Source organism: Trifolium pratense, linkage group LG2 (assembly GCF_020283565.1).
Source record: "Trifolium pratense cultivar HEN17-A07 linkage group LG2, ARS_RC_1.1, whole genome shotgun sequence".
Classification (NCBI taxonomy): domain Eukaryota; kingdom Viridiplantae; phylum Streptophyta; class Magnoliopsida; order Fabales; family Fabaceae; genus Trifolium; species Trifolium pratense.
The window spans coordinates 68,441,453-68,513,541 of record NC_060060.1 but is presented as its reverse complement, the minus strand read 5'-3'; the positions used below and the strand labels follow the sequence as shown (position 1 = coordinate 68,513,541).

Below are 72,089 nucleotides of genomic sequence, written 5' to 3'. Positions count from 1 at the left end.
AACTTTACCTCATCTTCTTTGCTAATAAGACATGTTGGTACATCTTCTTCTTTAGGGATCCAGAGATAGCAGTTGTCTCTTGACCTTACTCCTTTCATTAACAGCTCTCCTTGCTCATTTGTAACTAGACATTCAGCTTTCGTGAAGTTAACTTTCATCCCTTGATCACAAAGTTGGCTTATGCTGATTAGATTTGCTTTAAGCCCTTTTACAAGCAGCACATTATCTAGCTTTGGTAAGCCATGGTTTGCAAGTTTACCAACTCCCTTGATCTCTCCTTTGGCTCCATCTCCAAAGGTCACAAAGCTGGTAGCATATGACTTCAAGTCTTCAAGATAGTGTTCAACACCTGTCATGTGTCTAGAACAGCCACTATCAAAGTACCAGGTTTCTCTTGAAGAAGCTCTCAAGGATGTATGAGCTATTAGACCTGTGATCTTCTTCTTTTCTCTCCATTCCTGTCTTGTTGTAACATTAGGAAAGACAGGGGTATAGAATTCTTGATGAACTCTCCTTGGATATCCGTGCAGCCTATAGCAGAAAGGCCTAATGTGTCCTTTCCTGCCACAATGATGACATGTCCAGTTATAGAACCTGGGCATAGAATGTCCCATCAGATGTTGCGACAATCCTCCTGACACAAACGTGCTGCTGATTGGAGTATGTATAGTAGCATTGTTGAACTTCATCTGCTGCTTTACTCTTTCATGTTCAAAACCAATGGGCTTAGGTTTCCCATAGTTTTGTCTCTGTAACATTTCCTCAAAGGCATCAGTACCTTTGGTCATCATTTTAGCCACTTTTGTGACTTGATCTAAATCAGCATTTAATTTGGTTACTTCTTCATTCTGTTCAGCAACTTTACACAGGAGGTTAGACTTCTCCATTTCCAGCTGTTGAATTTGACTACTCTGATCTTCAACCTTAGCATTGAGATTATCAATGTTTATGAGTAAGTCATTTTTCTCAGCTTGTAGTTTACCATTGATCTTCTTTTGTTTCTCTAATGCTTTGCAAACTTCTATACTTCTAGTATGAAGATCTTTATAAGTAGCAGCTAGTTCCTCATAAGTTACCTCCTCATCACATGATTCTGAGTCAGATACACAAACTCCTGTTAAAGCATTAACAAATTTGGCAGATTCTTCCTCCTCTGAATCTGTATCAGACCATGAAACCACAAGACTTTTCTTTTGCCTTTTTAGAAAGGTTGGACATTCAGGTCTGATATGTCCAAAACCTTCACATTCATGGCATTTCACTCCTCTTTCATCTTCATTTGTCTTTTTCTGAAAGCTGGACTGTTTGTTGTTGTTGAGTCGACCATTTGGCTTGTGCCTTTGATCCACTTTCTTCATCAACTTGTTGAACTGTCTCCCAAGCATAGCCATAGATTCAGCTAAGCTTTCTTCACCTTCAGATTCAATTTGTAAATCATCAGCAGCACTTTTTGAAGCAAAGGCTAGATTCTTATCTTTCTTTTCATTTCTCCTGTTTAGGCCAATTTCATAGGTCTGAAGTGATCCTATGAGTTCATCTAAATTTAGACTTGAAAGATCATGAGCCTCCTCAATAGCTGTCACCTTCATATCAAATCTTTTAGGCAAAGATCTGAGTATTTTTCCAACTAGCTCCTCATCTGAGATAGGTTTTCCAAGTGCATCAAACGAATTTGCAAAGTCAAGCACATTCATCTGAAAGTCATGAATGGTTTCTTCCTCCTTCATTCTGAGATTCTCAAAATTGGTTTTGAGCATCTGAAGTTTAGATAGCTTAACTTTTGATGTTCCTTCATGAGCTTTTCTCAGAATTTCCCAGGCATGCTTAGCAGTAATACATCTCTTAACAAGCCTGAACATGTTTGCATCCACACCATTAAAAATTGCATACAAGGCTTTGGAGTTGCCAAGTGTCAGATCATCCTCATCTTTAGTCCATTCATCATTTGGCTTCTTGACATCAGTTTTATTGCCATCTTTGTCAAGAACCATTGGTGGTTCCCATCCACGTAACACAGCCTTCCATGTCCTGCTGTCAATTGATTTTATGAAAGCCTCCATTTTAGATTTCCAATAATCATAGTTCTCAGGACCTGTCAGTAAGGGGGGTTTAGACACTGACCCTCCTTCTTTATCCATTGTACCAGAAAGTACTCTCCCTGGAGCTCACCCAAAATAACAGAACAGGGTGCCTGCTCTGATGCCAATTGAAATTCTGGTATCACTAGAATGATGTTGCTTAAGATGTCCCAACAACTACTTTGTGAATAATGTTGTTTTCTATTGTTGGCACATCTTATATAACATATAAAAACTGACAGAGAATAAATAAATGACACAAGTAATTGTTAACCCAGTTCAGCCAACTGCCTACTCTGGGGGATACCAATCCAGGAAGGAAATCCACTAATAGCTCTAGTTACTAAGACCTCCAGCAAACCCTAGGATTTACGCCTTAAACTAAGACCTCCAGCAAACCCTTGGTTTACGCCTTATAACGACACTACTCATGCAACTTCTGCCTAGGAACTCCTAGACATGAGATCCCATCTCACTTCCACTCACACAACACAACCTGTGTTGATTATACAATGTTAGGAATGATGTGGCGACAACTTGCCAAGACAACACTTCACTTTTGCTTAAAAGCTTCAAGTGAATCACACACGGTAAACTCCGTACTTCAAAGCTTAGGAGTAACCTTAAAATAATAAACTTACTTCTTAACTCGTGTTATAGAATCCACAAGCAAGAATTACAATCAAACAATAAAAGACTCAACAAAGACTCAATATGTGTAACTAATATTTTTCAATGAGATATTTAGTCTTGAGCTTGGTCTTCGTATATATAATGATTAGGCACGCTCCTCTTTCTTCACAAATGCTCAGACGCTCCTTGAGAATCATAAAGGATGATCTGATACTTTTTCAATCTTCATTAAGGATATATCAAGACTTTCCAAAAGTGTTTAAAGGACTTTATATGATAGGATAAGTCATCCAGCTATTCCATTAAGTTTGTCTTATCCTTAAAGCTCCTGATCAGATCAAATCTCCATTGAGCGTGCTCTTTAAGTGGATTTCCATAAATAGCAGATGCTCTCATAAATGCGCGAGATTTCCTTGAATAAATATGATGTTGTAACATGTTTTCCAACATCTTGTTAGTATATTTGTTTTAGCAAAATTAAGCCAATTCAAATATCCAACACATTATTTAAATAATCAAAACCAAAGACAGCTCCAGTTCTACCACTACCACTGGCATCACCAGGAGTACCAGTATTAGTACTTTCGTCTCCTCCAGACATAATGTTTTCACAAGATCTTTACTGTCTCACTGTTAAGTGAAAGTAACAGATCAGTGCTCTAGATACCAATTGAAGGTGTGAAAACACAAGAAAGGGGGGTTGAATTATGTTTTAGCCAAGTTAAAAACTTTTTCAAAGTTCTTAACTTAACTAAGTTAGCAGCGGATAAATATCACAATATAACAAGATAAGAGAGAGAGAGAAAGCACACAAGCAATTTATACTGGTTCCTCTCACAAAACGAGAGTAGTCCAGTCCCCTTGCACTTCCAAGGGATTTCAATATAATCACACAAGATTACAAATGCTCAAGCACACAAGCAAGAGACTTCACAACTATGCTCAAGCACACAAGCTTAAGACTTCTCACTTAAGCACACAAGCTTAAGACTTCTCAAAACAGAGATAATAAAGTTGTTAAAAGAATACAACTGCTCTAAGAAAACCTTAATAAACAAATACAATGAGCACAAAGTATTTGGACTAAGAGTTAAAAACACTAGTTCAGAGGCTCAGAGCTTGTATTCGCAAATATGAATTGTTCGAGCGCGTGTAATAGTAGTTGATTACTTTGCAACTTGATTCTTCTAGTATATATAGGACTGAGAAAGAGTCGTTGCAAAATATGACCATTGATGAAGATAACCTTTTGTCTTCAAGCAGCTTGTCTTGATGCAGTTTGGTTGTTTCCAAAACAGAGTAAGAGTTTCAGACACTTTGACCATGTGCAGAGAAGACTTTCCTTATTCAGCTAAGAAGTCTGATATCCCACGTTCTCAAGTGTGGACAGACAAAATGAGAGTAGCTGTTCTGATCAAGCTTGAAGGGTCCTTTTCTTCATTGATAGGAGAGTTGACCTACAAAAGAGAATCTTCACAGACTTCAAGAAGATCTTCAGAGTTTGATGAAGCTCAGACTTTAAGAAGTGCTGATGACTTTATCTTCTGATGCTTGTAACTTCTGAATATTATTATCTTCTGAGTACTTGCGAACTTCTGAAAACTTGTCTTCTGAGCTTTCTTCAGAGCTTGTCTGGAGCTAAGTTCTACACACTTAAATTAAATTTTTAGTCCTTCCAATTGTTTATTAATACTTTGTTATCATCAAAACCTTAATAGATTTAGGGGCAAACATTTTTAAATCAATTTTGTTCCAACAATGACCATGTAGCTTGGATTACTCGTGTTGAGATCTATTTCGACGTTCAACAAACTCCAGATGAGATGAGAGTGAAACTCTCGAGGTTGAGTATGGAAGGTCCTACCATCCATTGGTTTAATTTATTAATGGAAACAGAGGACCAATTATCTTGGGAGAAGTTGAAGAAATCCTTAATTGCACGTTATGGTGGTCGAAGATTAGAAAACCCTTTTGAAGAATTATCCACGCTTCGTCAAACTGGGAGCGTAGAAGAGTTTGTCGAGGCCTTTGAATTGTTGTCTTCGCAGGTAGGAAGGTTGCCGGAAGAACAATACTTAGTGTATTTCATGAGTGGGTTGAAACCATCTATTCGTCGGAGAGTGAGAACTCTGAATCCGGGAAATCGTATGCAGATGATGCGTATGGCGAAGGATGTGGAAGAGGAGTTCAGAGATGAAGATGACAAGGGAGATGGAGGTTTGGGTAAGAAACTTGTGGGTCGTAGTGAGAACTCTGGGTTTGGATCTAAGTCTCGTTGTGGATTTAACCCGGCCCAAAAGGAAATGACCCGGTCCAGCTATTCGGGTTGGAACAATTCAATTAAGAAAACGGGTTCGCAAATATCTATTTCGAACGCGAACTCAAATTCGAGCTCATCCCTTAGTTCTACAGGACGAAAAAATGACGGTGAACGTCGCGGTGGTACTTTTGACCGATGGAGAGGGGTGCGTAGTGAAGAGGTAGAAGAACGCAGAATCAAAGGTCTGTGTTTTAAATGCGGAGGTAAATGGCATCCTACACAACATAAGTGCCCAGAAAGATCTCTGTGTGTGTTGATTTTGGGAGAAGGAGAGGCGTTGAATGATGATGGTGAAATTGTAGCGTTGGAGGTAGAAGACGAAGTGGTGGAGGAAGAAACTGATGCTAAGTGTAAAATTCTGGGAGTTTTGGGAAGTATGGGAGAATACAAAACTATGAAGATTGGAGGTAGATTAGAAGGAATTGACGTGGTGGTTTTGATAGACAGTGGAGCTAGCCATAACTTTCTAACCACCAAGCTAACCTCTGCGCTTGGTTTACCTATAACATCTATGGCTGAAAGGAAAATCAAGTTCAGTGATGGTCACAAAATGGTTTCAAAGGGTGTGTGTGAAGGAGTTGCGTTGATGTTGGGTGAGATGAAGGTGGTGGTAGATGCTTTAGTGCTTGACTTGGGAGGGTTGGATGTGATTTTAGGAGTTTCTTGGTTGAGCACTTTGGGAAAGGTGATGATGGATTGAAAGGCTTTGACAATGCAGTTTTGCTATAATGGCAAACAAGTAGTGTTACAAGGAGGGGAAGAACTGTACAAGCAGTAGAGTTATCTAAATTCCTTTCTAACAGATAGACAGGGGGGTGTTAGTGATGGCTGATGGTTTAATTCTCAAATATCAGAAGCAAAGTTTCCTGAAGTCTTAGCAGAAAAAAAAAGAAACCATAGATGCAAAGTTGCAGGAAGTCTTAGCTAAATTTCCTGAAGTTTTCAATGACTCAATCAGGTTACCTCCCGTGAGGTCTCAATCTCATCAAATCAAATTACAACCTGACCATGGAGCTGTTAGTGTGAGGCCTTATAGGTACCCTCATCATCAGAAAGAAGAGATTGAAAGGCAAGTCAAAGAACTGTTGGAAGCTGTTGTTATTAGACAAAGTATGAGTGCTTTTTCAAGCCTTGTTATTTTGGTTAGGAAGAAAGACAAAAGCTGGCGCATGTGTGTGGATTATAGGGCATTGAACAAAGCTACCATTCCAGATAAGTACCCAATTCCAATTATTGATGAACTACTTGATGAATTATTTGGAGCTGCTATTTTTTCAAAAATTGATCTTAAGTCTGGATATCATCAAATAAGGGTACATGATGATGATATCCACAAAACTGCTTTTCGTACATACAATGGCCATTATGAGTTCTTAGTAATGCCATTTGGGTTGATGAATGCTCCTGCAACATTTCAATCCACTATGAATGATTTATTCAGACCTTACTTAAGAAAGTTTGTTCTTGTTTTTTTTTATGATATCTTAGTATACAGTAAGAACATGTCTGAACATTATTATCATCTTGAACAAGTACTTAAAGTTTTGGTAGATAATTGCTTTATAGCTAACCAAAAGAAGTGTAAATTTGGTTGTGAGCATGTGGATTATCTAGGCCACATTATTTCTGGAGAAGGAGTGGCTGTTGATCCAGAAAAAGTAAAATGTGTTACTGATTGGCCTATTCCAAAGAATGTTAAGGGGGTGAGAGGATTTTTAGGTCTGACTGGTTATTACAAAAAATTCATTAAGGATTATGGTAAAATAGCCAAACCCTTAACTGAATTGACTAAGAAGGATAACTTTATAGGGGGACCAGAAGCTAATGATGCTTTTGAAAAGCTTAAAAAAATCATGACTACATCACCAGTTTTAACTCTTCCCAATTTTGCAATTCCTTTTGAAGTTGAGTGTGATGCTGCAGGAAGAGGTATTGGAACTGTATTAATGCAAAAAAAACAACCAATAGCCTATTTCAGTAAAGCTTTATCCCCAAGCAACCTAGCAAAATCTGTGTATGAAAAGGAATTAATGGCTCTTGTTTTGTCTATCCAACATTGGAGACCTTATTTGTTGGGCAAATCTTTTGTGGTCTACATTGATCATAAGAGTCTGAAACATTTTCTACAACAAAAAATTTCTTCATCAGATCAACAATGCTGGTTATCCAAATTGCTAGGTTATCAATTTGAAGTGCATTACAAACCAGGACCTGAAAATAAAGCTGCTGATGCTTTATCAAGGTGACATGGTGAGTTATTTGTCATGGTGCAATCTCCTGATTGGCTGGGAGTGCAGAAGTCAATCCAGAAGAAAACACCAGATGCTGATTTGGATATGAACATCTTAATGTCATCTCCTAAATGGCTGGAGGGGCAGGAGCTATTGAAAGAGATTTCACAAGATGTTCTGATCCAAAAGATGATCTCTGACTTGACTGCTAAACCAGATTGTAGACCTGGGTTTACAGTCCAGCAGGGAAATTTATTTTATCATGGTAGGTTAGTTATTCCTGCAAACTCACCTGCCATTCCCACTCTACTTGCAGAATTTCATAGTACACCTATGGGTGGCCACTTTGGTTTCTTAAGAACATATAGAAGACTTGCTTCCAATTTATATTGGATTGGGATGCAAAAGAGAGTTAGAGATTTTGTACGAGCCTGTGACATTTGCCAAAGGCAAAAATATGCCAATACATCTCCTGGAGGGCTGCTACAACCTTTGCCCATCCCTAATGCTATATGGGAGGACTTGTCTATGGATTTGATTACAGGATTGCCAAAATCTATGGGGTATGAAGCTGTGTTGGTGGTGGTTGACAGGCTATCTAAATATAGCCATTTTATTCTACTTATACATCCTTATACAGCTAAATCAGTGGCAGAGTTGTTTGTTAAGGAAGTGGTAAGACTTCATGGTATTCCTAATTCTATTATGAGTGACAGGGACCCTTTATTCGTGAGTCATTTTTGGAGAGAGTTATTCAAACTGCAAGGAACTCAACTAAAAATGAGCTCTGCATATCATCCTGAGACTGATGGTCAATCTGAGGTAATTAATAGATGTCTGGAAGGGTACTTAAGATGTTTTGCTTCTGATCAGCCTAAATCCTGGGCTTATTGGGTACCATGGGCTGAGTATTGGTACAATACTACTTATCATATTTCTATTGGTAAGTCACCTTTTGAAGTGGTGTATGGTAGGTCTCCTCCTACTATGTTGAAATTCTTAAGCAATGAAACTAAGGTGGCTGCTATAGCTCTGGAATTGTCTGAAAGAGATGAAGCTTTAAACCAATTAAAGCTACATTTGCTTAAAGCTCAACAGCAGATTAAGGTTTTTGCAGATAAGAAGAGAAGAGATTTACAATTTTCAGTAGGTGAATGGGTTTTTCTTAAGTTGAGACCTCATAGACAACAATCAGTTGCTAAGAGAATCAACCAGAAACTGGCTGCACGTTTCTATGGCCCTTTTGAGATAGTGGACAGAATAGGAGAGGTGGCATACAAGTTGAAACTCCCTGACCATTCCAAGATACATCCAGTCTTCCATGCTTCATTGTTAAAGAAAGTTATTGGTAACTATCATGCACAAAGTGAACTTCCTAAAGAACTTGAGATTACTGCAGAAGAAGATGTATATCCAGAGAAGATTTTGGGATCTCGTGTTGTTATGCAAAATGGTGTTGCTACTCATCAAAGTCTGGTGCAATGGAAACATAAGTCATTGGATGACGTTACTTGGGAGGAAAATTCATTTTTAAAAGGGCAATTTCCAGAAGTTAGCCTTGAGGACAAGGCTGGTTTTATAGGGGAAGGTATTGATGAGGATGTGGACTTGGAGATTGGGCCTAAGCAGAAAATATGGAGAGTGTACACACGGCAACGTTGGAAGGGAAAGAAAATAGGAGTACGTGGCTAATTGAACACATTTGAAGGAAGGTAGCATGTGAAGGCACATGAGAAAAGCATGCTATTAGTAGTATATAAGAAGTCAGAGGGGAGAGGAATATTTTTTATGCTAGAATTCTGTTAAAGCAGTGGGGTCACCGATCATTGGTGATTTGGGAGAGTCTGTGCACTCTTTTGGGAATTGATAGTACAACTATCCTTCCATTATCTTTTCATTCCGTCTTTTGCAATTTCTTTGTATTCAGTACCAACAAAGTACACATTATTATTCCATTAAATATAATTTTCCATTTTCTTTCATTATACTTTCAATTGATACTCATCATGATTCGATAGAATAACTCATAAATACTATGATGTTGACACGTTTTATTTTCTAACAGATACATACATAATCAAATGATAATAATGTTGGTAAGCATGTCTTACTGGAAAGAATCGGGTCTCAATGGATCCCAAATCATGGCCCTGTCTGAGCTTGTCTTAAATTTGATTATTTCTCTCCCGACCCCCCACATTTATTTTATACCCCCCAAAAATTTCATTTTACCCCTTGCGGTTTGAAAAGTTTTTGCCAAAAAACTTCGGTTTATATTCACCGAAGCCAAATATTAGACCATTTCGGTAACTGCGAACCGAACATTAGCATTTTCGGTACACAGAAACCGAACGTCAGCTTGTTCAGTACCTGCGAACCGAAATGTCCTAGATTTCGGTACGTTGTTATCGAAAATTTCATTGGGTCACTGGAATTAGGCCATTTTCGGCAAAAGTTTACCGAAATAATTGTTCCGGTACCTGTGAACAGAAATGTCCCAGATTTCGGCAAGTGGTTACCAAAATTTATCAGCATGTCAAATTCCTTCGTTTCGTATAAACCGCAGTACCCCTAAGGGCAAAAACAGAAATTCAGGGGGTAGAAAATAAATGAGGTGAGTCGGGAGAGAAATGATCCTTAAATTTATCCAAATGTAAAGCCATGAACTATGGCTTTGGGCTTTACCTTCATTCTCAATCCTATTAACATTTTATGAAGCCACTACGAGTCTCTCCCAAAATCTCAGTAGTAGAGTTGGCGGGGCAGGAGGCAATTTGTCCGCCTAAGAATTCTTACCATTCCAAGTCAAACCAAAATCTTCCCTTGCCTGAGAATTCTGCACCTTGCTGAATATTGTCAATCAAATATAGTTAAAAGAGGTTACTGCATATATTTAGTGTACTCAATTGAAATGAATCAACTATCAAATGCATTACTACTAAAATCAATCAGCTTAATAACACTAAAAAATTATCAAATGTAGTACTATCAAGATATGTGTGATTTCAACATTGATTATTTAATTATTGAATCACAACAAATGAATCAACTAGTAACACAACAAAGATACACTAGTACTGCATCTAGAAATAAGTTATATGACTAATATAGAAAATAGAAAAACAAAACATAAGAAAAACAAAACAAAACAAATTAGTTGATCATAAACAATTAAAAACACCCAAAGGAGAAGGTTTAGAAACAACTAAAGAAGGAGAACTTAAATTAATTAAATAGGAGAACTTAAAAATAAAATTGTTGGTCAATTCTTTCTTTTTTTGTTAAAAAAATAATTTGATTTATGATTTTTTATTTAATATTAAAATGTTTATACAAAACATTTTTCTATGAGTATTTCTAGATGCAACGTAACTAATAATTGTATTTATATCAAAATGTTCTATCATATACTTTTTTCATACTCCCTCCGTTCCAAAATGTAAGTCACTTTGGGCAAATTACACAAATTAAGAAATGTAATTAATATTGTACGGAAAAAAAAAATTATTAGTTAGTTTACAAAATTGTCATTCATTAACGGTATAGAAAAAATAAATGGAAGAATTGAAAGAAGAGAGAGTAATAAATAGTTAAAGGTATAATATGAAAACTAACATTAAATGTTTCATTGATAATATAAAGTGACTTATAATTTGGTACAAATTGTTTTCTCAAAATGACTTACAATTTGGAACGGAGGGATTACATAAAATAGCTAGTCCATTCAATTTTTTTCCTTGTGGCATTGACAATCTCAAGTAATTTTTCAATAATTTTAACTTCGAAAAACTTATTTTCGCAGATGCAAAAGTCACCGACATAGTTAAAAGAATTCAATAAGAAATTATAACATTTGGATAATAATCGAGACTTTTACAAACTCAAGAATTTCAATTGCTGACATTAACACATTTGCAACACTTTAAATGCATAAAAATGTCCTCATCATTTACTTCTTTCATGACTTTATTGCTCTATAATAAAATATACCTTTAAAAATATTATTTTGGGCCCTTATTTTTTGGACCTAGGAAGGTTGCTCTCTTCACCCTGCCTAAATACGGACCTGTTAGTGAATACTCCCTCCTCCATGTCGTTTTGAGAAAAAAAATTATACTAAATTATAAGTTACGATACCAATAAAATAGTTAATTTTTTTCCTATTATATCATTAACTATTTATTATTATTACTTCTTGCAATTCTTCAATTTATTTTGTAAAGTAGCTTGACGGCTAGAAAATCTACCGTGAATAAGGGGAGTGAAGATGCAACATTTTTAATTAAGAGAAATTATTTTTTAAAAAAGAAACGATTTTTTTTTTTGTTACAAAAAGTGGTAACAAACGCATCTCAGTCATGCTCTATTTTTAACTGTTTGATTTATCCAACGAACCAGGAACAAAACACCCATTATTTTCAATTTCAACTATACTAAGTTCTGTTCACTGCCCCGCCGTTCATATAGGCAACTCCACACACACACACCCCGCCGTTCAGCGATTTCACACTAAATCGCCGCAATTATTTTCCAGCTCAATCTCATTCTACTGCTATCTTCTAAGTATTGATTGATGATGGAGCGTAAAACAGAGTCTTGTTCAAAGAAATCAAAGGGTTTGAACATTGAAGGATACCAAATTGAGGGTTTATCCATTGGAGGCCATGAAACTTGCATCATTTTTCCCACACTTAAACTTGCTTTCGATATCGGTCGCTGTCCACCTCGTGCTGTTTCTCAAGATTTTCTTTTAATCTCTCATGCTCACATGGATCACATTGTTAGTTAGTTAGTTTATTACTCTCTTTATTTTCATTGTTAATTCAATCATATGCCAGTGCATTGTTATTTTCATTAGCTTATCTTATAGCTTATCTTCGCGCTAGTGATTTAGTAGGGCTTGTTTGGATTGACTTATTTGAGTTTAACTACTAACATAATCACATGTGATATTGTTTGACAGCTTATGGAAATAACTTATGATATGTTGATAAGTTGTTTACAGCTTACTTGCATAAGCTCTCTAGGATAGCTTATGAAAGTAGCTTATAACTTATATGAGACCAATTAGACTTTATTTTGTCTTTTGTTAGAAATAGTTTGTGTATGAACACTTAAATAATTAAGTTGTTTATCCAAACAGGGGGCTAAGAATGTAATATGACTGGTGCTGGTTTGACAAAAAAAAACAAGAGAAAACAAGTACTGTTCCGCCGTAGAACTTGCCATCTCATTTTATGTTTTCCCTTTAAATTAGTATATATATGTTACATGTGGGGGTTTGTATGATGAAATGGATGAATCGCTGAATTAGTTCGTTGTTGAACTTAATGATGTATGTTAACTTTTCAACAGGGAGGATTACCAATGTATGTTGCCACACGTGGTTTATACCGTATGAAGCCCCCAACAATTATTGTACCAATTTCAGTAAAAGAGGATGTAGAGAAACTCTTTGAGATTCACAGGAAAATGGACCAATCAGAGCTTAAGCACAATCTCGTTGGCTTGGATGTAGGTAATTGTTGCTCTCAATCAAGATGGAGCCTGCAATTATTAAACATTCAAATTAATAAGTTTTTTTTCTCTTGTATAGCTGTTTCTAATTTCTGGCTTACTGCAGGAGAAGAATTTTCTCTCAGAGACGATCTTAAAGTAAAAGCTTTTCTGACTTATCATGTAATACCTAGCCAGGTAGCAAATTTTGAACAAATTGCAATTGTAATCCGCAATTGACAGCATTGGCCATTGATATTTTGTAGGCCACGTGAACTTTCGAAAAGCACCACAGGGAATGGCTTTTTTAGCTTTTACGGATGTCAAAAATATAAAGGACCTTTATTTTCTGTTGAATTCTTACATTTATCCTAAAATTGTATACCTGTATATCAATACTAAACATTTAGTTGTGGAATTTTGGATATCGAAAGCAGATTTAACATGATATTCAACAAGCACCCTTCTAATAGATAAGCAATATGCTGCACCTCTTATCGCATTTTCTCACAACAAATTTCAAATAACCTCCAATAGTATCCTTAACATGATAGATGAAGCATCTGACATAGAATCTAACTGTTCTGCATGTTTTTGGCAGGGTTATATAGTTTACTCTGTAAAAAAGAAACTTAAATCAGAGTATATTGGTCTTTCTGGAAATGAAATCAAGAATTTGAAGGCATCTGGTGTGGAGGTCAGTCTTAAGTATTGTATGTACCACTCAATGATTCACAAATTTACATCTAGGCATCTTAATTATCTTATGTATGTTTCAACCAATTTTATAACTTGTCAGTTGGTAGTTTTCCATTTATTTTGCTTCGATTTGATAACAAGAAAATAATTAACTTCCGCTGAATGTAGTGATTGTGTGATTTATGGGTGTGTATGTCTTATTTAAGAATATTTGAAGGGAGGTGAGTGAAATTTTCCCTATAATCAATTATTGTTCTGTGAAATTTGTGTGTGGTTGATGCACCATTTACATTGAATTTTGCGATAAGTTCTAATGGTCCATCTTCTATATCTTTTAGTTTGACTACAAATGCTAAACCAAGCTGGGGTTTTTGGCAGATAACAAATACTTTGACAGAACCAGAGATTGCTTTCACGGGTGACACCATGTCAGATTTTATAATTGATGAAAATAACGCTGATGTCTTGCGGGCTAAAGTTCTTGTATTGGAGGTGATCTACTTTGTCCAATATTTGTTTAGGCTATGAATTAATGATATTAAAGTCTGCATGTACATAACTCTTCCTCAAGTACAAGAAAATAACATCCTTTGAAAGTAACAAAGTACAAATTAATTTAGAATATATACTATTTTCCCCTTCCATATGGCCTTAAAATTTAAATTTCAGGCTCAAACGGAATTTTGAATTGATTTTCTTGATAGATATTCCTTATTCTCTGTAATTCATATGATGATCTCATTGTGACCTCCCATTTGACTTTCATGAAGGTCATTGTAGCCACTTTATATGATATTTGGCTTGCTTTATTTGATTTCTGCCTCTGATTATGCGTTTCCTCGGTGATTTATATTTGTAATGAAGTGGTGAATGGTAAATTTTTAACACATTTTTCGAAAGACTCTTGTTGATAGATCCATCAAGGTGTAAGTCTTCATAGTTTGTAGTACAAATATTATCTGTAACTTGGAAGAAAAAGCGTGCATGTAAGTCCACACGTTAATATGGTAAATGGGTTTGGATCTCACTCCCAAAAGTTAGCTTAAATGATAAGGGTGCCCGGACACATATACATTGCACAGCTAGGGAACCTTGGCAATGATGAGCATCTAATCCACTGTCCTCCCACCTTTGAAGTACAAACTGTTAAAGGGACCTTAAACACTTTCATAATCAAATTACAACCAAACGCCTTGTCGTATGTGTCCATGTGACTCTTTGATTTCAGATACTTAATTAGGTTTTTCTATTTACTAATTTTTTAGTTAGGCTTTATTTTGAGTCTTTTACCATTCATTTATATAGGTTCTTTTGGGAGTGCAGTTTTGAGCCCTCAATGAACCTGTCCTAATGTTTCCCCGTTTATGATTTATGTTGATGGTTGATGTTATGGCATCACAGTTTACACCAAGGCTTAATTTTCTCATTATTCATATAGTGCACCTTTCTTAACGATGCAATTACTATGGAACATGCCAAAGATTATGGACACACTCATTTGTCTGAGGTATGCTACCTTCTGTAATCAATAGCATTCAATTTCATGAAATCTCAAATGGTTTTACTTTTATCAATTTTTTCTTCTATTTATTTGTTTATTTCTTCCCTTTTTCTTCTTTCAGATAATAAGTTATGCTGATAGGTTACAGAACAAAGCAATCCTTTTGATTCACTTTTCAGCTCGTTACACCGTAGAGGTATGGCATTATGAACTGTCTGATTTCCGTCTAATGGCTCCAATATCATGACTGTAGTGACTACGTCATACTGTCACAGCAGTGAATCTGAATCCAACTTGCTTTCCATATTTCTAAAAAATAGAAAATTAATCATGTGTTGTTGCTCTTGGCTCAATATTAGTCTTCTACAGTTACGATTTTTCGTTGCTATGCTGATGCACCGTTTGTGCTTATATATTCAGGAAATTCAACAAGCTGTAAGTGCATTGCCTCCACCATTAGCCGGTCGTACTTTTGCACTTACTGAAGGTTTTTGACAAGAATTTTGAAGTTTGATTGAATACGTAATAATTGAATGGAGTTGTTTTTTCCCCCTTCATTGCCACCTGCCACTATTGTTGGCAAATGTGGGAAAAGTAGAATGAAACGATAAATCCACTGATGTACTATTCAATCACATAGTTTTTTTCCAGTATAATTTTATTCATTTCATTAAGTTTAAGGAAAAGAAAAATGCTGGTTTATTGATCTTTATTCATTGAGAAAAACTTGTACATATTGTTGGCTTGTGTTCTTGCATGCAATGCTCTTCTCCATGCAAGATCTCCAAATACGTTCTTGTTCCAAACTTTAAGTGCACCTTTCAAACGTTTCAGGATTTCCAAGCACTTGTTTATTCCAAACATCCTTAATCAGGCCTTCACAATCAGGATGCTTTGTCCAGACCTTGAAGAGACGAAACAGCATAGCATGCTGAACTTCTGTTTCACTCTGACTAATTACTAACGGATGATGATCCGAGCAATGTTTGTAAAGTGCACAACAATGTATTGATTGCCAATGGTTCAACCAAGCGTGATTGCAAATGGCCCTGTCTAAATGCAGCGCCACAAAGTTGTCACCGACACCACCATTAGACCACGTAAAGTGTACACCAACTGTGTTTAAATGAGACAAAAGATTAGCATTCATCCACTGTAAAAAATCATCACAGGAGATCTTGGGAGGCAATCTCTTCCCTTGTTTTTCATTAGCACCTAACACCGCATTAAAGTCACCTACAAACAGCCATGGTCCGACAAACATAACTTGCAGTCGCGTTAAGTCTGCCCAAAGAGTCCTACGCACCAAATATGAAGTGCTAGCACACACGGCTGCAACATAAACTTGTGTATGAGATTGTTGTATTTCCAAGGCAAAGCACTGATCCGACGCAAACACAACTTTGGTAGCATTATTTTTGCTCCACATACCCCAAATATTGGCCTTATAATCTCCTCTATCATTCACATAAAAATGATCAGCTTGCAGACACTTCCAAAACCATGAAGGTGTTTGGTTAATGGACACCATTGGTTCAGCCAGAAACCAATAATCTGGCTTATGTGTAGCACAACAATTTTTCTAGGGAATTTTGGTTTTGGGGTTGCCTAAACCCCTCACGTTCCGATAAAGGAACTTCATAAAGAAAGATTTGAAGGTGCACCACTAGACCGGGTGTTATAAGACTTCTCAACGCTTCTAGCTTTCCTGCGCAGTTTCTTCTTTTGACCCTTGGAGAGATATTGTGAATTGCTCCTGTTCTACCATATCCACCCAGGCTTGTCGAATTAAGCTAACATCTTGCTGCGCCACTAAAGGAAGGTCTAGATCTTGAGTTACTCGTTAAATGCACAAACCGGCAACTGCTACATTCATTTACCCATTGTGGCTTATTTACGTTGTCTGGTGCAGGCGGGCACAGGAATCGCGGAACTCATTGCACCTGAAACATCGAAACAGGTAGGTAGCTACTTTCAGAGTGGCGAGAGTATTGTGATGTGAGCATTATATGAATAATTTAGATTTATTGAGAAAATACCGTTTTTTATGCAGACAAATCTTCCATTGGAGGAAGTGCGCAAGAATATTTGGTTGGTGGACTCAAAGGGATTGATTGTCAGATCCCGTAAAGAATAACATTTTGGTTTCAGTTTCAATTCCAAAATGTTGCAATTTCTTTGCATTGAAGTAATTGACACCCAAACATATCTTGGAATCGACTAGATTTTGGCTAAATTCAGTTCTATGTTTGAAAGCTCACTTTGATTATATTTCTCATTGCTACGTATATAGACCTTTAGTAGCTTGATAAATATGTTTGATTTGTGTAACCCGATCTCTTTTGATGTTGTTGTGACCTAATAGTGCTGCATCTAGTGATGTTATTGCCAATGTTGCACTTTTGCCACATGAGGGTGTGAAGGTGATGTTCTCCAAAATTTGTCAAGTCTGCAAGAACCTTGTGGTATGCTTATTAACTTGTTACTTGTTAGCCCCTAAACTGTTATGGTAGAATTTAGGATGTTGATGTGATCCAAATACCTTATCCCTTAACAAGAAGAATAAATTCAATCATGAATAAAAAGAACCAATTTAATGTTAGTTCGATGGTTATTTTTGTAGGTAATGATAACTCTGTCTTGTTTTATCTATATTTGGAGTTGTAGAGGTCCGATTGAGGCGATCTTTGATTCGTTGGAAAGCATAGCAAATTTTCTACCATTCTTCTGTTGAACGCAAGAGCCAATTCGGAATATTTCATGGTGGAAAATCAGGGGGAAAATGATGAGGTGATAAAAATTATTTGGCAGCTCATGTTCAAATTCACCTTAAAATTTTCATTGGCCTTGAAAATTCATTGATTATTATTTTAGTGCCTTTTGGTTCATTGCATAAATTGATACATGAAGTGGAGAGTTAATTTTCACAAGCTGCCAGAGGACCATTTATTTACAGTACACTGGTCATTGAATCGTATTATGTTTCTCTTGATCTATGATAGGAATTAGGATGTGATCTAACTAAAATCTCTCATGATTTCATACTTACTTTCAGTGCACAGCAAACAAAGGCATATGAGACTGTTAATGTTGTTTTTGAAGTTTCAAAAGCTGTTAATATGACGCAATCTATGAAAGTTGTTCGCGAGGTAATTTTCTCCCTTATTCCTAAATATTGTAGTCTCTTTTTATGTAAGCCTCTGTAAATATTGTATTTGACTTAATTTACTATTAATGAACATTTTCTTAACACTTGATTCAGTTTTATGATATTCTATGATTGACATGACTTGGATCTATTCATTTTGATAATTTGTTACTACAATGATGTAATTAGATATTTAAGTGTTTCTTGCTTATTTCTAGATAGAAGGTGCTAGCAAGGAACATGGTAGCCTAGTATTTGGGATGCCTTTACACACTCTAAAGGTATGAAAATTGTGTCCCGGATAATAGACCCTTTCACTATCAATTTGTACAAATGATACTACTTGAATGATTGTTATGTTGTGAATTTTTGATGTCGTCTTCTAATTGTTATTTTGAAAATATTGTTGGTGATTGTGTTGAGTTGTTGGTTGTTATTAGAGTAGTTTTGGGGGAAATGAATTACTTGATATGTTTCTGTTGGTTGATGATTGCATATTTTATTCTTGAGTAGTTGAGTTGACTCTTGAGTATTCGATAGTGTGTTGGAGTAGGAGTTTGGGTTTCACTCATTTGTTTTAGTTGTCTAGGGCCATTTAAAATGTGTTGCGTTTGTTGTTCTATGTCTGTATAATAGATTGCTTGAGTTGATTTTTACAGTCTGTTCATGAGATTGGATTAATGTATTTTGAGGCCCAAACACGTTCCCTTTATGATTAAAAGAACATTTGGTTTTCCTAAATATAATATGTGTGATTGCCATTTAATCATATGGTCAACTATTTGATTTAACAATTTGTCATGTTTAAACTTTAAAATACTTGCAAAGAGTGAAAGGGATTTGAAGGAACATCGACTGAGAATCATTTGTCTAAGGTAAGCTCAAATTACCCTCTTTTGTCCATTAACTTATCAAAATTAATGTTTATAATAATGTCTTTGTTATTTTTGATGAAGTACCTTAGTAATAGGTAATTGTGTAATTTTGTGTTTTATTCCTTTTTTCATTTGTATGTTTGAACTTGAGCCAACAAATATGGGCTACTGTTTTTCCTTCAACAGAGAGAGATGCGTAATACTTGCGTGGTCTTCTTCCTCCAACAGTTATACCTCAAGAAACTCAGGTGAAGAAAATGATCCAGCACATACCTCAATATCAAGTTCCTTTGAAGAGGTACATGTCAATGATGGATCTTCAGGTGTGTTCTTGTGAACTATTATTAATTCACATGATTTTATTGGCAATTTTTAGACTTGAATTCTAATGTGTTGACTTTGATATATTGTGGATTGCAAGAAACAAAATGAACGTTTGTTTTACAAACTTCTCATTGAACACATTGAAGATTTGCTCCCAATTGTGTATACACTCCAACTGTTGGTGAGGCGTGTGCCAAAAAAACGGTGACATTTTTAGGCGACCTCTAGGGTCTTTTTATATTAGTTTGAAAGAGAAGTAAGTTTAACTGTGACCAATCTCTTATCTTCTTGGATTCTTTGTTGATGTTTATCTTCGATTGAATGTTCAATCAATTTTTTTTGTGTTGATTTTAAGGGGGAGGATTCTTGAAGTATTGAGGAATTGGCTTGAAAAGAACATTCTTGTCATAGTTGTAACTGATGGAGAACGGATCGTAGGTCTTGGGCATCTAGGTACATGACAAAGATGGATCTTCAGGTGTGTTCTTGTGAGCTATTATTAATTCACATGATTTTATTGGCAATTTTTAGACTTGAATTCTAATGTGTTGACTTTAACATGTTGTGGTTTTCAAGAAACAAAATGAACGTTTGTTTTACAAACTGCTCATTGAATAAGTGGAAGTACTGAGAAATTGGCCCGAAAAGAACATTCTTGTCATAGTTGTAACTGATGGAGAACGGATCTTAGGTCTTGGGGATTTAGGTTGTCAGGTAATTTCTATTATACCTGTTCACATTCTTAATTCATAATAGTTACATTGAATCACATTATCCGATGTTGTAATTTTCCTTTGGCAACCTATTTTGTATTCTCAGGGAATGGGAATACTGGTGGGAAAACTTTTTTTATATACGGCACTAGGAGGAGTTCGTCCTTCAACTGTAAGTATATATTTTCCATCTACATTGTAACTTGTTAACTAAAAAATAATGCATGGTGTGACATTTATTTTCTATTACATCTTATAATGTTATCTTTTAAAATTGTTACAGTACTTGCCTATTACTATTCACGTGGGGACAAACAATGAGAAGCTGCTCAATGATGAATTATATATTGGGCTAAATTAAAGACGAACTCTTGCACGATTTTATGACTGGCAGTCAAGCAAACTTACGGTGAAAAAGTCATAATTCAGGTATCAAGCAGTGTGAAGACTTTGGGTACTAATTTCCCGGCTTACCTGATGGTTGTCCGTACTAATTTCAACTTTCCTGTTTTCTGTATATGTTATGTCGCATAATTAGTTTGAAGACTTTGCGAACCACGATGCTTTTGATTTGCATGAAAAATATAGATCAACACATCTGGTTTTTAACGATGATATTCAGGTAAATAAATTCCTATCTAAATTATTGAATTCAACTATTTTGATAACTATACTCTTACTCGTATCATAACAGTCTCTGACACTGTATCCACTTTGTTCCAGGGAGCGGCGTCTGTTGTTCTTGCTGGACTAGTTGCAGCTTTGAAATGAGTTGGGGGAAAGTTAGCTGACCACAGATTCTTATTCCTCGGTGCTGGTGAGGTATGTCCGTGTAATTCTATGACAAAACCGATTAAAACTCGTTAAATGCACAAACCGGCAACTGCTACATTCATTTACCCATTGTGGCTTATTTACGTTGTCTGGTGCAGGCGGGCACAGGAATCGCGGAACTCATTGCACCTGAAACATCGAAACAGTTAGGTAGCTACTTTCAGAGTGGCGAGAGTATTGTGATGTGAGCATTATATGAATAATTTAGATTTATTGAGAAAATACCGTTTTTTATGCAGACAAATCTTCCATTGGAGGAAGTGCGCAAGAATATTTGGTTGGTGGACTCAAAGGGATTGATTGTCAGATCCTGTAAAGAATAACATTTTGGTTTCAGTTTCAATTCCAAAATGTTGCAATTTCTTTGCATTGAAGTAATTGACACCCAAACATATCTTGGAATCAACTAGATTTTGGCTAAATTCAGCTCTATGTTTGAAAGCTCACTTTGATTATATTTCTCATTGCTACGTATATAGACCTTTAGTAGCTTCATAAATATGTTTGATTTGTGTAACTCGATCTCTTTTGATGTTGTTGTGACCGAATAGTGCTGCATCTAGTGATGTTATTGCCAATGTTGCACTTTTGCCACATGAGGGTGTGAAGGTGATGTGCTCCAAAATTTGTCAAGTCTGCAAGAACCTTGTGGTATGCTTATTAACTTGTTACTTGTTAGCCTCTAAACTGTTATGGTAGAATTTAGGATGTTGATGTGATCCAAATATCTTATCCCTTAACAAGAAGAATAAATTCAATCACGAATAAAAAGAACCAATTTAATGTTAGTTCGATGGTTATTTTTGTAGGTAATGATAACTCTGTCTTGTTTTATCTATATTTGGAGTTGTAGAGGTCCGATTGAGGCGATCTTTGATTCGTTGGAAAGCATAGCAAATTTTCTACCATTCTTCTGTTGAACGCAAAAGCCAATTCGGAATATTTCATGGTGGAAAATCAGGGGGAAAATGATGAGGTGATAAAAATTATTTGGCAGCTCATGTTCAAATTCACCTTAAAATTTTCATTGGCCTTGAAAATTCATTGATTATTATTTTAGTGCCTTTTGGTTCATTGCATAAATTGATACATGAAGTGGAGAGTTAATTTTCACAAGCTGCCAGAGGACCATTTATTTACAGTACACTGGTCATTGAATCGTATTATGTTTCTCTTGATCTATGATAGGAATTAGGATGTGATCTAACTAAAATCTCTCATGATTTCATACTTACTTTCAGTGCACAGCAAACAAAAGGCATATGAGACTGTTAATGTTGTTTTTGAAGTTTCAAAAGCTGTTAATATGACGCAATCTATGAAAGTTGTTCGCGAGGTAATTTTCTCCCTTATTCCTAAATATTGTAGTCTCTTTTTATGTAAGCCTCTGTAAATATTGTATTTGACTTAATTTACTATTAATGAACATTTTCTTAACACTTGATTCAGTTTTATGATATTCTATGATTGACATGACTTGGATCTATTCATTTTGATAATTTGTTACTACAATGATATAATTAGATATTTAAGTGTTTCTTGCTTATTTCTAGATAGAAGGTGCTAGCAAGGAACATGGTAGCCTAGTATTTGGGATGCCTTTACACACTCTAAAGGTATGAAAATTGTGTCCCGGATAATAGACCCTTTCACTATCAATTTGTACAAATGATACTACTTGAATGATTGTTATGTTGTGAATTTTTGATGTCGTCTTCTAATTGTTATTTTGAAAATATTGTTGGTGATTGTGTTGAGTTGTTGGTTGTTATTAGAGTAGTTTTGGGGGAAATGAATTACTTGATATGTTTCTGTTGGTTGATGATTGCATATTTTATTCTTGAGTAGTTGAGTTGACTCTTGAGTATTCGATAGTGTGTTGGAGTAGGAGTTTGGGTTTCACTCATTTGTTTTAGTTGTCTAGGGCCATTTAAAATGTGTTGCGTTTGTTGTTCTATGTCTGTATAATAGATTGCTTGAGTTGATTTTTACGGTCTGTTCATGAGATTGGATTAATGTATTTTGAGGCCCAAACACGTTCCCTTTATGATTAAAAGAACATTTGGTTTTCCTAAATATAATATGTGTGATTGCCATTTAATCATATGGTCAACTATTTGATTTAACAATTTGTCATGTTTAAACTTTAAAATACTTGCAAAGAGTGAAAGGGATTTGTAGGAACATCGACTGAGAATCATTTGTCTAAGGTAAGCTCAAATTACCCTCTTTTGTCCATTAACTTATCAAAATTAATGTTTATAATAATGTCTTTGTTATTTTTGATGAAGTACCTTAGTAATAGGTAATTGTGTAATTTTGTGTTTTATTCCTTTTTTCATTTGTATGTTTGAACTTGAGCCAACAAATATGGGCTACTTTTTTTCCTTCAACAGAGAGAGATGCGTAATACTTGCGTGGTCTTCTTCCTCCAACAGTTATACCTCAAGAAATTCAGGTGAAGAAAATGATCCAGCACATACCTCAATATCAAGTTCCTTTGAAGAGGTACATGTCAATGATGGATCTTCAGGTGTGTTCTTGTGAACTATTATTAATTCACATGATTTTATTGGCAATTTTTAGACTTGAATTCTAATGTGTTGACTTTGATATATTGTGGATTGCAAGAAACAAAATGAACGTTTGTTTTACAAACTTCTCATTGAACACATTGAAGATTTGCTCCCAATTGTGTATACACTCCAACTGTTGGTGAGGCGTGTGCCAAAAAAACGGTGACATTTTTAGGCGACCTCTAGGGTCTTTTTATATTTAGTTTGAAAGAGAAGTAAGTTTAACTGTGACCAATCTCTTATCTTCTTGGATTCTTTGTTGATGTTTATCTTCGATTGAATGTTCAATCAATTTTTTTTGTGTTGATTTTAAGGGGGATGATTCTTGAAGTATTGAGGAATTGGCCTGAAAAGAACATTCTTGTCATAGTTGTAACTGATGGAGAACGGGTCGTAGGTCTTGGGCATCTAGGTACATGACAACGATGGATCTTCAGGTGTGTTCTTGTGAGCTATTATTAATTCACATGATTTATATTTTCAATTTTAGACTTGAATTCTAATGTGTTGACTTTAACATGTTATGGTTTGCAAGAAACAAAATGAACGTTTGTTTTACAAACTGCTCATTGAACACGTGGAAGTACTGAGAAATTGGCCCGAAAAGAACATTCTTGTCATAGTTGTAACTGATGGAGAACGGATCTTAGGTCTTGGGGATTTAGGTTGTCAGGTAATTTCTATTATACCTGTTCACATTCTTAATTCATAATAGTTACATTGAATCACATTATCCGATGTTGTAATTTTCCTTTGGCAACCTATTTTGTATTCTCAGGGAATGGGAATACTGGTGGGAAAACTTTTTTTATATACGGCACTAGGAGGAGTTCGTCCTTCAACTATAAGTATATATTTTCCATCTACATTGTAACTTGTTAACTAAAAAATAATGCATGGTGTGACCTTTATTTTCTATTACATCTTATAATGTTATCTTTTAAAATTGTTACAGTACTTGCCTATTACTATTCACGTGGGGACAAACAATGAGAAGCTGCTCAATGATGAATTATATATTGGGCTAAATTAGAGACGAACTCTTGCACGATTTTATGACTGGCAGTCAAGCAAACTTACGGTGAAAAAGTCATAATTTAGGTATCAAGCAGTGTGAAGACTTTGGGTACTAATTTCCCGGCTTACCTGATGGTTGTCCGTACTAATTTCAACTTTCCTGTTTTCTGTATCTGTTATGTCGCATAATTAGTTTGAAGACTTTGCGAACCACGATGCTTTTGATTTGCATGAAAAATATAGATCAACACATCTGGTTTTTAACGATGATATTCAGGTAAATAAATTCCTATCTAAATTATTGAATTCAACTATTTTGATAACTATACTCTTACTCGTATCATAACAGTCTCTGACACTGTATCCACTTTGTTCCAGGGAGCGGCGTCTGTTGTTCTTGCTGGACTAGTTGCAGCTTTGAAATGAGTTGGTGGAAACTTAGCTGACCACGGATTCTTATTCCTCGGTGCTGGTGAGGTATGTCCGTGTAATTCTATGACAAAACCGATTAAAACTCGTTAAATGCACAAACCGGCAACTGCTACATTCATTTACCCATTGTGGCTTATTTACGTTGTCTGGTGCAGGCGGGCACAGGAATCGCGGAACTCATTGCACCTGAAACATCGAAACAGGTAGGTAGCTACTTTCAGAGTGGCGAGAGTATTGTGATGTGAGCATTATATGAATAATTTAGATTTATTGAGAAAATACCGTTTTTTATGCAGACAAATCTTCCATTGGAGGAAGTGCGCAAGAATATTTGGTTGGTGGACTCAAAGGGATTAATTGTCAGATCCCGTAAAGAATAACATTTTGGTTTCAGTTTCAATTCCAAAATGTTGCAATTTCTTTGCATTGAAGTAACTGACACCCAAACATATCTTGGAATCAACTAGATTTTGGCTAAATTCAATTCTATGTTTGAAAGCTCACTTTGATTATATTTCTCATTGCTACGTATATAGACCTTTAGTAGCTTGATAAATATGTTTGATTTGTGTAACTCGATCTCTTTTGATGTTGTTGTGACCGAATAGTGCTGCATCTGGTGATGTTATTGCCAATGTTGCACTTTTTCCACATGAGGGTGTGAAGGTGATGTTCTCCAAAATTTGTCAAGTCTGCAAGAACCTTGTGGTATGCTTATTAACTTGTTACTTGTTTGCCTCTAAACTGTTATGGTAGAATTTAGGATGTTGATGTGATCCAAATACCTTAACCCTTAACAAGAAGAATAAATTCAATCATGAATAAAAAGAACCAATTTAATGTTAGTTCGATGGTTATTTTTGTAGGTAATGATAACTCTGTCTTGTTTTATCTATATTTGGAGTTGTAGAGGTCCGATTGAGGCGATCTTTGATTCGTTGGAAAGCATAGCAAATTTTCTACCATTCTTCTGTTGAACGCAAGAGCCAATTCGGAATATTTCATGGTGGAAAATCAGGGGGAAAATGATGAGGTGATAAAAATTATTTGGCAGCTCATGTTCAAATTCACCTTAAAATTTTCATTGGCCTTGAAAATTCATTGATTATTATTTTAGTGCCTTTTGGTTCATTGCATAAATTTATACATGAAGTGGAGAGTTAATTTTCACAAGCTGCCAGAGGACCATTTATTTACAGTACACTGGTCATTGAATCGTATTATGTTTCTCTTGATCTATGATAGGAATTAGGATGTGATCTAACTAAAATCTCACATGATTTCATACTTACTTTCAGTGCACAGCAAACAAAGGCATATGAGACTGTTAATGTTGTTTTTGAAGTTTCAAAAGCTGTTAATATGACGCAATCTATGAAAGTTGTTCGCGAGGTAATTTTCTCCCTTATTCCTAAATATTGTAGTCTCTTTTTATGTAAGCCTCTGTAAATATTGTATTTGACTTAATTTACTATTAATGAACATTTCTTAACACTTGATTCAGTTTTATGATATTCTATGATTGACATGACTTGGATCTATTCATTTTGATAATATGTTACTACAATGATATAATTAGATATTTAAATGTTTCTTGCTTATTTCTAGATAGAAGGTGCTAGCAAGGAACATGGTAGCCTAGTATTTGGGATGCCTTTACACACTCTAAAGGTATGAAAATTGTGTCCCGGATAATAGACCCTTTCACTATCAATTTGTACAAATGATACTCTTGAATGATTGTTATGTTGTGAATTTTTGATGTCGTCTTCTAATTGTTATTTTGAAAATATTGTTGGTGATTGTGTTAAGTTGTTGGTTGTTATTAGAGTAGGTTTGGGGGAAATGAATTATTTGATATGTTTCTGTTGGTTGATGATTGCATATTTTATTTTTGAGTAGTTGAGTTGACTCTTGAGTATTCGATAGTGTGTTGGAGTAGGAGTTTGGGTTTCACTCATTTGTTTTAGTTGTCTAGGGCCATTTAAAATGTGTTGCGTTTGTTGTTCTATGTCTATATAATAGATTGCTTGATTTGATTTTTACAGTCTGTTCATGAGATTGGATTAATGTATTTTGAGGCCCAAACACGTTCCCGTTATGATTAAAAGAACATTTGGTTTTCCTAAACATAATATATGTGTGATTGCCATTTAATCATATGGTCAACTATTTGATTTAACAATTTGTCATGTTTAAACTTTAAAATACTTGCAAAGAGTGAAAAGGATTTGAAGGAACATCGACTGAGAATCATTTGTCTAAGGTAAGCTCAAATTACCCTCTTTTGTCCATTAACTTATCAAAATTAATGTTTATAATAATGTCTTTGTTATTTTTGATGAAGTACCTTAGTAATAGGTAATTGTGTAATTTTGTGTTTTATTCCTTTTTTCATTTGTATGTTTGAACTTGAGCCAACAAATATGGGCTACTGTTTTTCCTTCAACAGAGAGAGATGCGTAATACTTGCGTGGTCTTCTTCCTCCAACAGTTATACCTCAAGAAACTCAGGTGAAGAAAATGATCCAGCACATACCTCAATATCAAGTTCTTTTGAAGAGGTACATGTCAATGATGGATCTTCAGGTGTGTTCTTGTGAACTATTATTAATTCACGTGATTTAATTGGCAATTTTTAGACTTGAATTCTAATGTGTTGACTTTGATATATTGTGGATTGCAAGAAATAAAATGAACGTTTGTTTTACAAACTTCTCATTGAACATATTGAAGATTTGTTCCCAATTGTGTATACACTCCAACTGTTGGTGAGGCGTGTGCCAAAAAAACGGTGACATTTTTAGGCGACCTCTAGGTTCTTTTTATATTAGTTTGAAAGAGAAGTAAGTTTAACTGTGACCAATCTCTTATCTTCTTGGATTCTTTGTTGATGTTTATCTTCGATTGAATGTTCAATCAATTTTTTTTGTGTTGATTTTAACGGGGAGGATTCTTGAAGTATTGAGGAATTGGCCTGAAAAGAACATTCTTGTCATAGTTGTAACTGATGGAGAACGGATCGTAGGTCTTGGGCATCTAGGTACATGACAACGATGGATCTTCAGGTTTGTTCTTGTGTGCTATTATTAATTCACAGATTTTATTGGCAATTTTTAGACTTGAATTCTAATGTGTTGACTTTAACATGTTGTGGTTTGCAAGAAACAAAATGAACGTTTGTTTTATGTAACACCCCGAACTAACTACCCTTAAAAACGTGATCTTAAAAACTTTTTAAAGATAAGTAGCCGGAGCGCTACGGAAAACATTTTATAAAACGATCGTGCACACGACACGAAACGTCGCAGCGGAAAACATTAGATAAAGGATTTTCAAAGCAATGAACAAAATAGTTCAAAAGATAATTCATTTACATAAAACATAAGTTAAGATGTTCGCATCGATATACGACGGAATACAAACGATCCCCGACTCGATGTTACAAACTACCAGAGCACTAATATACATCTCAACCAAACTAAACTTAACAAAACTATACAAAGGTAGCCTACACTAGCTCCTCACCAAAAGTGCTCCACACCAAAACGATCTGCAGCTAAAACTCGATCGAAACCTCGACCTGAATACCTGAACCCCCAAAGGTCCAGCACATAACAAATAGGTAGAGAGTTAGTAAACATAATCACATACATACGAATATAGAGACGCACCTATATTCAACCTATCACGTAATACTAACTCACACACATGCCTCGATAAGCAATACACCAGATAACACATACTCATAAATACACAACCAGATAGTTTCACGTCGTTTCGGACAACACAAAGAACTCACATAACACATAACACATAATTGCACATTTACTCAAATGCGACTAATGCCAAACATTCAATGTCATGCCAACCTAGACACGACTAATGCATGTGGTACCATCTTCTTTATCAAGGAACTTACCATTGATATCCTTCTTTATTGGACAAGTCCAATATCCTTCTTTATCAGACAAGTCTGATATCCCTAAATAATGCATGAATTTATGAATGTCATGCATTTACCAAACATATGATAATCACTTAGCACGAAGCTACTGCTCACTACATGGATAACATAATCCATTAAACTTCTTTATCAGACAAACTGATATTCTTCTTTATCGGGCAACCCGATATACAAACATACATATACTTCTTTGACATTTTATATAAATGCCATTACACAACACAAATATTAAACATGTATCAACAATCATGCAAGGATACCCTTAAACCATGTTACAAGTGCCTAATTGCATTTAAAACAATTATCAAAAAGTTGCTGTCACAGTGCTGTTCGCTAAGCGAATCCGTAGCGAACCCGTAGCGAACACGTAGCGAACACGTAGCGAACACGTTCGCTGTAGCGAACAGGTAGCGAACTACATCAGAGGATTACAGGTACATGGCGAACATGTAGCGAACTCGTAGCGAACTTATTCGCTAAGCGAATCCGTAGCGAATCCGTAGCGAGCTTATTCGCTAAGCGAATCCGTAGCGAATCCGTAGCGAACTACACCAGAAAATATCTGTTCTTGAGTTTCTAAGGCGGTTTAACATTGATTCCACTCAAAAATACATCTAAACATGTTATAAATGCATAACAAGTGATCAATCATGTATATACCATACATATATACATGAATCAACAATCAAAAACACCAAAACACATCACACATACAAAATCATGTCAATTTCTTGCAAAATAAGCAAAGTTGCATAAACATGCAAAACCATCATCAAACATATACATATTCCCTCCTAGATGTTCATTAAGCATACTAAGATGAAAAGACATGTTTATGATAAAGAAACTTCACCCAAAACCCCAAAGAAATTGGATGAGAGAGTTTAGGAATGGAGGCTAGACACCTCCCCTCTCTTGGATCACCCAAGCTTATGCTTAACCACTCTCACCTTAGATTGAATGATGATTCTTGCCTCTAAATCTCTTCTCCTTGCTCGTGTTCTTCTTCTTGCTCTCCTAGGGTTCTTGCTTTTGCTAACTTCTAACTTCTCATGAAAAAATGAATTGTGAACTATTCATTGGTTTGACTTGGTACTTATACTACTCTCCAATTCTCTTGGTTCAAGCCCAACTTGCCTAAGCCCACTAAGCCTCTATCACACGCCCAAGCCCACTAACACGACAAAGGTTTCGCTCACAAACTTATGTTCGCGATAAATAATTATAGGTCGCGTAAATAAATATTTACCACTAACCCAAAATATATGCAAATATATAAAATATCGATTTACTAAAAATCGGGTCGTTACAACTCTACCCCCCTTAAAAGAATTTCGCCCTCGAAATTACCTAAGAGATAAAACAGAGAACGAACCCTCAACGCGGCATCTTCGGTTTCTTGCATACCGGACTCTTGTGACCTTCCTCGCCACAATTGAAACAAAACACTTTCACCCGACAAGCATCGGCCTTGTGCCCAAACTGACCACAACTGAAACACTTGTCGCTTCTCCTCGGGCAATCATATGACATATGACCCCGCTCTCCACATTTGTAACAACTTCCACTTCCTTGCTTCTTCTTTCCACTTCCATTACCCTTGTTCTCATACGGCTTACCACGATCCAAACCTTTTCCTTTCCTATCATTCAGAGCCTTATAGTAGTTGGTCTTGGCTTTGCTATCTTCATCACAAATCCTTGCCTTGGTCATAAGGGTCGGAAAATCCCTGATTTCAGAAAATCCAATCAAAAGCTTGATATCCGGACGAAGTCCACTCTCGAACTTGACACACTTATCCTCTTCGGCTTCCACCGTGTTGTAGTGTGGACTAAACACACACAAAGCTTCAAACTTAGCCGAATACTCGGCGACTGATAAATTTCCTTGCTTGAGCTCCATGAACTCGATCACTTTCTTATTCTTCACATCAGCCGGAAAGTACTTCCTTAAAAATTCCCTTTTGAAAGTTTCCCAAACGATAGCAACACCGTCCACTCCTATCCTGAGTCTCACATTCCTCCACCAAACGATTGCCTCCTCTCTAAGGGCATAAGTTCCCAAAGTAGTCTTGTTCTCCTCAGAACAACACATTGCTTCAAAGATGATCTCCACCTCATCTAACCACTTGATAGCCCCCTCCGGGTTATAGCCTCCGGTAAACAGAGTTGGTTTATGCGACATAAACCTTTCCAATCTTTTCTCACTATCCCTTCCCGGGTCATTATCCCTTACCACCAATGTAGTCAAAGCAGTCAAAGCTTGTGCAATCTGAGCGTTGGTCCTAGCAGCAGCCATGATTCCTGAACGAATCACAACTCGACGTTAGAATGTATTAACAGTGTACCCAACACATGCTTCATACAAGAGAAAGAAAATCCTAATGGCTCACATGAACCGACCTGCTCTGATACCACTATTGTAACACCCCGAACTAACTACCCTTAAAAACGTGATCTTAAAAACTTTTTAAAGATAAGTAGCCGGAGCGCTACGGAAAACATTTTATAAAACGATCGTGCACACGACACGAAACGTCGCAGCGGAAAACATTAGATAAAGGATTTTCAAAGCAATGAACAAAATAGTTCAAAAGATAATTCATTTACATAAAACATAAGTTAAGATGTTCGCATCGATATACGACGGAATACAAACGATCCCCGACTCGATGTTACAAACTACCAGAGCACTAATATACATCTCAACCAAACTAAACTTAACAAAACTATACAAAGGTAGCCTACACTAGCTCCTCACCAAAAGTGCTCCACACCAAAACGATCTGCAGCTAAAACTCGATCGAAACCTCGACCTGAATACCTGAACCCCCAAAGGTCCAGCACATAACAAATAGGTAGAGAGTTAGTAAACATAATCACATACATACGAATATAGAGACGCACCTATATTCAACCTATCACGTAATACTAACTCACACACATGCCTCGATAAGCAATACACCAGATAACACATACTCATAAATACACAACCAGATAGTTTCACGTCGTTTCGGACAACACAAAGAACTCACATAACACATAACACATAATTGCACATTTACTCAAATGCGACTAATGCCAAACATTCAATGTCATGCCAACCTAGACACGACTAATGCATGTGGTACCATCTTCTTTATCAAGGAACTTACCATTGATATCCTTCTTTATTGGACAAGTCCAATATCCTTCTTTATCAGACAAGTCTGATATCCCTAAATAATGCATGAATTTATGAATGTCATGCATTTACCAAACATATGATAATCACTTAGCACGAAGCTACTGCTCACTACATGGATAACATAATCCATTAAACTTCTTTATCAGACAAACTGATATTCTTCTTTATCGGGCAACCCGATATACAAACATACATATACTTCTTTGACATTTTATATAAATGCCATTACACAACACAAATATTAAACATGTATCAACAATCATGCAAGGATACCCTTAAACCATGTTACAAGTGCCTAATTGCATTTAAAACAATTATCAAAAAGTTGCTGTCACAGTGCTGTTCGCTAAGCGAATCCGTAGCGAACCCGTAGCGAACACGTAGCGAACACGTAGCGAACACGTAGCGAACACGTTCGCTGTAGCGAACAGGTAGCGAACTACATCAGAGGATTACAGGTACATGGCGAACATGTAGCGAACTCGTAGCGAACTTATTCGCTAAGCGAATCCGTAGCGAATCCGTAGCGAACTTATTCGCTAAGCGAATCCGTAGCGAATCCGTAGCGAACTACACCAGAAAATATCTGTTCTTGAGTTTCTAAGGCGGTTTAATGTAAGACCCCTAAATTCCACTTTTAATTTATATGAGTTTATGGAGTAAATTAAGTGTGGAAAGGATGTTGAGTTTGGAAATGAAAAAAACAAGGTTTTGGTTGTTTTGTTGAAGTCTGAACAAACTCGTACCTTTTTGACCCCTTTACGTTTTGATTTGGTTTTTATGGTCAACATGAAAGTTGTAGATCTCTTCGTTAGCTTTCCAACGAATATTGGTGCGTCTCAATTGGACAACCAGAACTCAAGTTATGATCGTTTCCGTAAGAGGCGGATTCGCAGAAATTTTCCCACACTTCCTAGCACTCGAGCCAGGCACAGCAGAGGCCCATTTTAGGCCAAAACCTGACCATGGGGGCTGAGCATAGGCGCATGGTACTGTTCACAGGTGGACTTTTGTGACTTTTAGTTGACTTTAGGGGTTTATGTACCCGGGACCTTTGTTGCTTAGTTTTTCGCGTAGATTTCGTTTCCGAGGTTTGTTGTTGGGCTAAGGAATGCTATTTGGATTTGTCTTATGGAAGACCATTAGTTATAGATAGGTTGATTAGAGTTCGAGAGTTATTAGTTCGAGTATCGTCATTATTACGATATATTTTGCTGAGATCGTGCCTGTTTTGTGTTCGAATGTCAGAATGACACGGGGTTTGTTTTCCTAGTCTTCTTATAGGAATGAGGATGATCCTGTGTCTTTAGAATTTCATTTTTCGCGTTATGCTAGTTTTTGAGAAAACGGGCAATAGTTTACCCGCTGTCGTAAAATTTTACGGTTTCGGAATTCAGTAAAATTTTAGATAGAAGATTTATTTATCTGCGCGAGTTAGGATATGTCCTGAGAATAATTTTCGAGAGTGTGGAAGAAAATTACAGTCGCGGAAAAAGATTCGGCGATAAGTTTTGGAATTATTTTGAGACGGACTTCCGTTCCGTAAGTTTTCTGTTTTTACGAGTTTTGCTCGTCGCGGCGCGCGAGAGCTGTGGGGCGTGAGAGAAAATATCTAGATATTTGTTAAAGTAAAATGGATGGCTAGGATTTGATCTAGAGAAAGTGCTTTTGATCCAATGGCTAGGAATGACCAAGACCAATGTATAGTAAGGAGGTTTAGCTTCTTTGGGGACTTAGAAAAATCTGAATTTTTCCATTTCTCTTCCTCTCCAAACCGTGAAGCCATCCCCCATTTTCATACCTTCACCAATTTTTCATTTCATCACCAAATCATCTCATTCCAAGCTAGGGAAATCCATAGAACTTGCAAGGAAATCACTTCTCTTAAGGTAACTAGCCTTCTCCTTGTTTTTGCTTGGTAGAAACTCATGATTCTAGGAATTTTTGGGTTATGTTCTTGAGAATTATTTTTCTAGAAATTAGTTTTGGTTGTTTGTGGTTCTAAGGAAGTGTTTAGGAGTAGTATTTAAGCTTGTTTAAGCTTGGCATGTTGTGATTTCCATGGTGATTAAGATTTTCATAAAATCTTTTGTTAGGGTTTGAAAAACTTATTTGAAATGCTCATAACTTTGGAAAATTGTGTTGTGCTTTTATTTTTGAAGTTGTTTATGAGCTTTGTAGGGAAATGGATGTTAGGAAATGGTTTTGTTTTTGTGAAACAAGAAAATTTATTTTTTATGTGTGTTCTTGAGGTGTTCATGAACAAATTTTTGGAAATCCTTGCTTTGGCCCTCAAAATGATTTGGTTGATCAATTTCAAAGACTTGTGGACTCATAGAATCATGCTAGGTATTAGTATTGGAAAAATTTTGAGTGTGGTCCTTATTTTGAAAACTTTTGGTCATGAGAAATTTCGGAAAAGTGTGGTAGAGGTTTCAAAATTGGTTAGGGCTTTGAGGGAGGCAAAATGGTGGCCTAGGGCGAATTACCATGCAAAAATTTTTGGGAAAAAAATGGTTTTAGTGTTGTATGTGTGTTAAAGAACCTAAAATTGAATTTTCGAAATTTGAGGCTTTGCCCGGAAAATTTTTTTGGGGCTTGGATTAGTAACTCGGGGGTATTATGGGATATTACCATGCCCTCGGAAGCGAAAAATTTTGAGCGGAAGTGCCACTTCCATTTTGGAGGGCAGAACCTAGAGCTTGTGTGGGGGGGAAATTTGTGAAATTTTTCTAAGTCCACAATTTTGTGAAAAATGAGCATGCTTTGATGAAATGATCATAGGTGGGTCAAAGTTTGATTATAGGATTGTATTTGGAAAGAAAAACTTGAAACTTGCGACGCAAGAAAAACTCGATTATTTTGTCGAGATATTTTCGTAAAATTTTTAGGTTGTTTTCAAGTGTTTTGGTAGTGTATGAAAGTGTCCTTTGAAGTTTAAAACCATAGAGAGCAATGGTATGCTTTGAAAATGAAAATTTGTGGGAGAATGCCTTGATTTCTCAATTCTGGACGAACTGTGCAGGGGCATTTTCGTCCATTTAAAATTGTTTCAGTTCCCTCAAAACTTAACCATTTGATCCGTCTTTTCGAGACGAAGAGTTTGGCGTATGGTTCGTCTCGAGTGGACAAGAGTTGAATTAGTTATGGTCATTTTAGTTTGAAAACTATTTTGTCGAAAATGTGTTTGTTTTGTGAAAAATAGTGTATTTAACTTCGGGAATTTTTAATCACTATGGGGAGGACTCGGAAATAATATCCGAGAGTGTTAGGAAGTGCCTTAGACACCTCTAGACCTTTGTAGATAGGTTTAGTTTCGATAAGATAATTTGGGAGAAACTTATTCATTGTCCGCTCGTTATTTTTAGGAAACGCGAAACGGTAGAATAGAGCGAACGTTGTGGTTTTTGATTGGAAGCTTGCCGAGGTAAGGGCACCTTCTATTTATGCCTTACTTCCGACAATAACATGTGTTGTTTTGGCTTGTTGTTTATGCACTGGTTGTGAGTGCTTTGTATGGTTGCGTTATGTATTCTCGTAATGAGTTATGTTGAATACATATTGGTTGTTTACATATTATGCGAATATGTATGTTGGAATGTTTGAGATTACATATTAATGAGAATATGTAAGTTGTTGCATTAGTATATGTAGAGAAGGCGTATGCTCATGCATTCATAGTGGGTATTTGATCTGAGTGATTGTACCCGGTGATACTCCCGCCTTTAAGTGAGCCGGTATTTGATCTGAGTGATTGTACCCGCCGTTAATGGAGCCGGTATTTGATCTGAGTGATTGTACTCGGGGTATTCCACCAATTGAGTAGGTGTTTGATCTGAGTGATTGCACCCGGTGTTATCCCACCGTTTGATTCCGGAATCCATGCATGTGACGATCCTGTGACGGGGTGTCACACTCATTCATTAGAGGTTTTGCATTAGGTTATGTGTGCACTTTATTCATTGTTCTTGGTGTTGAGAATTATGTTAAATGATTACTCGCTTTCCGTTTTGGTACTTGGTATTTGGTATGTATATTTGTTTCAGTTGGTGACCCTTGCTTTGTATGTGATAAATGAACGGGTTATCCCCCACCTTAGATGACGGAGAGCCTAGCGAGACTGTGGGTCATGTGGATGGCGAGGACTTCGTGGACTATCCCGGAGTGTAGAGAGTAGCGCTTGTTAGGCTACATTTTTGGTTAGGCTTAGGGCCTAGTTGTATTTTGGATGACTGTATGTCTTATACATTTATACTCAGACATGTTTAGTGCCTTTTGGCCTTGTGATATATTCGGTTCATAACTCGTGTCTTTTGGTTGATGAACTTAATGTATCCGCTGTTTGTAAATTATTCAGGTACACACTTTGCTTCGAGGAAGCCCTGTAATATAATGTGTTGATGTTATATTTATTTTTCTATTGAATGACGAATTGCCGAGATAGCTGCGGGCGTTCACGCGCGCCATTTTATTTAAGCGTGTTGTTAAAAAAAAAAAAATAATACCCCTTTTTATGCTTTGAAAAACGGGGTGTTACATTTTGGTATCAGAGCTCGACAGTAGATCTTCAAAGGGAAAGTGTGTACATGAGTTAACAGTCTGAGGTCACTTAGTTTAGAGTTGGATTCGCGTCGGGTTAGCGAATCATTTGTGGGTAGCAGTGTGTCTTGTTTGCTAGTATTGGCGCATTAACTCGTTTCGTTAATGTGTGTCTTCAACCAATCCGTGATTCAACTACGTTTGGCGCTTATCAAGTCGGATGTGGAATTGGAAAAAGATTTATTAGGCCAAGTGTGTCTCCGTGGGGAGCATCAGTCCTATGGGTGAAAAGGAAAGATGGACTTGGAGCGAATCAAAACTACAAGGGATTCTTGGAAGTGGCATTGGACGTGGCCACTCGACAATGTTGAGTGTGGACGAGTGGACGTCGTTCTTGTAAAGGATTGCAAGTACGGAATTATTTAGGGGAACCTCTTAAGAAAAATATTGGATGTCTTCTACGATGAGTTCGGGACGAGACTCGATGAAGCCGTTTAGTTGTCAAGAAGGTGCGACCGTTGTGGAATGGTGGAGCAGACAACGAGGTCAATTGGTATTAATTACGACGATTGGAAAATCATCGAGGCAAGTCGCACTAGAATTGAAGGACGTTGCGTGTCAAGAGTGAGTGAACCTTGCGTGGCTAGACGACGGTTATACCGACAATGGGTACCTTAAGGGTTTAAGTTGAGTGTTTAAGACATATGGGATTATGAAATGTGAGTATTAAGGTAAATCACGTGATGATTTAAGGTAGGAGAACAAATATCACGTTGATAAGTGATGAACTATGCGTAGTTCAGGGGATAGTAAGTATAGGTGTCGATGTGAGACAAGAATATAGTTGGTTAATTTTTGGATCATGGGTGAATTTGGAGGGATGTTTAGGTAAAGAACGAGTAGTTCAACCTTGGAAAATGAATTGTGTGTCGATGTTAAGCGATGCTAGAGGTATATAGTGTGGAAATACCTAGAGAGTTGTAGCCGTGTAAGCTAGAATTGTTAGTTTTGGCGGGTAAAACCTAAGAGAAATTAAATTTCTCAAGTAGTTTGACGGGATTAGACCATGAGTGAGTAGAGGCTCGGTATGAATGGGCATTTAAGTTAACGATTTCGATCGACCGAGAGGGACGAATGATCAAGTAGCACCTTGAGTTTATGATATCATAGGAGTTGAAGTGGAAAATTTTTGAGTAAAACAAGTTATGGACGGAAATTTTTAGAAAATTTTCTAGAAATGTCGTAGATGAATAAAAAAGGGGTTCGTTAGTAAGAGTACTAAGACAATGAGAGTGATAGTTGGAAGGACATTTTGTTGAATGTTAAGATGTAATGGGAAATTTGGATGATATGGCTAGTATTTTAAGTTCTTGAGGATTAGATTCAAGGAGTTGATTTATGTATCGGACCTATTACGGAAGTTATGGTAGCGTATGATTTATTCTTGGTGGGTAGTCTCAAGAAGACGAGCATTAAGATTTGAAATAAGTGTCGGACACTAGATGGATGAGCAAGATGAGTCAATTTGGAAGTTAATCATAATGACGTTCTAAGGATAAGGTTAGAGATAGTTATGCATAAAGGGCTAATAACTAGGAACATGGATGGTTAATTATTTAGAGTGTTCGATTACGAGGAATGTGTTGGTTGCATCTTAGAGAAGGCTAGAAGTGAGTAAGAACTTTTTGAGTAAGTAGATGCGTCGAGATGAGCGGCAAGAACTTGTGCGCGAAGTGGGTAATTAGTATTAGAAAATACTATAACTTTAGATAGTTACGACGATTAGGGATTGGTCGAACGGAGAAGCACATGGCAACGGGGCCTGTGAGAACTAAGGAATTCGCGAAAAGGATTACCTCACACATAATTTGGAAAATTATGATTGTGCGTGTATGTTGAGGAGTCGAAAGCACCACATGAACGGAGGTCATGGCGGTGTGTTTGTTATATGTGGAAGTAAAAAAGGAGGTTAGTAATTGTTCTAATGAAGATGGGCGTAGCATAGTGGAAAGTGCGCGTTGAGAAAATAAAGGACATCGGATGTTAACAATAAAGAGGAGAGGTTGGAACAATTAAGGAGGTCGAGGGTGACGAACTCTTTTGAGGAAGAGAGAATTTATTGGTAAGAGGAAGGAAACTCGACGAAGTTTTAAAATGGTTTGGGAATTTAACAAAAGATTTTATAAGTTGACAACCGCCAAGACAACTTGGGGAGTTGTAATCACCAACCGGATGTTGGGATGGTATTATTAAAAATGAGATTGGAATGAGATTAGTGTATGAACGAACGGTGCGGCGAAGTTACGAGATCAAAAAAAAAATAAATTTTTTTTAAGGATTTACGGACATTGGTGAAGTTGTAAGGTTCTACGGAGATGACAACTTCTTTCGGAGTATTTATGTTGTGGGCGGTTGCGACTCGTAGACAAGATCGAGGTAGTAAGAATTGAGGAGACATGTAGAAAACCTCGAAGAAGACGTTGGACCTTTGTGATTCAGATGAATTGAGTACAAGTGGCTGAGAGTGCTATTGTAGTTTGGTAAAGATGGTCTATGTCACCATCATGGTTGTCGACTATCTAGTGACAAATTGAGGAACTGATCGTCCTTAATCTCTTGTTATTAGTAGGCGGAATCGTGTTGACTGGAATGGACTAGTTTGGCCAGCTTTGGTAGTGCGTAAAGTTTTTGAAAATTCTTTTTGGAAGGTAGCCGTCACTGTTTCGTGTAAACTTAATGAAATGGACTATGATGCGGAGGCAGAAGAATGTGATGTTGGAAACGTCATGTGATAACTTAGGTTGCGGACTTTCGTGAAGTTAATCTAAGTTATTACTCTCACTTTAGTTTCGAGGACGAAACTTCTTATTGGTGGGTAGTAATGTAAGACCCCTAAATTCCACTTTTAATTTATATGAGTTTATGGAGTAAATTAAGTGTGGAAAGGATGTTGAGTTTGGAAATGAAAAAAACAAGGTTTTGGTTGTTTTGTTGAAGTCTGAACAAACTCGTACCTTTTTGACCCCTTTACGTTTTGATTTGGTTTTTATGGTCAACATGAAAGTTGTAGATCTCTTCGTTAGCTTTCCAACGAATATTGGTGTGTCTCAATTGGACAACCAGAACTCAAGTTATGATCGTTTCCGTAAGAGGCGGATTCGCAGAAATTTTCCCACACTTCCTAGCACTCGAGCCAGGCACAGCAGAGGCCCATTTTAGGCCAAAACCTGACCATGGGGGCTGAGCATAGGCGCATGGTACTGTTCACAGGTGGACTTTTGTGACTTTTAGTTGACTTTAGGGGTTTATGCACCCGGGACCTTTGTTGCTTAGTTTTTCGCGTAGATTTCGTTTCCGAGGTTTGTTGTTGGGCTAAGGAATGCTATTTGGATTTGTCTTATGGAAGACCATTAGTTATAGATAGGTTGATTAGAGTTCGAGAGTTATTAGTTCGAGTATCGTCATTATTACGATATATTTTGCTGAGATCGTGCCTGTTTTGTGTTCGAATGTCAGAATGACACGGGGTTTGTTTTCCTAGTCTTCTTATAGGAATGAGGATGATCCTGTGTCTTTAGAATTTCATTTTTCGCGTTATGCTAGTTTTTGAGAAAACGGGCAATAGTTTACCCGCTGTCGTAAAATTTTACGGTTTCGGAATTCAGTAAAATTTTAGATAGAAGATTTATTTATCTGCGCGAGTTAGGATATGTCCTGAGAATAATTTTCGAGAGTGTGGAAGAAAATTACAGTCGCGGAAAAAGATTCGGCGATAAGTTTTGGAATTATTTTGAGACGGACTTCCGTTCCGTAAGTTTTCTGTTTTTACGAGTTTTGCTCGTCGCGGCGCGCGAGAGCTGTGGGGCGTGAGAGAAAATATCTAGATATTTGTTAAAGTAAAATGGATGGCTAGGATTTGATCTAGAGAAAGTGCTTTTGATCCAATGGCTAGGAATGACCAAGACCAATGTATAGTAAGGAGGTTTAGCTTCTTTGGGGACTTAGAAAAATCTGAATTTTTCCATTTCTCTTCCTCTCCAAACCGTGAAGCCATCCCCCATTTTCATACCTTCACCAATTTTTCATTTCATCACCAAATCATCTCATTCCAAGCTAGGGAAATCCATAGAACTTGCAAGGAAATCACTTCTCTTAAGGTAACTAGCCTTCTCCTTGTTTTTGCTTGGTAGAAACTCATGATTCTAGGAATTTTTGGGTTATGTTCTTGAGAATTATTTTTCTAGAAATTAGTTTTGGTTGTTTGTGGTTCTAAGGAAGTGTTTAGGAGTAGTATTTAAGCTTGTTTAAGCTTGGCATGTTGTGATTTCCATGGTGATTAAGATTTTCATAAAATCTTTTGTTAGGGTTTGAAAAACTTATTTGAAATGCTCATAACTTTGGAAAATTGTGTTGTGCTTTTATTTTTGAAGTTGTTTATGAGCTTTGTAGGGAAATGGATGTTAGGAAATGGTTTTGTTTTTGTGAAACAAGAAAATTTATTTTTTATGTGTGTTCTTGAGGTGTTCATGAACAAATTTTTGGAAATCCTTGCTTTGGCCCTCAAAATGATTTGGTTGATCAATTTCAAAGACTTGTGGACTCATAGAATCATGCTAGGTATTAGTATTGGAAAAATTTTGAGTGTGGTCCTTATTTTGAAAACTTTTGGTCATGAGAAATTTCGGAAAAGTGTGGTAGAGGTTTCAAAATTGGTTAGGGCTTTGAGGGAGGCAAAATGGTGGCCTAGGGCGAATTACCATGCAAAAATTTTTGGGAAAAAAATGGTTTTAGTGTTGTATGTGTGTTAAAGAACCTAAAATTGAATTTTCGAAATTTGAGGCTTTGCCCGGAAAATTTTTTGGGGCTTGGATTAGTAACTCGGGGGTATTATGGGATATTACCATGCCCTCGGAAGCGAAAAATTTTGAGCGGAAGTGCCACTTCCATTTTGGAGGGCAGAACCTAGAGCTTGTGTGGGGGGGAAATTTGTGAAATTTTTCTAAGTCCACAATTTTGTGAAAAATGAGCATGCTTTGATGAAATGATCATAGGTGGGTCAAAGTTTGATTATAGGATTGTATTTGGAAAGAAAAACTTGAAACTTGCGACGCAAGAAAAACTCGATTATTTTGTCGAGATATTTTCGTAAAATTTTTAGGTTGTTTTCAAGTGTTTTGGTAGTGTATGAAAGTGTCCTTTGAAGTTTAAAACCATAGAGAGCAATGGTATGCTTTGAAAATGAAAATTTGTGGGAGAATGCCTTGATTTCTCAATTCTGGACGAACTGTGCAGGGGCATTTTCGTCCATTTAAAATTGTTTCAGTTCCCTCAAAACTTAACCATTTGATCCGTCTTTTCGAGACGAAGAGTTTGGCGTATGGTTCGTCTCGAGTGGACAAGAGTTGAATTAGTTATGGTCATTTTAGTTTGAAAACTATTTTGTCGAAAATGTGTTTGTTTTGTGAAAAATAGTGTATTTAACTTCGGGAATTTTTAATCACTATGGGGAGGACTCGGAAATAATATCCGAGAGTGTTAGGAAGTGCCTTAGACACCTCTAGACCTTTGTAGATAGGTTTAGTTTCGATAAGATAATTTGGGAGAAACTTATTCATTGTCCGCTCGTTATTTTTAGGAAACGCGAAACGGTAGAATAGAGCGAACGTTGTGGTTTTTGATTGGAAGCTTGCCGAGGTAAGGGCACCTTCTATTTATGCCTTACTTCCGACAATAACATGTGTTGTTTTGGCTTGTTGTTTATGCACTGGTTGTGAGTGCTTTGTATGGTTGCGTTATGTATTCTCGTAATGAGTTATGTTGAATACATATTGGTTGTTTACATATTATGCGAATATGTATGTTGGAATGTTTGAGATTACATATTAATGAGAATATGTAAGTTGTTGCATTAGTATATGTAGAGAAGGCGTATGCTCATGCATTCATAGTGGGTATTTGATCTGAGTGATTGTACCCGGTGATACTCCCGCCTTTAAGTGAGCCGGTATTTGATCTGAGTGATTGTACCCGCCGTTAATGGAGCCGGTATTTGATCTGAGTGATTGTACTCGGGGTATTCCACCAATTGAGTAGGTGTTTGATCTGAGTGATTGCACCCGGTGTTATCCCACCGTTTGATTCCGGAATCCATGCATGTGACGATCCTGTGACGGGGTGTCACACTCATTCATTAGAGGTTTTGCATTAGGTTATGTGTGCACTTTATTCATTGTTCTTGGTGTTGAGAATTATGTTAAATGATTACTCGCTTTCCGTTTTGGTACTTGGTATTTGGTATGTATATTTGTTTCAGTTGGTGACCCTTGCTTTGTATGTGATAAATGAACGGGTTATCCCCCACCTTAGATGACGGAGAGCCTAGCGAGACTGTGGGTCATGTGGATGGCGAGGACTTCGTGGACTATCCCGGAGTGTAGAGAGTAGCGCTTGTTAGGCTACATTTTTGGTTAGGCTTAGGGCCTAGTTGTATTTTGGATGACTGTATGTCTTATACATTTATACTCAGACATGTTTAGTGCCTTTTGGCCTTGTGATATATTCGGTTCATAACTCGTGTCTTTTGGTTGATGAACTTAATGTATCCGCTGTTTGTAAATTATTCAGGTACACACTTTGCTTCGAGGAAGCCCTGTAATATAATGTGTTGATGTTATATTTATTTTTCTATTGAATGACGAATTGCCGAGATAGCTGCGGGCGTTCACGCGCGCCATTTTATTTAAGCGTGTTGTTAAAAAAAAAAAATAATACCCCTTTTTATGCTTTGAAAAACGGGGTGTTACATTTAACATTGATTCCACTCAAAAATACATCTAAACATGTTATAAATGCATAACAAGTGATCAATCATGTATATACCATACATATATACATGAATCAACAATCAAAAACACCAAAACACATCACACATACAAAATCATGTCAATTTCTTGCAAAATAAGCAAAGTTGCATAAACATGCAAAACCATCATCAAACATATACATATTCCCTCCTAGATGTTCATTAAGCATACTAAGATGAAAAGACATGTTTATGATAAAGAAACTTCACCCAAAACCCCAAAGAAATTGGATGAGAGAGTTTAGGAATGGAGGCTAGACACCTCCCCTCTCTTGGATCACCCAAGCTTATGCTTAACCACTCTCACCTTAGATTGAATGATGATTCTTGCCTCTAAATCTCTTCTCCTTGCTCGTGTTCTTCTTCTTGCTCTCCTAGGGTTCTTGCTTTTGCTAACTTCTAACTTCTCATGAAAAAATGAATTGTGAACTATTCATTGGTTTGACTTGGTACTTATACTACTCTCCAATTCTCTTGGTTCAAGCCCAACTTGCCTAAGCCCACTAAGCCTCTATCACACGCCCAAGCCCACTAACACGACAAAGGTTTCGCTCACAAACTTATGTTCGCGATAAATAATTATAGGTCGCGTAAATAAATATTTACCACTAACCCAAAATATATGCAAATATATAAAATATCGATTTACTAAAAATCGGGTCGTTACATTTTACAAACTGCTCATTGAACACGTTGAAGTACTGAGAAATTGGCCCGAAAAGAACATTCTTGTCATAGTTGTAACTGATGGAGAACGGATCTTAGGTCTTGGGGATTTAGGTTGTCAGGTAATTTCTATTATACCTGTTCACATTCTTAATTCATAATAGTTACATTGAATCACATTATCCGATGTTGTAATTTTCCTTTGACAACCTATTTTGTATTCTCAGGGAATGGGAATACTGGTGGGAAAACTTTTTTTATATACGGCACTAGGAGGAGTTCGTCCTTCAACTGTAAGTATATATTTTCCATCTACATTGTAACTTGTTAACTAAAAAATAATGCATGGTGTGACCTTTATTTTCTATTACATCTTATAATGTTATCTTTTAAAATTGTTACAGTACTTGCCTATTACTATTCACGTGGGGACAAACAATGAGAAGCTGCTCAATGATGAATTATATATTGGGCTAAATTAAAGATGAACTCTTGCACGATTTTATGACTGGCAGTCAAGCAAACTTACGGTGAAAAAGTCATAATTCAGGTATCAAGCAGTGTGAAGACTTTGGGTACTAATTTCCCGGCTTACCTGATGGTTGTCCGTACTAATTTCAACTTTCCTGTTTTCTGTATCTGTTATGTCGCATAATTAGTTTGAAGACTTTGCGAACCACGATGCTTTTGATTTGCATGAAAAATATAGATCAACACATCTGGTTTTTAACGATGATATTCAGGTAAATAAATTCCTATCTAAATTATTGAATTCAACTATTTTGATAACTATACTCTTACTCGTATCATAACAGTCTCTGACACTGTATCCACTTTGTTCCAGGGAGCGGCGTCTGTTGTTCTTGCTGGACTAGTTGCAGCTTTGAAATGAGTTGGTGGAAACTTAGCTGACCACGGATTCTTATTCCTCGGTGCTGGTGAGGTATGTCCGTGTAATTCTATGACAAAACCGATTAAAACTCGTTAAATGCACAAACCGGCAACTGCTACATTCATTTACCCATTGTGGCTTATTTACGTTGTCTGGTGCAGGCGGGCACAGGAATCGCGGAACTCATTGCACCTGAAACATCGAAACAGGTAGGTAGCTACTTTCAGAGTGGCGAGAGTATCGTGATGTGAGCATTATATGAATAATTTAGATTTATTGAGAAAATACCGTTTTTTATGCAGACAAATCTTCCATTGGAGGAAGTGCGCAAGAATATTTGGTTGGTGGACTCAAAGGGATTGATTGTCAGATCCCGTAAAGAATAACATTTTGGTTTCAGTTTCAATTCCAAAATGTTGCAATTTCTTTGCATTGAAGTAATTGACACCCAAACATATCTTGGAATCAACTAGATTTTGGCTAAATTCAGTTCTATGTTTGAAAGCTCACTTTGATTATATTTCTCATTGCTACGTATATAGACCTTTAGTAGCTTGATAAATATGTTTGATTTGTGTAACTCGATCTCTTTTGATGTTGTTGTGACCGAATAGTGCTGCATCTAGTGATGTTATTGCCAATGTTGCACTTTTGCCACATGAGGGTGTGAAGGTGATGTTCTCCAAAATTTGTCAAGTCTGCAAGAACCTTGTGGTATGCTTATTAACTTGTTACTTGTTAGCCTCTAAACTGTTATGGTAGAATTTAGGATGTTGATGTGATCCAAATACCTTATCCCTTAACAAGAAGAATAAATTCAGTCATGAATAAAAAGAACCAATTTAATGTTAGTTCGATGGTTATTTTTGTAGGTAATGATAACTCTGTCTTGTTTTATCTATATTTGGAGTTGTAGAGGTCCGATTGAGGCGATCTTTGATTCGTTGGAAAGCATAGCAAATTTTCTACCATTCTTCTGTTGAACGCAAGAGCCAATTCGGAATATTTCATGGTGGAAAATCAGGGGGAAAATGATGAGGTGATAAAAATTATTAGGCAGCTCATGTTCAAATTCACCTTAAAATTTTCATTGGCCTTGAAAATTCATTGATTATTATTTTAGTGCCTTTTGGTTCATTGCATAAATTGATACATGAAGTGGAGAGTTAATTTTCACAAGCTGCCAGAGGACCATTTATTTACAGTACACTGGTCATTGAATCGTATTATGTTTCTCTTGATCTATGATAGGAATTAGGATGTGATCTAACTAAAATCTCACATGATTTCATACTTACTTTCAGTGCACAGCAAACAAAGGCATATGAGACTGTTAATGTTGTTTTTGAAGTTTCAAAAGCTGTTAATATGACGCAATCTATGAAAGTTGTTCGCGAGGTAATTTTCTCCCTTATTCCTAAATATTGTAGTCTCTTTTTATGTAAGCCTCTGTAAATATTGTATTTGACTTAATTTACTATTAATGAACATTTTCTTAACACTTGATTCAGTTTTATGATATTCTATGATTGACATGACTTGGATCTATTCATTTTGATAATTTGTTACTACAATGATATAATTAGATATTTAAATGTTTCTTGCTTATTTCTAGATAGAAGGTGCTAGCAAGGAACATGGTAGCCTAGTATTTGGGATGCCTTTACACACTCTAAAGGTATGAAAATTGTGTCCCGGATAATAGACCCTTTCACTAGCAATTTGTACAAATGATACTCTTGAATGATTGTTATGTTGTGAATTTTTGATGTCGTCTTCTAATTGTTATTTTGAAAATATTGTTGGTGATTGTGTTAAGTTGTTGGTTGTTATTAGAGTAGGTTTGGGGGAAATGAATTATTTGATATGTTTCTGTTGGTTGATGATTGCATATTTTATTCTTGAGTAGTTGAGTTGACTCTTGAGTATTCGATAGTGTGTTGGAGTAGGAGTTTGGGTTTCACTCATTTGTTTTAGTTGTCTAGGGCCATTTAAAATGTGTTGCGTTTGTTGTTCTATGTCTATATAATAGATTGCTTGAGTTGATTTTTACAGTCTGTTCATGAGATTGGATTAATGTATTTTGAGGCCCAAACACGTTCCCATTATGATTAAAAGAACATTTGGTTTTCCTAAACATAATATATGTGTGATTGCCATTTAATCATATGGTCAACTATTTGATTTAACAATTTGTCATGTTTAAACTTTAAAATACTTGCAAAGAGTGAAAAGGATTTGAAGGAACATCGACTGAGAATCATTTGTCTAAGGTAAGCTCAAATTACCCTCTTTTGTCCATTAACTTATCAAAATTAATGTTTATAATAATGTCTTTGTTATTTTTGATGAAGTACCTTAGTAATAGGTAATTGTGTAATTTTGTGTTTTATTCCTTTTTTCATTTGTATGTTTGAACTTGAGCCAACAAATATGGGCTACTGTTTTTCCTTCAACAGAGAGAGATGCGTAATACTTGCGTGGTCTTCTTCCTCCAACAGTTATACCTCAAGAAACTCAGGTGAAGAAAATGATCCAGCACATACCTCAATATCAAGTTCTTTTGAAGAGGTACATGTCAATGATGGATCTTCAGGTGTGTTCTTGTGAACTATTATTAATTCACATGATTTAATTGGCAATTTTTAGACTTGAATTCTAATGTGTTGACTTTGATATATTGTGGATTGCAAGAAATAAAATGAACGTTTGTTTTACAAACTTCTCATTGAACATATTGAAGATTTGTTCCCAATTGTGTATACACTCCAACTGTTGGTGAGGCGTGTGCCAAAAAAACGGTGACATTTTTAGGCGACCTCTAGGTTCTTTTTATATTAGTTTGAAAGAGAAGTAAGTTTAACTGTGACCAATCTCTTATCTTCTTGGATTCTTTGTTGATGTTTATCTTCGATTGAATGTTCAATCAATTTTTTTTGTGTTGATTTTAACGGGGAGGATTCTTGAAGTATTGAGGAATTGGCCTGAAAAGAACATTCTTGTCATAGTTGTAACTGATGGAGAATGGATCGTAGGTCTTGGGCATCTAGGTACATGACAACGATGGATCTCCAGGTTTGTTCTTGTGAGCTATTATTAATTCACATGATTTTATTGGCAATTTTTAGACTTGAATTCTAATGTGTTGACTTTAACATGTTGTGGTTTGCAAGAAACAAAATGAACGTTTGTTTTACAAACTGCTCATTGAACACGTTGAAGTACTGAGAAATTGGCCCGAAAAGAACATTCTTGTCATAGTTGTAACTGATGGAGAACGGATCTTAGGTCTTGGGGATTTAGGTTGTCAGGTAATTTCTATTATACCTGTTCACATTCTTAATTCATAATAGTTACATTGAATCACATTATCCGATGTTGTAATTTTCCTTTGGCAACCTATTTTGTATTCTCAGGGAATGGGAATACTGGTGGGAAAACTTTTTTTATATACGGCACTAGGAGGAGTTCGTCCTTCAACTATAAGTATATATTTTCCATCTACATTGTAACTTGTTAACTAAAAAATAATGCATGGTGTGACCTTTATTTTCTATTACATCTTATAATGTTATCTTTTAAAATTGTTACAGTACTTGCCTATTACTATTCACGTGGGGACAAACAATGAGAAGCTGCTCAATGATGAATTATATATTGGGCTAAATTAGAGACGAACTCTTGCACGATTTTATGACTGGCAGTCAAGCAAACTTACGGTGAAAAAGTCATAATTTAGGTATCAAGCAGTGTGAAGACTTTGGGTACTAATTTCCCGGCTTACCTGATGGTTGTCCGTACTAATTTCAACTTTCCTGTTTTCTGTATCTGTTATGTCGCATAATTAGTTTGAAGACTTTGCGAACCACGATGCTTTTGATTTGCATGAAAAATATAGATCAACACATCTGGTTTTTAACGATGATATTCAGGTAAATAAATTCCTATCTAAATTATTGAATTCAACTATTTTGATAACTATACTCTTACTCGTATCATAACAGTCTCTGACACTGTATCCACTTTGTTCCAGGGAGCGGCGTCTGTTGTTCTTGCTGGACTAGTTGCAGCTTTGAAATGAGTTGGTGGAAACTTAGCTGACCACGGATTCTTATTCCTCGGTGCTGGTGAGGTATGTCCGTGTAATTCTATGACAAAACCGATTAAAACTCGTTAAATGCACAAACCGACAACTGCTACATTCATTTACCCATTGTGGCTTATTTACGTTGTCTGGTGCAGGCGGGCACAGGAATCGCGGAACTCATTGCACCTGAAACATCGAAACAGGTAGGTAGCTACTTTCAGAGTGGCGAGAGTATTGTGATGTGAGCATTATATGAATAATTTAGATTTATTGAGAAAATACCGTTTTTTATGCAGACAAATCTTCCATTGGAGGAAGTGCGCAAGAATATTTGGTTGGTGGACTCAAAGGGATTGATTGTCAGATCCCGTAAAGAATAACATTTTGGTTTCAGTTTCAATTCCAAAATGTTGCAATTTCTTTGCATTGAAGTAATTGACACCCAAACATATCTTGGAATCAACTAGATTTTGGCTAAATTCAGTTCTATGTTTGAAAGCTCACTTTGATTATATTTCTCAATGCTACGTATATAGACCTTTAGTAGCTTGATAAATATGTTTGATTTGTGTAACTCGATCTCTTTTGATGTTGTTGTGACCGAATAGTGCTGCTTCTAGTGATGTTATTGCCAATGTTGCACTTTTGCCACATGAGGGTGTGAAGGTGATGTTCTCCAAAATTTGTCAAGTCTGCAAGAACCTTGTGGTATGCTTATTAACTTTTTACTTGTTAGGCTCTAACCTGTTATGGTAGAATTTAGGATGTTGATGTGATCCAAATACCTTATCCCTTAACAAGAAGAATAAATTCAATCATGAATAAAAAGAACCAATTTAATGTTAGTTCAATGGGTATTTTTGTAGGTAATGATAACTCTGTCTTGTTTTATCTATATTTGGAGTTGTAGATGTCCGATTGAGGCAATCTTTGATTCGTTGGAAAGCATAGCAAATTATCTACCATTCTTCTGTTGAACGCAAGAGCCAATTCGGAATATTTCATGGTGGAAAATCAGGGGGAAAATGATGAGGTGATAAAATTTATTTGGCAGCTCATATTCAAATTCACCTTAAATTTTCATTGGCCTTAAAAATTCATTGATTATTATTTTAGTGCCTTTTGGTTCATTGCATAAATTGATACATGAAGTGGAGAGTTAATTTTCACAAGCTGCCAGAGGACCATTTATTTACAGTACACTGGTCATTGAATCGTATTATGTTTCTCTTGATCGATGATAGGAATTAGGATGTGATCTAACTAAAATCTCTCATGAGGAGTGATATATTTTGAAATATGAATAAATTTTTGTTTGATTATGAATAATTTTTTTTAGTTGGGTTTTTGAGTTCGGTTGTATTGTGTTCAATTTGGTTTCAATTGTTGTTTTATTTTTAAGCTATAATAACAACAACATTAATTTGATTAAAAAAATTTTGAGAATTTAGGGATTCGTGTTCAGTATTGCCGCTCTTCCACCTCACTCACTCTCGCCACACTCATTTCAATCTTCAGCTTCATAAGGGTTGTTTAGTTCTTGAATAGATTGTTGATTGTTCTAAAACAGATTGAAAATTGAATTGGTTTAAGAGGAAAAATGTGGAATAAAGAACCAGCTTTGGATGATGGGGAAGTTTAGTATGAGGCTGGTCCAAAATCTTGTTGGGGAAATTTTGAGGATGATGATGTAATGCAGCAGCAATTTTCTATTCAGGATGATGAAGCCAAGAAATTTCCATTTGTTGGTGACAAGGAACCACTATCTAGCTTGGCTGCTGAATATCAATCAGGCAGTCCTATCTTATTGGAGAAAATCAAGGTGCTTGATCAGCAATATGCTGCCATTCGGCGTACTCAGGGAGATGGAAACTGCTTCTTTCGAGGCTTTATGCTTTCATATCTTGAGCATGTTTCAGTTTCTTGTTGTAAGTTAATAGATTTGAAATTCTTTGTTTGTCTTAGGTTCTTCCTAAATGCTTGATAGCAAGTCTTTTGATTTTCCAGCAGTATGCGGTGTTCATTTGCTGGTGTCTTTAATGATATATTTTATGGTTATTGCATCATAAAAACATTGGTTGTTTAATTAGAAAATGCATTTTTTTCAGGTTCTTTTTGCGCGTTATAGTGATGAGGGATTTTTCAACATTAATGCAAAGGTAAGCACTTTCTTTCAAATTGGATTTCTTCTGGATTTCTGGTTACCATATTTTCCTGGTTGAATACTCCTTGCTATTGGATGTAGAATACATATCATGTATGCAACCGGAAGAAATTTCTTCATCACACAAGTTACACATTCACAAGCAACATTACTCTTTCTAGTTTCTTCTTTGTAGTTATATTCCTTAATGGTCTTTATGTTTTGTTTCAGGATATCTTCCCATTTAAAATATTATTTATAATTTCCAATTTTTTCTTTTAGTTGGTGATTTTGTTTGACCTATGTCTGTAATTACCATTTTCATGTGATTTTTTATATTTGTGCGGTAAGCTTTTGAAGTATTTTCAGAATATCAAGCAAACATTTGATAGTCTGACTTATCCTTCTATGTAGAATGCAGGGATGTGTCTTTACTTGATATGTTTCTATGCTCAATGTGTATAGATGTTTTGATTTGATCAATTTATTCCAATTTCGCAGATTACAAGGTGAACAAAGGAATTGATGACGGATCGTCACACTCTCTAATTCATGCCTATTGTAGCAACATTAAATGCATTTTAGTAGGTTTTAAGCAATAAATGTAAGAGAAATCTATTCATAAGCATAATTACTTGTTTTGCAAGAAAACAGGAAAATTGCAGGAAATTGCTGATTTTCACTACGCTGGGGGCGTAGCCCATCACACGCGGCGTGATGGAGATCACAGGGAGCCAAGTTTTTCACCATGATCACGCGCGGCGTGATGCCTGACCACGCGCGGCGTGAAGCTTTGATCAGAATTGGATTGCTCTCTGACTTGATCACGCGCGGCGTAGCACTGACCACGCGCGGCGTGACGAAAGGAAGCACAACTGCGCCGGGGGCGTGGAGCTATCACGCGCGGCGTGAAGATGGCAGAGTTGAAGATCAGAGACCTCAGATTTGATCACGCGCCGCGTGATACCGTTACACGCGCGGTGTAGTTGAAGAAATTGCAACCACGCGCGGCGTGATAGATCTGGCGCGCGGCGTGGTTGCGATTATTATATAAGGATTCTGCATTTTCTGTTAAAGGGGTTAAGTAGAAAATGCAGAATCCTTATATAATAATCGCAACCACGCCGCGCGCCAGATCTATCACGCCGCGCGTGGTTGCAATTTCTTCAACTACGCCGCGCGTGTAACGGTATCACGCGGCGCGTGATCAATTCTGAGGTCTCTGATCTTCAACTCTGCCATCTTCACGCCGCGCGTGATAGCTCCACGCCCCCGGCGCAGTTGTCCTTCCTTTCGTCACGCCGCGCGTGGTCAGTGCTACGCCGCGCGTGATCAAGTCAGAGAGCAATCCAATTCTGATCAAAGCTTCACGCCGCGCGTGATCATGGTGAAAAACTTGGCTCCCTGTGATCTCCATCACGCCGCGCGTGATGGGCTACGCCCCCAGCGTAGTGAAAATCAGCAATTTCCTGCAATTTTCCTGTTTTCTTGCAAAACAAGTAATTATGCTTATGAATAGATTTCTCTTACATTTATTGCTTAAAACCTACTAAAATGCATTTAATGTTGCTAAAATAGGCATGGATTAGAGAGTGTGACGATCCGTCATCAGGAATGCTCTTCTTTGATGCAATTTGATCTGCTCAAAATTCTTCTTTTAATGGAAATAGACACAAGATAGAGGCAACATGATATTTGGTGTTATATCTATTACCAGTGTTTTAGAGGTAGCCTGGTCCCTATAGGTTGTTTGAGAGATTTTAGTGGTTGTGTTGTATGGTTGGTTTTGCACTAGAGTAGAGACAATATTCTTAGGAGTAGTCTCACTTTTGTACAATGAACTTAATTTGTAATGACCGACATATTTTGTACAATAAGCACTTAATTTGAAACGCGCATAAATCACAACATGCAGCATGAACAAACAGCGTGGACAAACAGAGATTGCCAAAGCTAAAGGGTTCATTTTATATCACAATCCTACTTCACGCGGGCTCATTTAACCTAAATTAACTTTAAATCATATTTAGTGACAAAAATTCCTTATTTAATTAACAATGTATTTCAAGGACGTATAATAACTTACTCAGTATTTTAGACATGTCTCTCCACAAGGTGCGTGATTTTTTAAAGTTAGATTTGAAGACAATTAAAGAGGTGTGGTATTTGTAGAAAAGAGCAATATATATGGTGGTATTTGTAGAAAGAGTATATGGGGGAGTTATGTTTATATAACTGGGGAGTTGTTTAATAGATTTGGTTAAATGACTTAAAATCAAGAGGTGTGGTATTTGTAGAAAGAGCAATATATGGTGGTATTTGTAGGAAGAGCATATGGGGGAGTTATGTATATATAAGTGAGGAGTTGTTTAATAGATTTGGTTAAATGACTTAAAATCTTCCAAAGATAAAAATATAATTCAGTTTTTACTTTGTTTTAACTTTTTCATATGAAAACAATCAGAAGTGTTGGTCATGAACAAATAGTGTGATTCCTTAAAATTTTACCAACATAGATATGTGGAGTCGCGTGTATATAACCGGGGAGTTCTTCAACAGATTTGGTTAACTGGCTTAAAATCTTTCAAACTTAAAAAAATATTTACCTTTAACTTTGTTTTACCTTTATCATCCGCAAACAATCAAAAGATGTCCCATATACAATGTATTGTACACAAATAGTAAAATTCCTTCACATCACTACCAATATAGATGTGGGGAGTTATGTGTAGATAGCCAAAGGAGTTGGATATCAAATTTAGTTAACTGACTTAAAATCTTTAAAACGACCAAACTTGAAAAGAATCTTCCACCTTTAACTTTGTTTTAACTTCTGATTGTTTGCAAATGATAAACAATGAGAAGTGTATCCCATATACAATGTCTCTGGTAAAAAAATAATGAGATTCCTTCAATTTATTATCAATACAGATGTGGGGAATCATGTGTAGATAACTGGGGAGTTGGAGAACAAATTTAGTTAACTAGCTTAAAATCTTCCAAACTTGAAAAAATCATTCACCTTTATCTTTGTTTTAACTTTATCATCTGAAAATAGTCAGAAGTGTGTCCCGTCACTTGTGAACAAATAGTGAGATTTCATGAAATTATTACAAATACAAATGTGGAGGAGTCGTGGGTAGATATCTGCGGAGTTGGGGAATAAATTTGGTTAACAAGCTTAAAATCTTCCAAACTTGAAAAAATCATTCACCTTTATCTTTGTTTTAACTTTATCATCTGAAAATAGTCAGAAGTGTGTCCCATATACAATGTCACTTGTGAACAAATAGTGAGATTTCATGAAATTATTACAAATTTGTGGAGGAGTCGTGGGTTTGGGGAATATATTTGGTTAACAAGCTTAAAATCTTCCAAACTTTAAAAAATGATTCATTTTTAACTTTATTTTAACTTTATCATCAACAAACAATTAGAAGTGTGTCCCATATGCAATGAAACTCGTGAACAAATAGAGAGATTTCTTGAAATTATTAACAAGACAAATTTGAGGATTATGTGTATATAAATGGGGAGTTGGAGAACAAATTTGGTTAACTGGCCTAAAATTCTTCAAACTTGAAAAAATATCCACCTATAACTTCGTTTTAACGTCATCATCTCAGAAGTGTGCCCATATAATCATGAATGTATTGTACATAAGACGGATTTGGATTATGTGCAGTTGACTACACGCAGTCAGTAAATCTGGACCGTCGATCAAGATCAGACGACTCAGATTTTAAGATTATATTTTATTTATAAAATCTTATCTTAAACTTTGGACTGTCTGATCTTGATTAGACAGACTGGACGTGGCTGACTGCACTGAACCCAAATCCACATAAGACACTTCTGATTGTTTTCATATGAAAAAGTTAAAAACAAAGTTAAAGGTGAATGATTTTAAGCTAGTTAACCAAATCTATTGCTCAACTCCGCAATTTTCTACACATAACTCCACATTTGTACCGTTAATAATTTAAATGAATCTCACTATTTATTCACAAGTGTCAGTGGATATTAGACACACTTCTGATTGTTTTCAGATGAAAAGGTTAAAACAAAGTTAAACGTGAATGATTTTTTAATGTTTGAAAAATTTTAAGCTAGTTAACCAAATCTATTTCTCAACTCCCGAGTTATCTATACATGACTCCCCACAATTATATTGTTAATAAATTAAAGGAATCTCATTATTTATTCATGAATGGTATTGTACATAAGACACCTCTTTATGATTTCACTATGTATGATTTCAGATGGGAAAATTAAAACAGTTAAAAAATAATGATTTTTTTTCTTGTTTGGAAGATTTTAAGTCAGTTAGCCAAATATGTTGTCCAACTCCCCTGTTATCTAAAGATAACTCCTCACATTGTATTATTAATAATTTAAAGGAATCTCACTATTTTTGTTCTGTTATCTAAAGATAACTCCTCACATTGTATTATTAATAATTTAAAGGAATCTCACTATTTTTGTTCACGAATCACGACTGACATTGTACATGGGACACATTTATGATTATTTTCAGATGCTCATAATTCGGTCTATAATTTAAAAAAAAATTAATTTTTTTTTTACTATTTTATTAAATATAAAATGAAAACATACACTCCTATATGACATCAAGCATAACAAACTTACAAATAAATTCATTGATAAATTTTTGTTAAAAATTGAATACATCATGTAAGAATATGAAACAATACAAATGCAAGAAGATAAACACATTACACAAAATAACACTATGATCAAAACGTCGACAATGGAGAAGAACACTGATACAATAAAGGGAATGGATGAGTTGTGAATCGAGAGAGATTGTAGAGACAATGGATGCACCAGAGAAGAAACGACTTGGTTTCTCACATGCCTCAATCTGCACTACATTGCTGCTTACACAGCTTCTCCTGCAATTTTCAAAGGAAAAATGCATGTTATTTTTAGAAATCGTTGTTATTATGTAGCTAAACTAAAGACCCCTTGTGGAATGTAAAATGATTTGCCACCATGTTATATGCATGAGATCAATATTGACCTGAAAAAAGGCACAGTTTCAATGATATGCTATCCTAAACCTAAAGTACTTAGATTGGTGCTATGAGAACCAACAAAATAGAATTGCAGCAAAGAAAGCAATTAGAAAGTAATGGTGATTTCGATCACAAGAGTCAATTCATCTTCAGTTGGATCTAAATGAGTTGGAGGCACCAATTCCATAATTGAGAGCTATTTAGTTGTGGCAACATAATCCACCCCATTTTGATAATATGGATAAAGCATTGTTTCGCATCAGAATGGAGAACAACATTATGGCAATACAAAGGGCGCGATACGACATGTTAAAAATTGCTCCAATAACATCTATCATGGGAACAACAACAAGGGTAACCAAAACCAATTGACAAAGCATAGCAATCCCATTTCAGTCAAGTCATGAACAAGATGCTTGTTCACCAGAACAAATTCACCACTGAAATGCAAAAAGTTAACAAGCAAGACAAAGCACTATGAGAAGCCAATATATAATAACAAACACCTCTCACAGAAAAAATTACCTTGCTTTGATTGCCAATATATGTTTCCTAGGGATTTGCAGCCAATTCACAAGAAGTTTAAACTGTATATAGATACATGTAAACTATCAAATTGAAGAACATATAGTTTAAACTGTGTATAAATTAGCAGCCCTATATACATAAACATTATTTACCTCTGGTGAATCAAATGTCATTCCTAGTAGTATGAAGGATTCAGCAAGACCCTGAACTCCAATACCAATGGGTCTGTGTCGTAAGTTTGACCTTTCAGTTGTTTCAACTGAGTAGTAATTGACATCATTTATTTTATTAAGGTTTTCAAAGTCAAAATACCAATTACTAGAGCCTATGCTCCCAACAAGTTTAGATTGATGACATTCCAAATTAAGTGTAAGTCATAGTTATTACCTTATCTTTCATGATTTAAATTTATAAAGCTTTGGAAAGAATTCTGCAAAACAATAAGCTATGCTTATCAAGGAACTTGTGTAACGTCAAACTGGTTGACTCACTTCCGGCAGTACAAGAACCTACAAAACCTACAAAATGGAAATTGTTATTACAGTACAAGAAATAAAGGGAATTAACATGTAAGCTCTCATAGTTCGTAAGAACTCATTAATAAGTCATAAAAAACTTTAGAATTGCATGCTCAATCTTCCAACAAAGGAACTTAAAAAAAGACACCCTTTATCTTTTGACAACTAGGATCCCAAAACACAAATCATGGTTAAACTTTTTGGATCATAATCTATTATAACTCTTTTCAGAGGGATATGTGTGTCATCATCTAAAAAGAGTTCTTCCAAGTTTTGTGATGAATACGTCTCATTAGATGTCATGATTTCACATTTTATCATAAACCAATTCCACATGTTACATAAAAGTATATTATTGAACCATTACACATAGGGGGATTACACCAATAACAAACACAAAACTCAGAGTCATGTTTACACACTTAAATATCGGTGAAAACTTGATTTCAAACATTAACTTCATATTCATTTTGATATACAAATTTTAAACATTGAAAGCTTGAAAGAAAGTTGAAAGAAGATTGAAATTTTAAAAACCTAATTAGTAAATTTCAAAATCATACTGAAATTTCAAAAACCTAAAAAATTTAACAATAAACAAATGAGAAATTGAACCTGGATTTTGAAGATTGAAGCTGAAGGTTGAACGAATCTGAGGAGAAGGTTGAATGAAGGTGAAATCAGAGAACGGCGGTGGAGGAGATTGAACTGTGTTTTAGGTTGAGATTAGGAATTTCACATGTGTTTTGGTGGTGTGACGGAGAAGGAAAAAAAAAATTAAAATATAAAATCTGAAAAGAAGGTCACACGTGTGGTTGATGAGTAATGTAACACCCAAACCCATTATTTATATATTTTTACCTTTAGTAAAATCTTTTTCAAAATACGCGGCGAAAAATCAAAGTTTGTTATTATAAAAGTCATGGTTCGAGCATTACACTCTTCAATCAAAATAATACTAATGTAATTAATTAGTAAAAACAGTGTTTATACAAAATAATCCTCTTTATCAAAATGTATAGTTTTACAAATAAATACAAGAATGTCATAAAGACTCTATACCCTAAGTACACCCTTTTTCCCGTGTCACAATCAGAGCGGAGCTTCACCGACGACTCGACATCGATAACCACAAAACCTGTGAATCTGGACCCCCAACGGTCCAGCACATAACACATAAAAGAGAGTTAGACGACATACTCAAAATATACAAGTGTAAGTAAATGGTACTTAAACACTTCTTCATAAAACATGCATAATCATACATTATACACATACATCATCATCTATCATTCAATTATAAGTTCTAGATCATTATAATCAAACATCACTTCATCGAATAGAAATAAGCACACTTAGCAAAATAGGTGTCACTTAACAATTATCACATAAATGCAAACATATTTGTCACATATCAAATATCAAATAATGTACACATATCCTAATGCAATCTAATGCCACAATCTTCATGCTATGTCCCCTAGACATATCTAATGCATGTGGTACCATCGTCTTTATTAGAGTATCTCACCTCTAATATCCTTCTTTATCGGATAAATATAATCTGATATCCTTCTTTATTGGAATATCCAATATCCCTAATATAATTCATGAATGCATGTATGTTTTCATGAATATTCTCACATCAACAATCACATTTAGCATTAAGCTCGTCATTTATAAATGTGGAACACTATCCAACATTTCGTCTTTATTAAGATAACACTATACCTTAATATACGTCTTTATCGAATAACATAATTCGATATCCTTCTTTATTAGAATAACATAATCCTAATATCCTTCTTTATTAAGTTGATTAACACCTTAATATACTTCTTTGATATTTAAACAAACATCATCAACACAATCAACACATACCATGCATTTACTCACATTTTTAACACAATACTAATAATATAAGTAAAGTGTATTAAGCATACATTTTATCATAAAACAAACTCCGGAATCGGAATCTACGCGAAAAACTGGGTAAAATACATAATATAACATATTGGAACCCTCAAAGCCCTTCAAATTTCAAAACAGCAAAGTGTTGTGCTGTCACGGTGGCTGAGCGAGGGCTTAGCGAGTCGTAGCGAACCTGCCCTGTTCGCTGAGCGAAGGCTTAGCGAGCCGTAGCGAACCACACCAGTGGAACTCATGCTCGTGGCGAGCTGTAGCGAGCCGTAGCGAACAGCTCCTGCCAGAACTGCTCAAAACATGCGATTTCCACCCAAATTCACCCAAAAATCCCATTTTTCATGTTATAAACCCCAAATGAGTTTGTATTCAAGTGCAACAAGCATATCTAAACACAAAAGGACGGTTCATTTCACCGATCTACCATTTTTACTACGAAAAAGTAAAGATTTACCACTTTTACTCAAAACACTCAAGAACACAATGTTCTTGAGTTTAATCCTTTATAAATCTCGTTTTTAACCATTAGATTTGTTCATACATCATGATAAGAGCATGTTAAACATGTTATGAACCTTAGAATCGATTTCCATTAAGAAAATCCATCCAAAACTAAAACGAAAATGGGGTGGAGGAAGTTCGGGTGAGGAGAAATCGACATTCTCCCCTTCCTCGAGTCACCCACGAATATGAAATCTACTCTCTTACCTTAGATCGACGAACTCACGAAGATTGCTCCTCGAATCTCCCCTCCAAGCTCTTGCCCTAGCTCTCCTCTTGCTCTCCCTTCTCTCTAGCTTTCTCAAGAACAATGAAAAATATGAGCTTTCTCTCTCTACCTTGCCCTATATAGGCGCCCCTCACATGCCAAGGCCCATTGGGCCTCAAGCCCAATTGGCTGGCCCAATAACGCGTTAACTCCCACTAACTCGCGCGTTAGTTAAAACTCTCGATAAATAACTTAAAGTTACTATCTTACTTAAAAGTCACGTCACCAAATAATTAAACACTTAAATAGTGAATAATAAATTTGGGTCGTTACAACTCTCCCCCACTTAAGAGATTTTCGCCCTCGAAAATCACGCAACTAAAACAACTCCGGATAACTCCTGTATCCGACCCTCCAACGAAACGCTCAAAACACTACACATTACCAAGTTTGACAAAATTAGTTTATCCCATCCAACACAATTTTTGTCTATTTATCAACAAGAGATCAAGGACGGCCAGTTCCTTAATTTGTCATTTGTCGATAGATAGTCAACAATCATGATATCGGCATAAACCATTCTTATCAAACCGCTAAAACGTCAACTTCGCACGAAACATCCATAGATTCACATTCTACGGCCTCACAACGTTACCCTAAAATAGGTACAATCAATCGAACATACTCCGAAAAGATACTTCCGTTGAATACTCCACAACTACCCAAATCCTATAAGTCTTTGATTCCATCATGAATCACTTAACCGTGTTACATCACTTATTCATATCGGATCTTATTCCAAACATATCACTTGATGACCAATATTCTCAAATCCTCCTCGACACATCCTAGAAATTATCATTTCTAACCGTCAAATTCCTTTTCTCTCATATCTCCAATCATTGAGTCGAATCCAATACGACTACTCTTTTCCCAAGTAGTCTCTTAACCAACCTTTTGCATTCCTTAACGCAACATTTTCCAATATCACTCCTCCTTAATCTTTAGTAAATCACTACTTCAAAATTAGGCCACCGCCTAACATTGGTTCTCCAAACAATCAAAACTTCTATTTCGTTGACTCTAAACGTCATCTTCAATTCGCCTACAATCCACCTATCCATGTTCCCCATCATCTAGCATTGCAACAAGCATACTCTTCTCTGTTTATTCACCCATCTGTTTCTTATTCACCTCCGATGTAAGACCCATAATCCTGTAGGTTCTGGTCCTGGCGCAACGCGCGCAGGCTTGGTTTGTGAGGGTTGACTTTTGTTGACTTTTTAGGGATTTTTGCACCCGGAACCTATTTTGCTTAGTTTTTCGCGTAGATTTCGATTCCGAAGTTTGTTTGTTGAGCTAAGGAATGATTTTTAGGTTCTTCGATTGAAAGACCATGGGTTGTGGATAGGTTAATTAGGGTTCGAAGGTTATTAGTTCGAGTATCGTCGTTATAACGACATAGTTTGCTGAGATCGTGCCTGTTTTGTGCTCGAGTGTCGGAATGACACGGGGTTTGTTTTCCTAGTCTTCTTATAGGAAGGAGGATGTTCTTGTATCCTTGGAATTTTATTTTTCGCGTTATTCTAGTTTTTGAAAAAACGGGCAATAGTTTACCCGCTGTTCCGAATTTTCGTTAACTCCGAATCCGTTTATATTTTAGATGGGAACTTTATATATCGGCTTGAGTTGGGATATGACTTTAGAATATTTTTAAGAGTTAGGAATGAAAAATACAGTCGGGGAAAAATGTTTCGCGATAATTTTTGGAAATCGTTTAAGGCGAACGTTTAGTTTCAAAATTTTCTAGTTTCGCGAGTTTGGTCCGTAAGCGTAATGCAACTCGCCTTCGAGCGAGAGATGAGAGCTTAAAGAAATATCTAGATATTTATTTTAGATTGCCAGTTGGCCAAGTATTTGATCCAAGGGCTAGGGTTTGATCATGACATTTTAGTATTTGATCCAAAGGCCATTAGGCAACAAGACAAGTTAATAGTAAGGAGGTTTGATCATTGTTGACTTAGAAAAATCAGACAAGACTCTCATTCTTTCTCTCATTGCCGTGGCTTTCTTTCTTCCTTTCCTCCATCACCAAAATTTTCAATCCTTCACCATTTCATCTCATTTCAAGCTTGTTGCATCATAGGAATTGCAAGGACTTTCTTCTCTAAGGTAACTAGAGTTCCTTTCATCTCTTAGTTGGCCATGATTATGGTTTTGTTTGGATTTTAGGTTTTATGTTCATGAGAGAAAAATTTTAGAACTTGGTTAAAAATGTTTTGTGATCCATGGAAGTTGTTCATGAGATGTTAACTAGGGTTGTTTAGGCTTAGCTTGTTTGATTCCATGAGATTAGTGAGTTTTTCATGGATTTGTTCTTGGTTAGGGTTTTTGGAGAATTTCTAATTGATCAATAATATGAAAAATGGTTTTGTTAATTGTGTATTTGAGGTTGTTTTAAGACTTTTTAGAAGTTAAAAATCTTGACAAAGATTTATGTTTGAAAAATTATTTTCATGCTCAAAAGACTTAGAAAATTTTATGAGATTTTGGGTGGGTTTTGGAAAATGTTTTGATTGATCAATGAAATAATTTTGGGGAACAAAATGATCAAGGCCATGGTTTTGAAATGAAAAATTTGGTGTTGGCCTTGTTTTTCCCTCTTTGGCCGAGGCAACAAATTTGGGTAGGGAGAATCGATTTTTTTTCGAAATTGTTCTAAGACAAGTAGTGTGACGTAATCATAGTCTAAAAAGTTTGATTGGTTTTGGTTTTGTTAGAAAAGAAAATGAGTTGCTTTTGCCCTAAGGAAATCAATTTGAAAATTGTCAAAAATTGCGATTCGACCTAAAATGTTTTGGATTGTTAGGGTTAATGCTTTTTAGGTATTATGGGATATTATCATGGTTTTAAAAATGAAAATTTGTGGGAGAATGCCTTGATTTCTCAATTCTGGACGAACTGTGCAGGGGCATTTTCGTCCATTTAAAATTGTTTCAGTTCCCTCAAAACTTAACCATTTGATCCTTCTTTTCGAGACGAAGAGTTTGGCGTATGTTTCGTCTCGAGTGGACAAGAGTTGAATTAGTTATGGTCATTTTAGTTTGAAAACTATTTTGTCGAAAATGTGTTTGTTTTGTGAAAAATAGTGTATTTAACTTCGGGAATTTTTAATCACTATGGGGAGGACTCGGAAATAATATCCGAGAGTATTAGGAAGTGCCTTAGACACCTCTAGACCTTTGTTGATAGGTTTAGTTTCGTTAAGATATTTTGGGAGAAACTTATTCATTGTCCGCTCGTTATTTTTAGGAAACGCGAAACGGTAGATAGTGTGAAACGTTGTGGTTTTTGGTTGGAAGCATTGCCGAGGTAAGGGCACCGTTTTTATTTCCGTATTTAAATTCCGTCGATAGCATTAGGGTATGCTTGCTTGTTGTGCTTGGTTGCTTGTTGTTGTGCTTGGTTGTTTTGCTTGTTGTGCTTGGCATGATTGTGAATGTATTCTCGAGTTGAGTTCGTAATGAATACATATTGCTTTTGGTCTTACATATAATTTGGTTTGGAATATATGTAATGTGTTGAAATGGCATAGATAGGGGTATCGTATGCTCATGCACTCATAGTACGTGGCCGCGCGAGTGGGCCGCGGGGTGGGACGATCCTGTGACGGGGTGTCCACCTTAATCCTTCGGGATCTTTATTGAGTCCCAATACGTGACGATCCTGTGACGGGGTGTCACGGAGTGTGACGATCCTGTGACGGGGTGTCCACTCTAATCCTTGAGATTGTGTTGATGATAGTAGAGGTAACGATCCTGTGACGGGGTGTTGCTAGAAACCTACGACTCTCCTTTATGAGAAAATATTTCCGGAAATCATGCATGTAACGATCCTGTGACGGGGTGTTACCGTGGCGATCCTGTGACGGGGTGCCACACTCATTCATTAGAGGTTTGCATTAGGCTATGTGCGCACTTTATTTATTATGCGTGTGTTGAGGAAAATGATAAGTGTTTAGCCGCTTTCTATTTGGTATTTGGTATTTGTATTTCCTGTTTCCAGATGGTGACCCTTGCTTTGTATGTGATAAATGAACGGGTTATCCCCCACCTTAGATGACGGAGAGCCAAGCGAGACTGTGGGTCGTGTGGATGGCGAGGACTTCGTGGACTATCCCGGAGTGTAGAGAGTAGCGCTTGTTAGGTTACATTTTGGTTAGGCTTAGGGCCTAGTTTGTATTTTGGATGACTGTATGTCTTATACATTTATACTCAGACATGTTTAGTGCCTTTTGGCCTTGTGATATATTCGGTTCATAACTCGTGTCTTTTGGTTGATGAACTTAATGTATCCGCTGTATGTAAATTATTCAGGTACACACTTTGCTTCGAGGAAGCCCTGTAATATAATGTGTTGATGTTATATTTATTTTCTATTGAATGACGAATTGCCGAGATAGCTGCGGGCGTTCACGCGCGCCATTTTATTTAAGCGTGTTGTTTTAAAAAAAAATAATAATACCCCTTTTTATGCTTTGAAAAACGGGGTGTTACATTTTGGTATCAGAGCTCGGCATTAGATCTTCAAAGGGAAAGTGTGTACGTGAGTTAACAGTCTGAGGTCAGTCATATTAGAGTTAGAGTCGGGTTTAGTGAGCATAAGTGCTTGGGTTCTTATGTGTTTGTTGTCTTGAGTCAAGCATGGGTTAAATGCTTAGGTAATTGATTGTTTCTCAACCGAAACAATGTTCCCTATAGTGCTTCAGTGAGTAGGACAGTTAGCCCCTAGAGCTTTGGTCGAACTGGGTCGACGAGTGTCTCCGAATTTTCTCAGAGGTATCGGTCCGAGGAGGATGGATTTGAGGAGAATAAGAAATGCAAGGGATTCTTGGAAGTTAGATTATTGATTAGAAGTGCATTGGACGTGGTCACTCGGAGATGTTGAGTGTGGACGAGTGGACATCATTCTTGTAAAGGATTTCATGTAAGGACTTGATTCGGGGAACTTTTTGAAGAAAATATTGGATGTTTGCTACGGTGAGTTCGGGATGAGACTTGATGAAGTCATTTGGTTGTCAAGAAGATGCAGCCAATGAGGGATGGTGGAACAGACAACAATGTCAATTGGAATTAATTACGATGATTGGGTAATCATCGGGGCGAGCTGTATTTGAGTTAAAGTGGATATTGCGCGTCAAGAGTGAGCGAACCTGGTGGTGTTAGATGACAGTTATACGTCGATGGGTACCTTAAAGGTTTAAGTTGAGTGTTTAAGGTATATTAGGATATGAAATGTGATTATTTAGGGTAAATCACGTGATGATTGAAGGTAGGAGATCATGTATCACGTTGATAAGTGGCAATCTATACATAGTTCGGGAGATAGTAAGTATAGGTGTTGATGTAAGAGAAATATATAGGTAATCATTGGTTAGATAACTATAGATTTCGAGAGATGTTTTGGTAAGAATGAGGAGTTCAATTTTGGAAAGTGAATTTTATGTCGATGGTATGGGATACTAGAGGTGTATGGTATGGAAATACTTAGAGAATTGTAGCAGTGTAAGCTATAATTGTTGATTATTGGCAGGTAGACCCTAAGAGAAAGTAAACATCTTGAGTAGTTTGAAGGGATTAGTGAAGATTTGAGTAGAGATCCTGTGTGATTGGACATTTAAGTTAATGATTTCGATCGACCAAAAGGGTTGAAGGACCAAGTAGTATCTTGAATTTATGACATCATTGGTGTTGAGGTAGACAAGTTTTAAATAATTCAAGTTTTGGACGAGAATTTTTGGAAATTTTCTAGAAATGTCGTGTATTATTAGAAAGAGAGTTTGTTAGTAAGAGTACTAAGACAATGGGAGCGATAGTTGGAAGGAAATTTTGGTTTAATTTTGAGATGTAATGGAGAAAGTTAGATGGTGTGGTAAGTATTTTAAATCTCTTGAGGATTAGATTCAAGAGATTGATTTCGGTATTAAACGTACTAAGGAGGAAATCATAGCGAAGGGTTCTGTTTTTGTAGTTGTTCTGGAGAAGTCAAGCATTAAGATTTGAGACACGTATTCAATCGCTGGATGAATGAGTAATATGTGTCGATTCGGAGGTAAATTATAGTGACATGACGAAGATAAGATTAGAGATAATTATGCATAGAGAAATACATAATAGGAACTTGATGGATTAATTAATTGGAGCGTTTGATTTTGAGGTGTACATTAGTAGACACCTTAGTGGAAGTTAGAGATGAATAAGAATCAAGCTAGTGAATGGATGTGTAGAATATTTGGATTATGTGCGACGAATTAAAGACATGGTTTGAAATCAACGAGATGGAGGTCTTGGTTGGTTGGAAACCAACTTTAGGAATTTATCGAACTTAGAAGTTTCATTTTACTAGATTGTTGAGGAGGACCTAATTGGAGTTTTGTAGATATTATAACATCGACAAGATAATCGCAAAGGAATGGTTAACGTTGTGCGTTAGCAAGGAAGCGAGAAGGTAATACAAGTTGTAAGGGGAGACTGACAACCTCATTGGTTAATTTGGAAATTTAAATAGGAAAAGGAGTACAGTCGGAATAAGGATGGTGAGTTTAGTAAGTGGAAAGCATGTTGGAGAATTCCACATAAGAATTTAGAAGTCGAGGTTAAGTGCGAAGTGTCATTTATGGAAGGAATGAAGCGAAATAGTTAGTCGTAGGGAAGAAATGTTAAGAATAAGTGATGGAAAAGCACATGAGAATGTGGATTATAATAATTAAGGATACTTGGAAGGGATTACCTCACATATAATTTGGAAAATTATGATTGTGCGTGTATATTAAGGATTCGAAAGCGTCACCTGAATGGATGTCATGGTGAGGTGTGTGTTGTATGTGGAAATAAAAAAAGAAGGTAAGCGCTTGTCTGGTAGAAAAGTTTGGTGGAGACTACCACAGCTTCGATTCATTGTAGTAATTTCGATGAGGACAGACGTAGCAGAATGAATATCTGTATCGAGTAAGTAAAGGACTTCGGATATTGTCATCATGGACGGTTGAATAATAGTGATGTAGGGAGTACCTTAAGATATATTATGGAGGTAGGTATCTCGACATGTGAGGTGATGTCGGGATAATTAAGAATGGTCGGGGTGACAAGCCCTTTTGAGTAGAAGAGGATTTAATGGTAAGAGGAAAGAAACCCGAGAGATGTTTAGAAATAGAATGAGGATACAATTTAAAATGGTTTGTGCCAATGATGACAGTCAAGAAGGATAAACGTTTTATGCTAAGGCTGGCAAGTATAAGCTAAGTATTAATTTGGAAAATAAGTGGACGCATAAGAAATTGATTCTTGGAAATTTGAGAATTAGATAAAGGGAGTCCGAGAGAATTAGATGATAAAAGTTGGCGAGTGTCAAGAAAAAATGAAATGAGGAACTTGGATCACCAACCAGATGCTGGGATGATATTACTAAGGCCATGATTGGAATGAGATTCAAATGTGAAAATGCGGGTCTACACAGTTATTATATTAAAGGAAAGATTAAGGACTTATGGATATGGGCGAAGTGGTGAAGTTCTTCTTTTGAGATGATAATTTCTTTCGAAGTGCAATGGTTTGGGTGGTACTTGCTGTGATAACATCGTACTTGTTGTTGGATGATACTCTAAGGATGTTTTATGAGTGAAAGCATGAGAGTTCAAGCGACGTGTTTTGAGCGTCGTGTCTTGTTGACAAGGTCGAGGTAGTAAGTGAGGAAAACATTAAGAAAACCACGAAGGAATTGTTGGACCCTTGTGCCTCGGAGGACCTGGAGCACAAGTGGCAAAGAAAAAAAAACATTATTAAAGTTAGGTGAAGATGGTCTAAACCACCATCATGATTGTCGGCTATCTATTGACAAATTGAGGAACTGATCATCCTTGATCTCTTGTTAATAATAGACAGCATCATGTTGACTGGAATAAACTAGTTTTTCCAGCTTTGGTAGTGCGTAGTGTTTGTGGAAATTCTTTGTGGAGGGCTGCGATAGGTGCACGGTTGTGTCCAGGTGGGTGTTAGTAATAATTGGTTGAGTTGTTACTCTTGCTTTAGTTTCGAGGACGAAACTTCTTTTTGGTGGGTAGTAATGTAAGACCCATAATCCTGTAGGTTCTGGTTCTGGCGCAACGCGCGCAGGCTTGGTTTGTGAGGGTTGACTTTTGTTGACTTTTTAGGGATTTTTGCACCCGGAACCTATTTTGCTTAGTTTTTCGCGTAGATTTCGATTCCGAAGTTTGTTTGTTGAGCTAAGGAATGATTTTTAGGTTCTTCGATTGAAAGACCATGGGTTGTGGATAGGTTAATTAGGGTTCGAAGGTTATTAGTTCGAGTATCGTCGTTATAACGACATAGTTTGCTGAGATCGTGCCTGTTTTGTGCTCGAGTGTCGGAATGGCACGGGGTTTGTTTTCCTAGTCTTCTTATAGGAAGGAGGATGTTCTTGTATCCTTGGAATTTTATTTTTCGCGTTATTCTAGTTTTTGAAAAAACGGGCAATAGTTTACCCGCTGTTCCGAATTTTCGTTAACTCCGAATCCGTTTATATTTTAGATGGGAACTTTATATATCGGCTTGAGTTGGGATATGACTTTAGAATATTTTTAAGAGTTAGGAATGAAAAATACAGTCGGGGAAAAATGTTTCGCGATAATTTTTGGAAATCGTTTAAGGCGAACGTTTAGTTTCTAAATTTTCTAGTTTCGCGAGTTTGGTCCGTAAGCGTAATGCGACTCGCCTTCGAGCGAGAGATGAGAGCTTAAAGAAATATCTAGATATTTATTTTAGATTGCCAGTTGGCCAAGTATTTGATCCAAGGGCTAGGGTTTGATCATGACATTTTAGTATTTGATCCAAAGGCCATTAGGCAACAAGACAAGTTAATAGTAAGGAGGTTTGATCATTGTTGACTTAGAAAAATCAGACAAGACTCTCATTCTTTCTCTCATTGCCGTGGCTTTCTTTCTTCCTTTCCTCCATCACCAAAATTTTCAATCCTTCACCATTTCATCTCATTTCAAGCTTGTTGCATCATAGGAATTGCAAGGACTTTCTTCTCTAAGGTAACTAGAGTTCCTTTCATCTCTTAGTTGGCCATGATTATGGTTTTGTTTGGATTTTAGGTTTTATGTTCATGAGAGAAAAATTTTAGAACTTGGTTAAAAATGTTTTGTGATCCATGGAAGTTGTTCATGAGATGTTAACTAGGGTTGTTTAGGCTTAGCTTGTTTGATTCCATGAGATTAGTGAGTTTTTCATGGATTTGTTCTTGGTTAGGGTTTTTGGAGAATTTCTAATTGATCAATAATATGAAAAATGGTTTTGTTAATTGTGTATTTGAGGTTGTTTTAAGACTTTTTAGAAGTTAAAAATCTTGACAAAGATTTATGTTTGAAAAATTATTTTCATGCTCAAAAGACTTAGAAAATTTTATGAGATTTTGGGTGGGTTTTGGAAAATGTTTTGATTGATCAATGAAATAATTTTGGGGAACAAAATGATCAAGGCCATGGTTTTGAAATGAAAAATTTGGTGTTGGCCTTGTTTTTCCCTCTTTGGCCGAGGCAACAAATTTGGGTAGGGAGAATCGATTTTTTTTCGAAATTGTTCTAAGACAAGTAGTGTGACGTAATCATAGTCTAAAAAGTTTGATTGGTTTTGGTTTTGTTAGAAAAGAAAATGAGTTGCTTTTGCCCTAAGGAAATCAATTTGAAAATTGTCAAAAATTGCGATTCAACCTAAAATGTTTTGGATTGTTAGGGTTAATGCTTTTTAGGTATTATGGGATATTATCATGGTTTTAAAAATGAAAATTTGTGGGAGAATGCCTTGATTTCTCAATTCTGGACGAACTGTGCAGGGGCATTTTCGTCCATTTAAAATTGTTTCAGTTCCCTCAAAACTTAACCATTTGATCCGTCTTTTCGAGACGAAGAGTTTGGCGTATGGTTCGTCTCGAGTGGACAAGAGTTGAATTAGTTATGGTCATTTTAGTTTGAAAACTATTTTGTCGAAAATGTGTTTGTTTTGTGAAAAATAGTGTATTTAACTTCGGGAATTTTTAATCACTATGGGGAGGACTCGGAAATAATATCCGAGAGTATTAGGAAGTGCCTTAGACACCTCTAGACCTTTGTTGATAGGTTTAGTTTCGTTAAGATATTTTGGGAGAAACTTATTCATTGTCCGCTTGTTATTTTTAGGAAACGCGAAACGGTAGATAGTGTGAAACGTTGTGGTTTTTGGTTGGAAGCATTGCCGAGGTAAGGGCACCGTTTTTATTTCCGTATTTAAATTCCGTCGATAGCATTAGGGTATGCTTGCTTGTTGTGCTTGGTTGCTTGTTGTTGTGCTTGGTTGTTTTGCTTGTTGTGCTTGGCATGATTGTGAATGTATTCTCGAGTTGAGTTCGTAATGAATACATGTTGCTTTTGGTCTTACATATAATTTGGTTTGGAATATATGTAATGTGTTGAAATGGCATAGATAGGGGTATCGTATGCTCATGCACTCATAGTACGTGGCCGCGCGAGTGGGCCGCGGGGTGGGACGATCCTGTGACGGGGTGTCCACCTTAATCCTTCGGGATCTTTATTGAGTCCCAATACGTGACGATCCTGTGACGGGGTGTCACGGAGTGTGACGATCCTGTGACGGGGTGTCCACTCTAATCCTTGAGATTGTGTTGATGATAGTAGAGGTAACGATCATGTGACGGGGTGTTGCTAGAAACCTACGACTCTCCTTTATGAGAAAATATTTCCGGAAATCATGCATGTAACGATCCTGTGACGGGGTGTTACCGTGGCGATCCTGTGACGGGGTGCCACACTCATTCATTAGAGGTTTGCATTAGGCTATGTGCGCACTTTATTTATTATGCGTGTGTTGAGGAAAATGATAAGTGTTTAGCCGCTTTCTATTTGGTATTTGGTATTTGTATTTCCTGTTTCCAGATGGTGACCCTTGCTTTGTATGTGATAAATGAACGGGTTATCCCCCACCTTAGATGACGGAGAGCCAAGCGAGACTGTGGGTCGTGTGGATGGCGAGGACTTCGTGGACTATCCCGGAGTGTAGAGAGTAGCGCTTGTTAGGTTACATTTTGGTTAGGCTTAGGGCCTAGTTTGTATTTTGGATGACTGTATGTCTTATACATTTATACTCAGACATGTTTAGTGCCTTTTGGCCTTGTGATATATTCGGTTCATAACTCGTGTCTTTTGGTTGATGAACTTAATGTATCCGCTGTATGTAAATTATTCAGGTACACACTTTGCTTCGAGGAAGCCCTGTAATATAATGTGTTGATGTTATATTTATTTTCTATTGAATGACGAATTGCCGAGATAGCTGCGGGCGTTCACGCGCGCCATTTTATTTAAGCGTGTTGTTTTAAAAAAAAATAATAATACCCCTTTTTATGCTTTGAAAAACGGGGTGTTACATCCGACCTCTACCAATCATCATCTCTCTATGGACAACTATCTTTAAACTCTTCCTTAGTACGTTCGATACCAAAATCAAACTCTTGAAATTAATCTACAAAGCTCCAAATATTCGCTATACGATCTAATTCTATCCATTGAATTCTAATCAACTTTTGTCTTAGTACTCTTACTAATGACTCCTTGTCTACTCCCAATATGACATCTCTATAAAATTTCCAAAATTCTCGTCCAAAAATACATTCTAAGTTATACACCAAATCACTACCGTTCCATCATCCATGATGAAACAATTTAAAATCCTTTACTTCATTGTCACCGATTGTGGCCATACCACACTAACATCCACGATGCCTCTAACAACACTAGTCTCCACTGACTTTCCTATTCCATAAATCCAAATTCCTTAGCAAATACTTACTCACTCTTATCTTTTGGGCACTAAAAAAATGCTCTCCGATACTTACCTTAGGCATCGCCTTTAACTCCTTACTATATGTGCTCAAACACAACATCTACTCACATGTGCGGTAATCCTTTTCGCAAATTCTCACCTAACACAAGTCACTTCCAACATGACCTCATATTACTCATTCCCTACACGTTCTCCAACGGCTAACTTTCTTATTTCTAATCATTCTAAGACGTTACTACTCACTTAGCTTCATCTCAAC

The 72,089-nt window shown here is 36.4% G+C and overlaps 1 protein-coding gene, 2 long non-coding RNA genes and 2 pseudogenes across 5 annotated transcripts; 4 read left to right on the top strand and 1 right to left on the bottom strand.

The window, feature by feature from the left end:
• Positions 1-11,690: 11,690 nt before the first annotated feature.
• Positions 11,691-19,304, top strand: LOC123906715 (tRNase Z TRZ1-like). 2 transcript variants are annotated; one of them, XM_045956686.1, is made up of 14 exons: positions 11,691-12,042; positions 12,618-12,780; positions 12,886-12,956; positions 13,360-13,455; positions 13,836-13,949; positions 14,896-14,964; positions 15,080-15,154; positions 15,379-16,780; positions 16,871-16,918; positions 17,012-17,423; positions 17,582-17,748; positions 18,014-18,107; positions 18,325-18,387; positions 19,210-19,304. In XM_045956686.1, the coding sequence occupies exons 1-8, from the start codon at positions 11,836-11,838 to the stop codon at positions 15,451-15,453; spliced, it is 870 nt and encodes a 289-aa protein (XP_045812642.1). In that variant the 5' UTR covers positions 11,691-11,835; the 3' UTR covers positions 15,454-16,780; positions 16,871-16,918; positions 17,012-17,423; positions 17,582-17,748; positions 18,014-18,107; positions 18,325-18,387; positions 19,210-19,304. The 2 variants fall into 2 exon arrangements, with proteins under 2 accessions (XP_045812642.1, XP_045812643.1); XM_045956687.1 differs by lacking the exons at positions 16,871-16,918; positions 17,012-17,423; positions 17,582-17,748; ... (1 more) ...; positions 18,325-18,387; positions 19,210-19,304 and having other exon boundaries at positions 11,693-12,464; positions 15,379-15,804.
• Positions 16,806-27,945, top strand: LOC123905291 (annotated as a pseudogene).
• Positions 27,946-32,660: 4,715 nt separating this feature from the next.
• LOC123906717 lies at positions 32,661-42,992 on the top strand. Of its 2 annotated transcripts, none has more exons than XR_006808977.1 (3): positions 32,661-33,919; positions 35,399-40,726; positions 42,936-42,992. It is a non-coding gene; the product is annotated as an uncharacterized LOC123906717 (long non-coding RNA). The 2 variants fall into 2 exon arrangements; XR_006808978.1 differs by having other exon boundaries at positions 42,883-42,942.
• A 1,114-nt stretch (positions 42,993-44,106) lies between these two features.
• Positions 44,107-49,279, top strand: LOC123906716 (annotated as a pseudogene).
• Positions 49,280-55,843: 6,564 nt separating this feature from the next.
• LOC123909647 lies at positions 55,844-58,052 on the bottom strand. Its single transcript, XR_006809980.1, has 5 exons — positions 57,920-58,052; positions 57,174-57,304; positions 56,939-57,045; positions 56,784-56,845; positions 55,844-56,135 (listed from the first exon to the last, which is right to left on the bottom strand). It is a non-coding gene; the product is annotated as an uncharacterized LOC123909647 (long non-coding RNA).
• Between the last annotated feature and the right edge of the window lie 14,037 nt (positions 58,053-72,089).

Coding starts and splice junctions, on each gene's coding strand:
- LOC123906715 (XM_045956686.1), top strand. CDS start 11,836: ATGATGGAGCGTAAAACAGAGTCTTGTTCAAAGAAATCAAAGGGTTTG. Junction 13,456..13,835: donor TGAAGGCATCTGGTGTGGAG/GTCAGTCTTAAG, acceptor GGTTTTTGGCAG/ATAACAAATACTTTGACAGA. Junction 15,155..15,378: donor CAGCTCGTTACACCGTAGAG/GTATGGCATTAT, acceptor TTATATATTCAG/GAAATTCAACAAGCTGTAAG.